The sequence below is a fragment of the Triticum aestivum genome, chromosome 3A (genome assembly GCF_018294505.1).
Source record: "Triticum aestivum cultivar Chinese Spring chromosome 3A, IWGSC CS RefSeq v2.1, whole genome shotgun sequence".
Classification (NCBI taxonomy): Eukaryota; Viridiplantae; Streptophyta; class Magnoliopsida; order Poales; family Poaceae; genus Triticum; species Triticum aestivum.
The window spans coordinates 572,423,547-572,495,635 of NC_057800.1; the positions used below are offsets into that span (position 1 = coordinate 572,423,547).

Consider the following 72,089-nt stretch of genomic DNA (forward strand, 5'->3'; position numbering starts at 1 on the left):
GGTTATCGAAGTATGGAGGAAACATCGATTGTGCTAGCAAGTCAATTTTACTTACCACCCGGAGCGAAAAAGGATCAAGTACGTGTCTAGGCATGCACCAAGGAGGACCCAACTGAATTCTCTCTCGAGAGTTGTTCAGGAAGAAGTTCCTGTTGTGAAGGATTACCCGGATGTATTTCCAGAGGAATTACCAGGCATGCCGCCAGATCGATACATTGAGTTTTTGATAGAGTTGTTGCCAGGCACCGGACCAATATCGAAGAGACCGTATCGGATGCCCACAAATGATCTATAGGAAATTAAGAAGCAGATTAAGGAGTTATTGGAGAAAGGTTACATTTGACCAAGTTCATCACCGTGGGGAGCCCCAGTGCTCTTAGTTGAGAAGAAGGATGGATCTTTGAGAATGGTTGTTGATTATCGGGCGTTGAATGGAGTGACTATCAAGAACAAGTACCCACTACCGGTGATCAATGATTTGTTTGACCAGTTGCAGGGAGCTAAAGTATTCTCCAAGATCGATCTTCGATCAGGATACCACCAGTTGAAGATCCGAGAACAGGATATACCTAAGACAGCTTTTACCACATGGTATGGGTTGTATGAGTACACAGTCATGTCATTTGGATTGACTAATGCCCCTGCCTATTTTATGAGTATGATGAACAAGGTACTCATGGAACTTTTGGATAAGTTTGTTGTGGTGTTCATTGATGATATTTTGGTGTACTCGAAGAATGAAGAGGAACACAAGGAACACTTGCACTTAGTTCTCGAGAAGCTAAGGGAACACCAACTGTATGCCAAGTTTAGTAAGTGTGAGTTTTGGTTGAAGAAAGTTGGATTTCTTGGACATGTTATATCAGGAGAAGGTATAGCAGTAGACCCTACCAAGGTTCAGTCTGTCACTAAGTGGTTGGCACCCACCTCAGTTGGAGAGATCCGCAGTTTTCTGGGACTCGCATGATATTACAGGAGGTTCATTGAGAATTTCTCCAAGATTGCGAAACCCATGACTGAGTTATTGAAGAAGGACACTAAGTTCAAATGGACCGAAGATTGTGAGGCCAGTTTTCAGGAGTTGAAGAAACGTTTGGTTACAGCCCAGTGTTGATTCTTCCGGATATACGCAAGGATTTCAAAGTTTATTGCGACGCTTCTCACTTGGGACTTGGAGGTGTACCTATGCAGGACGGAAGAGTTGTTTCATATGCCTCACGGCAGCTTCGACCTCATGAGTTGAATTATGCCACACATGATTTGGAGTTAGCAGCCGTAGTGCATGCACTCAAGACCTGGAGACATTTTCTGATTGGAAATAGATGTGATGTGTACACGTATCACAAGAGTTTGAAGTACATTTTCACACAGAAGGAGTTAAATCTCAGGCAGAGGAGATGGTTGGAGCTCATAAAGGATTACGATATGAAGTTGCATTATCATCCAGGAAAGGCCAATGTCGTAGCAGACACTTTGAGCCGTAAGAGTTATGCCAATACCCTCGTAAGCAGAGGATTACCGCAGGAGTTAGTAGACGATCTCAAGGAACTTCGTTTGGAGATAGTCCCAAGAGGTTTTGTTGCATCAATGGAGGTTCAGTCTACATTATTGGGAAAGATTCGAGAAGCTCAAAAGGATGATAAAGAAATTGCTGAGATTAAGGAGAAGATGAGCAAAGGAAAAGCCAAAGGTTTTCGTGAGGATGAGCACGAAACTTTATGGTTTGAGGATCGTGTATATGTGCCCAATAATGTAGAGATCAGGAAGTTAATACTTCAGGAAGCTCACGACTCGCCATACTCGATTCACCCCAGAAACACCAAGATGTATTTGGATTTGAAGGAATGTTTCTGGTGGACTGGTATGAAGAAGGATATTGCTGAGTATGTAGCAGTATGCGATGTATGTCAGAGAGTGAAGGCAGAACATCAGAAGCCAACCGGATTACTACAGCCTATGCCGATACCCGATAGGAAGTGGGATAAACTTGGCATGGACTTTATTACCGGATTACCCAGGACCCGATCAGGATATGATTCTATCTGGGTAGTAGTTGATTGCTTGACCAAGGTAGCTCACTTTATCCCAGTGAAAACCACCTATACAAGCGCGAAGTTGGCCAAGATATATATGGCCAGGATCGTATGTCTGCATGGCGTTCCGAGGACCATCGTATCAGATAGAAGGACACAATTTACCTCAAAGTTTTCGAATCAGCTGCACCAAACTTTGGGTACTAGGCTGGAGTTCAGTACAACCTTTCATCCACAGACAGATGGACAGACCGAGAGAGTCAATCATATTCTGGAGGACATGTTGAGAGCTTGTGTGCTAGATTATGGATCTATTTGGGATGACAATTTACCTTACGCATAGTTCTCATACAACAATAGTTATCAGACTAGTTTGAAGATGACCCCTTTTGAAGCCTTGTATGGAAGGAGATGCAGGACACCGTTAATGTGGGATGAAGTTGGAGACCGTCAGTTGTTTGGACCAGATTTGATCAAAGAGTCTGAAGAGAAGGTTGAGTTGATCCGAGATAGATTGAAGGTAGCTGATACATCTCCAATGTATCTATAATTTATGAAGTATTCATGCTATTATATTGTCCATCTAGGATGTTTTATATGCTATTTTATATGATTTTTGGGACTAACCTATTAACCTAGAGCCCAGTGCCAGTTTCTGCTTTTTTGTTGTTTTTGAGTATCGCAGAAAAGGAAAACCAAACGGATTCCAATTGACCTGAAACTTGACGGAGCTTACTTTTGGACCAGAAGAAGGCCAGGAAGTAAAATAACTGGGCCAGAAGAGTCTCGGGCTGCCCACGAGGGTGGGGGCGCGCCCACCCCCTGGGCGCGCCCCCTGCCTCGTGGACAGTCCGGAGACCCCCTCCTGCCTTGTTCCCGACTCCAACACCTCTTATATAACCCAAAACTTCTAGAAAGAAACCTAGATCAGGAGTTCCGCCGCCAGAAGCCTCCGTAGCCATCAAAAACCAATCTAGGCCCTCTCTGGCACCCTGTCGGAGGGGCCATCATCACCATGAAGGCCAAGGACTAGAGGGAGAACCTCTCCCCATCTAGGGGGAGGCCATGGAGGAGGAAGCACAAGGGGAGAACCTCTCCTCCTCTCTCTCGGTGGCACCGGAGTGCCATTGAGAGGGGAATCATCGCCGCGGTGATCGTCTTCATCAACATCACCATCCTCATCTCTTTTACGCGGTCCACTCTCCCGCACCCCGCTGTAATCCCTACTTGAACATGGTGCTTTATGCCACATATTATGATCCAATGATGTGTTGCCATCCTATGATGTCTTGAGTAGATATCTTTTGTCTTTGGGTTGATTGATGATCTAGATTGGTATGAGTTGTATGTTTTACTTTGGTGCTGTCCTATGGTGCCCTCCGTGTCGCAAGCGTGAGGGATTCCCGCTGTAGGGTGTTGTAATACGTTCATGATTCGCTTATAGTGGGTTGGTGAGTGACTGAAACACAAATCCGAGTAAGGAGGTTGTTGCGTATGGGAATAAAGAGGACTTGATGCTTTCATGCTATGGTTGGGTTTTAACTTCATGATCTTTAGTAGTTGTAGATGCTTGCTAGAGTTCCAATCATAAGTGCATATGATCCAAGTAGAGAAAGTATGTTAGCTTATGCCTCTCCCTCATATGAAACTGCAATAGTGATTACCGGTCTTGTTAACGATTGCCTAGGACAATTCCACACACCGATCCACCATTATTCCACACTCGCTATCTATAATATTTAGCAATATATTCTAACTTTATGATAACAACACCTACTTTTATATTTTAGCGCTCCGATATCATACAAAATTATCCACTTCATACCCACAACATAGTTTTATTTCTCGTTTCTAGTTGGAAGCAAACGTTTAGTGTACGTAGAGTCGTATCAGTGGCAGATAGGGCTTGAGAGAACATTGATCTTACCTTTAGCTCCTTGTGGGTTCGACACTCCATAATTATCACTTCCACCTTTGAAAATTGCTACGATGATTCCCTGCACTTGGGGATTATCAAGCTCTTTTCTGGCGCCGTTGCCGGGGAGCAATAGCGTGGGGTTGATATTCTCGTGTATGCTTGTTTGCTTTCTTCACTAAGTAGATTTTGTTTTTCCTTTTTGTTCCTATTTAGTTGTGGGTGAAACATACAATTTTTTTAAAGAATGAAAATACCAAAAAAAATACTTGCCTCTCATGCCTAAAAAGTTTTTCAAAAAGAGAAGTGATTGGAAAGTTATGCATTGAAGAAGTGAGGGTCGACCTTGAGCACTCGTGTTCATGCTCACGGAAATAATGTAGAATTTTTCATGAAAGTTTCTCTGTATATAATTATCCCCATGTATACATATACATACATATATATATATCCACTGTATTACAAAAATAATGTGCCAAGCTTTGGTTTTAGGATGATTAGATTGCTTGTTTACTATGTGCAGAACAAAAACAGAAACTTTGGCTGTAGCGCATGATTTTACATTTTTACTGGAAAGTAAAATGGGTCTAAAACTTTTTGCATATTACTTCTGTATAAATTGTTCAAATTTTCAAATTTATTTCATAATTTTTGGAGTTACAGAAGTTTACTAAACCTCCAGATTACTACAGACTGTCCTGTTTTAGACAGATTCTGTTTTTCGTGTGTTGTTTACTTATTTTGATGCATCTATGGCTAGTATCGGAGGGTATGAACCATAGAGAAGTTGGAATACATTATATATAGTTCTAATATGAAATTGGAATGAGTTTGAAATATTACCTAAAGGTAGTGATTTGCTTTATTATAGTAATGGATCTCACAAAGTTTTTGTTAAAGTTTTGTGTGGATGAAGTGTTCGAAGATCGAGGAGTTACCGACGTGAGAAGAATAAAGAGAAGAAAGAGCTCAAGCTTGGGGATGCAAAAGGCACCCTAAGTAAATATTCTAAGGATACTCAAGCATCTAAGCTTGGGGATGCCCCGGTTGGCATCCCATCTTTCTTCTTCAACAATTATCAGTATACCTTGGTTTTTGTCTTGTTCACATGATTTGTGTCCTTTGTGTTTTTATTTTTCTTTAAGAACCATGCTAGTATGAGATGTCCCTTCATTAATTTATAGAATGCTTCGTGTACTTCACTTATACATTTTGAGCTTGGATATTGGTTAGTCTATATTAATTGTAGAACGCTCCATGAACTTCACTTATATCTTTTGGAGTATGAATAATACTATCATCTAAAGCAGGTTTGGAAGAGTGTCAACTTTTGGAACTAGTGATCCCGTGTAGGATCTTGAAGTAGATGTGTCTAGAGGGGGGTGATTAGACACTTCATGCTAAAGTTGCAATTTTTAAGCTTTTTCGATTTAAGTAGAGTTTAGGCATAATTTCAACATTCACAATACATATCAAGCAAGTATGCAAAGAGTATATAGGCACGGAAAGTAAAGCATGCAACTTGCAAGAATGTAAGGGAAAGGGTTTGGAGAGTTCAAACGCAATTGGAGACATGGATGTTTTTCCCGTGGTTCAGATAGGTGGTGCTATCCTACATCCGCGTTGATGGAGACTTCAACCCACGAAGGGTAACGGTTGCGCGAGTCCACGGAGGGCTCCACCCACGAAGGGTAACGGTTGCGCGAGTCCATGGAGGGCTCCACCCACGAAGGGTCCACGAAGAAGCAACCACCCACAAAGGGTCCACGAAGAAGCAACCTTGTCTATCCCACCATGGCCATCGCCCACGAAGGACTTGCCTCACTAGCGGTAGATCTTCACGAAGTAGGCTCCTTGCCCTTACAAACTCCTTGGTTGAACTCCACAATCTTGTCGGAGGCTCCCAAGTGACACCTAGCCAATCTAGGAGACACCACTCTCCAAGAAGTAACAAATGGTGTGTAGGTAATGAACTCCTTGCTCTTGTGCTTCAAATGATAGTCTCCCCAACATTCAACTCTCTCTCATAAGATTTGGATCTGGTGGAAAGAAGGTTTGAGTGGAAAGCAACTTGGGGAAAGCTAGAGATCAAGATTCATATGGTAGGAATGGAATATCTTGGCCTCAACACATGAGTAGGTAGTTCTCTCTCAAAAATAGGATGCTGGAAGTGTAGGCTTAGTCTGATAGCTCTCTTCATGAATGAAGAGGAGGTGGAGGGGTATATATAGCCTCCACACAAAATCCAACCGTTACACACAGTTTTCCAATCTCGGTGGGACCGAATCAACAGACTCGGTCGGACCGAAATAGTAAACCTAGTGACCGTTAGATATTTCGGTGGGACTGACTGGATCAACTCGGTGGGACCAATGTGCTAGGGTTAGGGAAAATCCAAAACTCGGTTTGACCGATTACTCAAACTCGGTGGGATCGATTTGGGTAATAAGTGAAACAAAGAGTTGGCCAAGCAAACTCGGTGGGGCCGATTGCATATCTCGGTGGGACCGAAAATATTGCAATAGGTAACAGAGAGTTTGCGAGCCCATCTCGGTGAGACCGAGATCCCATCGGTGAGACCGAGCTGATTAGGGTTTCTAGCAGTGGCAATGACAGGTGAAACTCGGTGGCGCCGGATAGGAATAATCGGTAGGTCTGAGTTTGGCTTTGGGTTTAGGTCATATGTGGAAGTGGGAAAGTAGTTGAGGGTTTTGGAGCATATCACTAAGCACATGAAGCAAGAGGCTCATTAAGCAACACCTCATCCCTCCTTGATAGTATTGGCTTTTCCTATGGACTCAATGTGATCTTGGATCACTAAAATGTAAAATGAAGAGTCTTGAGCTTGAAGCTTTAGCCAATCCTTTGTCCCTAGCATCTTGAAGGAGTTCCCACAACCTTTAGTCGGTGCCACTCCATTGTTGAACTTATCTGAAACATACTAGATAGAAACATTAGTCCAACAAGAGATATGTTGTCATCAATTACCAAAACCACCTAGGGAGCACTTGTGCTTTCAATCTCCCCCTTTTTGGTAATTGATGGCAACATACATCAAAGCTTTAGATAAAGATATCAAGAACAGCAAGTAAAGCTTTGGAAGGACATGTGACAAGCATAGGCTCCCCCTACATGTATGCACTCGTGTAAATATGAAATATAGAGGCATGTGCGAGCATAACCATGATAGAGTAGGCAATGTGTTACATGTATCTTGGCCATATGCATCAGAGCAAAAGATTATCAAGGAAAATACCTTCATGCTCATGAGTCCTTCTTGCAAACAGTATGTACATAAGCAAGAACTCCTCATACTCATGATTTTGATGCATATACTTACCTTGTGGTCTTGAGTTGGCTTAGGATGGAATGAACCTGCACAAACAAAGTTAGATAACACAGGTACATCCACTAGCCAGAGCAAACAAAAGAAACCACAAGAATGCCAAGACTGGGATGACATGTAGAGAGTGAGTACAAGGTACCACATTGGATTCAACATGTCCCCAAGAATAAAGATATGCAAAGAATTTGACTGATTTATTTCCCTTAGGTGTCTTGCTCCCCCTGAATCTGACATGGGATATTGGGAGAGGATAGGGAACAGAAAATCAGAGCTGAAAGATATGAATAGAACTTAATTCAAATGAGTACATATGAACATGTCTTTCCCCCAAAAAGACATGTGGCATCTCTCCTCTTGAACATCAAGCATCTGGGATCTTTGAGTATTCTCTCCCCCTGGAGATTTCTTTCTCCCCCTTAATATTTGGGATCCTTGAGTATTCTCTCCCCCTTAGTACTTTCTCCTTTGTAGGTGATAAGCTTTTGATGTGATCTCTCTCTCCCCGATGATAAGCTTTGATGTGATCTCTCTCTCCCCCTTTGACATCAATTTCCAAGAAGGTTTTTCCTGGAATCCGTCGAATAGGTTTGGTGAATAAGACTGTAATGCTTGTAGAGGACAAGATTCATTGAGTGGAGCTGGATCAGAAGAAATATAGAATATGTGGCAAACTGTTTTCCTGTTGCGAAATCGGTGGCACCGAGTGGCATGTTTCGGTGGTACCGAAGGGATTCGGTTGGACCGAAAATGACAATTCGGTGAAACCGAGTTCATCACAGAGAAAACTCTTGTCACCTTAGCTCACTAGTCAAGTAAGATCTCACAAAGATTTGCAATGAATTAGCTGAAAGATTTGCAAGGAATTTGATGCAGAAATATGCAGAACAAAAATCAAAAAGAAAAGAGTGAAAGTTTCTAGATGAAGTTTTTTTTTTGAAAAAGAAAGAAACAAATATGCAAGGGACAAATGCAATAACTTAGAAAAGAACACAAGAGAACTTCATCTAGAATTGGGCGGTGACATAGTCACCTATGTTAGAGTATATTGACTTAGGAGTCAAGTGAGGACACTTGATCATAGGTCATACACATCGTTTAAGTTCAAAATGGGGTTACCATTTTTCGTTTAAGCATCTTGATGTATTCACATCTTGTTGAGTTGCTTTGACTCATGTCTTGGAGTAAAGCTTCTCTAAGATGGAATAACATACCTTGGGTGGTGGTGTGGTTCTTGCTCATGTAGTTGAACTTGTGTGGGTGCTCAAGGTTGATGTAGCTCATCAAGAGTTGGGAGCACCACTTGGAGTTTGAGTTCATCTACCTACATGGGTTAGTTCTTACAAGGAAAAGCACTTGTGTATCCAAAAATGACAATCATGAAGCTCAACTAGAGTTTGTCAAAGGATAAGTTTGAATGGTTTTGTGCTTCCTTGTCTTCAACCACCATTGTGTAGAGTCTTGGTGATGTAGAGATTGCTCAAGATGTGAGTGAGTCGCAATCTCATGGAATTAGATTCAACCAAGCACCTACATGGGTTAGACAACATGCAAGGTGCAAATATATCCAAGACATAAGATAGTTATCATAAGAGATATATCATGGATTAGTCATAAGCTCATGTCTTGCATGTATCCAATGGAGTTTCTACTCCAAGTTCGAAGCATCAATGATGTTCAATTCTCCTCTCAACCTGCAAAACACTTTCTCATCAAGAGGTTTAGTAAATATATCCGCTAATTGCTTATCGGTGCGAACATGCTTAAGATCAATGTCACCCTTAGCAACATGATCTCGAATGAAATGATGACGAACTTCAATATGCTTAGTTCGAGAATGTTGTACAGGATTATGACCAATTTTGATAGCACTTTCATTGTCACAAAGTAGTGGAACATGTTTCACATAAATCCCATAATCTTTAAGAGTTTGGGTCATCCAAAGTAATTGAGCACAACATGAACCAGCGGCAATGTATTCTGCTTCGGCGGTGGATAAGGATACCGAGTTTTGTTTCTTGGAAGACCAAGACACAAGAGATCTACCAAGAAATTGACAAGTACCCGAAGTGGACTTTCTATCAATCTTGTCTCCGGCATAATCTGAGTCGGAATAGCCAACAAGATCAAAAGAAGATCTCTTAGGATACCAAATGCCAAAATTTGGTGTATGGATTAAATATCTCACTATCCTTTTCACAGCCTTAAGATGACATTCTTTAGGAGCAGCTTGATATCGTGCACACATGCACACACTTAGCATAATATCGGGATGTGAAGCACATAGGTATAACAATGAACCAATCATAGAGCGATAAACCTTTTGATCAACCGGTTCACCATCTTTGGTCAAATCATTATGTCCACTAGTAGGCATGGGTGTAGACATACCTTTGCATTCTTGCATATTGAACTTCTTGAATAAGTCCTTGGTGTACTTCGTTTGAGAGACAAATGTACCTTCCTTAGTTTGCTTGATTTGCAAACCGATAAAGAATTTGAGTTCACTCATCATAGACATCTCAAACTTCTCTGACATTAGCTTTCCAAACTTCTCACTAAAGAGAGGGTTAGTTGAACCAAATATGATATCATCGACATAAATTTGGCATACAAATAGTTCTCCATTAACCCTTTTAGTAAAAAGAGTAGAATCAATTTTACCAATTTCAAAACCACTTGTAATAAGGAACTTGGTCAAGCATTTATACCATGCTCTAGGAGCTTGTTTAAGACCATAAAGAGCTTTGTGAAGTTTGTAAACATGATTTGGTTTTTTAGGATTGACAAAGCCGGGAGGTTGTTTGACATAAACTTCCTCCTCTATTTCACCATTTAGAAAAGCACTTTTAATGTCCATTTGGTACAAGGTGATATTATGGTGATTAGCATAGGCAAGTAAGATGCGAATGGACTCAAGTCTAGCAACGGGAGCATATGTCTCACCATAGTCCATACCTTCGACTTGTGTGTATCCTTGGGCGACGAGACGTGCTTTGTTGCGAACCACTTGTCCATCTTCATCTTGCTTGTTGCGAAACACCCATTTGGTACCAATGATGTTGTGGTCCTTGTCGGGCTTCTCAGCCAATGTCCAAACTTGGTTTCTCTCAAAATTGTGTAGCTCTTCATGCATAGCGTTTAACCAATCCGGATCTTCCAATGCTTCCTCTACCTTCATAGGTTCAATGCTAGAGATGAATGAATAGTTTTCACAAAAGTTAGCTAAACGAGTTTTTGAGCGAGTGATTCTCCCGGTTTGTATATCATTGAGGATTTGCTCGACGGGATGATCTTTGGCAATTCTTGCTCAAACTCGTGAGAGCTTTTGTTTGGGTCTTTGTTGAACATCTTCTTCATCTTGTTCTTCTTCTTGGCCTTCTTCATTGTTGACGTCGTCGTTCTCTTGTCGTGGTGGAGAAGGAGGTTGTTGATGTTCGTCTTGATGTATTTCCTCGTCTTCTTCATCTTGGTGTGTCCCACTTGTGGAGCTTCCGTGTCGATTCTTGGTTCACCTTGTCGTGAAGTAGAAGCTTCCACTTGGACGGATGAAGTACTCTCCTTCACCTCCGTTGGACGAATTTTGCCAATGGACAAGTCTTGGATTGCTTCTGAAGGGTCTTTGTCTCCTACATCAATTGGTAATTGCTCTACTTGCGAGCCATTAGATTCATCAAAATTCACATCTACCGTCTCTTCAACCTTTCAGGTGAAATTGTTGTAGACACGGTAAGTGTGAGAGTTTGAACCATAACCGAGTAGAAAACCTTCATGAGATTTAGGAGCAAACTTTGAACGATGATGCTTATCAAGAATGTAGCACTTTGAGCCGAATACTCGAAAGTATCCAACTTGGGGTTTGTTACCGGTGAGAAGCTCGTATGCCGTCTTGCCGAGTAGCTTGTGAAGATATAAGCGATTTGTTGCGTGACAAGCTGTCTCAACCGCTTCTGCCCAAAAGTGCTTCGGCGTCTTGTATTCATCAAGCATCGTTCTTGCCATTTCGATGAGCGTCCGGTTCTTCCTCTCAACAACTCCATTTTGTTGAGGTGTGTACGTAGCCGAGAACTCGTGTGAAATCCCTTCTTCGTCAAGAAAGGTGTCCACATTTGCGTTCTTGAACTCCGTTCCGTTGTCACTCTGAACCTTCTTGATCTTCACATCAAACTGATTTTGGGCCTTCCTGGCGAAGTTTCTGAAGATCTTCTGGACCTGCGACTTGTCATTAAGAAAGAACACCCACGTAAATCTTGAAAAATCATCAACTACAACTAGACCAAAAGAATTTCCACCGAGACTCTTGTAGGCGTTGGGACCGAAAAGATCCATATGAAGTAGCTCGAGTGGCCTTCTTGTGGTCATGATGTTCTTCACGGGATGCCTTCCTCCAACCTGTTTACCTGCTTGACAAGCACTGCAAAGTCTATCCTTATCAAATATGACATCGTTGACTCCAAGGATATGATTTCCTTTAATAAGCTTGTCAAGGTTTCTCATGCCAACGTGACCTAGTCGTCTATGCCACAACCAACCTTTTGAGGATTTAGCAACAAAGCAAGTTTTAGGTTGTGCCTTTTTAGAGAAATCGACAATGTAAAGATCACCTCTACGCATACCCGTAAAGACCATTTTATGATTGTCTCGACGAAAAACTTGGCAATCTACCTCAGTAAATAGGACATTCAAACCGAAATCAGCAAGTCTAGATACTGAAAGTAAGTTGTAGCCAAGAGATTCAACGAGCATGACATTTTGAATGGAACTATCATGTGAGATGGCCACCTTACCAAGGCCAACCACTTTACCCTTTGAATTATCACCAAAGGTGACATATTTTCGAGGGCCATCATTTTCAGCAAGCTCATGAAACATCTCTTCATCTCCGGTCATATGATCAGTACATCCACTATCAAGAACCCATTCCTTTCCTCCTGACTCATATCCCCGAAGATTTGCCATAAGACCAAAATGTCTCATTGCATTATCAAGATCGAAGTCACTATCATCATCATCATCATAGTATCCATGTTCATCATGATCTTGTGACTCATCATTTCCTAGAAAGGGTAATTCATTAGATAAATGATCATCAAAGTGGTCACTTTTATGAATTCTTATAGCTTCGAATATGATATCACTAATGATTCCAACATCTCCTTTAGCATGCTTAAGATTGGTAAGTTCAAATAGACAATTACTAAAACTAGGATCACTAGAGTTCATCTTACTCAAGGCCATAGATTTATGGAGAATTTCATCCAAAGTTTTCAAGGAGTGATCGGGAAATCATTCCCCAAGAAATTTCCATATAGTATAGGCACAATTAAGAGTAGGCAAACTAGCAATCAAATTTTTGGGCAATCCTCTAATGATGAGCTCAATAGTTCTAAGATTGCGAATCATGTCAATATCTTCATCTAGGGTAGGATGCAAAGGATCAATATGAGGTGCACAAGGACTAGCAATATACTTGTTCAAATGATATTGATTGAAGATTGCAAGCATCTCATTTTTCCACTCATGAAAATATTCTCCATCAAGAAAAGGCACTCTATGTCTAAGACTCCCTAAAGTAGACACATTCATCTTCCTCTAATGGTGATTAAACCAAGGCAATGGAGACCAAAGCTCTGATACCACTTGGAGGATCTTGAAGTAGATGTGTCTAGAGGGGGGTGATTAGACACTTCATGCTAAAGTTGCAATTTTTAAGCTTTTTCGGTTTAAGTAGAGTTTAGGCATAATTTCAACATTCACAATACATATCAAGCAAGTATGCAAAGAGTATAGGCACGGAAAGTAAAGCATGCAACTTGCAAGAATGTAAGGGAAAGGGTTTGGAGAGTTCAAACGCAATTGGAGACACGGATGTTTTTCCCGTGGTTCGGATAGGTGGTGCTATCCTACATCCACGTTGATGGAGACTTCAACCCACGAAGGGTAACGGTTGCGCGAGTCCACGGAGGGCTCCACCCACGAAGGGTAACGGTTGCGCGAGTCCACGGAGGGCTCCACCCACGAAGGGTCCACGAAGAAGCAACCACCCACAAAGGGTCCACGAAGAAGCAACCACCCACAAAGGGTCCACGAAGAAGCAACCTTGTCTATCCCATCATGGCCATCGCCCATGAAGGACTTGCCTCACTAGCGGTAGATCTTCATGAAGTAGGCGATCTCCTTGCCCTTACAAACTCCTTGGTTCAACTCCACAATCTTGTCGGAGGCTCCCAAGTGACACCTAGCCAATCTAGGAGACACCACTCTCCAAGAAGTAACAAATGGTGTGTAGGTAATGAACTCCTTGATCTTGTGCTTCAAATGATAGTCTCCCCAACACTCAACTCTCTCTCATAAGATTTGGATCTGGTGGAAAGAAGGTTTGAGTGGAAAGCAACTTGGGGAAAGCTAGAGATCAAGATTCATATGGTAGGAATGGAATATCTTGGCCTCAACACATGAGTAGGTAGTTCTCTCTCAGAAATAGGATGCTGGAAGTGTAGGCTTAGTCTGATAGCTCTCTTCACGAATGAAGAGGGGGTGGAGGGGTATATATAGCCTCCACACAAAATCCAACCGTTACACACAGTTTTCCAATCTCGGTGGGACCGAATCAACAGACTCGGTCGGACCGAAATAGTAAACCTAGTGACTGTTAGAGATTTCGGTGGGACTGACTGGATCAACTCGGTGGGACCGATGTGCTAGGGTTAGGGAAAATCCAAAACTCGGTTTGACCGATTACTCAAACTCGGTGGGACCAATTTGGGTAATAAGTGAAACAAAGAGTTGGCCAAGCAAACTCGGTGGGGCCGATTGCATATCTCGGTGGGACCGAAAATATTGCAATAGGTAACAGAGAGTTTGCGAGCCCATCTCGGTGAGACCGAGATCCCATCGGTGAGACCAAGCTGATTAGGGTTTCTGGCAGTGGCTATGACAGGTGAAACTCGGTGGCGCCGGATAGGAATAATCGATAGGTCCGAGTTTGGCTTTGGGTTTAGGTCATATGTGGAAGCGAGAAAGTAGTTGAGGGTTTTGGAGCATATCACTAAGCACATGAAGCAAGAGGCTCATTAAGCAACACCTCATCCCTCCTTGATAGTATTGGCTTTTCCTATGGACTCAATGTGATCTTGGATCACTAAAATGTAAAATGAAGAGTCTTGAGCTTGAAGCTTTAGCCAATCCTTTGTCCCTAGCATCTTGAAGGAGTTCCCACAACCTTTAGTCGATGCCACTCCATTGTTGAACTTATCTGAAACATACTAGATAGAAACATTAGTCCAACAAGAGATATGTTGTCATCAATTACCAAAACCACCTAGGGAGCACTTGTGCTTTCATCCCGCCTTTCCGAATGATGAGAATTTTGCTTACGTGGAGAGTAGTAAAATTTCTATGCTTGTAGATCATGAAAAGAATGCTTTATGTGATGGTTATATTGTTGAACTCATTCATGATGCTACTGAAAATTATTATGAGAGAGGAATGCATGCTTGTAGGAGTTGTAATATTATCAAGTTTCCTCTCTATGTGCTTAAAGTTTCGAAGTTATACTTGTTTTGCCTTCCTATGCTAGTTGATTCTTGTTTCAATAAATTGTGTGCTCACAAAATCCCTAGGCATAGGAAGTGGGTTAGTTTCAAATGTGCTAGTCATAGTCTTCATGATGCTCTATTTATGTTTCAATTCTTATCTTTTATGTGAGCATCATTGAAATCATCATGCCTAGCTAAAAAGGCATTAAAGAAAAGCGCTTGTTGGAAGAAAACCAATATTTACCCTTATTGTTTTTGTGTGTTCTCATGATTAAGCTACTGTATTAATCATATATTATAGCTTTTGTTTCAATAAAGGGCCAAGTAAGACCTTTGGGAAGACTTGGGTGAAAGTTAATGTGATATTGCTGTAAAAAACATAAACTTTGCGCTCATGAGATTAGCTGCCATTTTTTTTACAGAAGAGTGCTTTGGTGCTGATTCTTTTTGCAGAAGATTAATAGACAAATTCCTCACATCCACCAATTTATTTCATAATTTTTTGAGTAGCAGAAGTATGGTTAGTGTTTAGGTCATTACAGACTGTTCTGTTTCTAACATATTTTGTTTTCATTGCATAGTTTGCTTGTTTTCTAGTTTCTAAGACTTATATTTCTCAATATAAATTGTAGAAATGATATGGTACAGTAGAAATTGTGTGAGAACAATTATGAACCTTGTCTTTGACAGTACCAAAGTGAATGGTTTGCTCTTTATCATACTAACCTATCTCACGAAGTTTCGTTAAGTTTTGTGTGATTGAAGTTTTCAAGCTTTGGGTGAGATATTGATATGAGGAGAATAAGGAGTGGAAAGACCCTAAGCTTGGGGATGCCCAAGGCACCCCAAGGTAATATTCAAGGAAGACTCAAGCGCCTAAGCTTGGGGATGCCCCGGAAGGCATCCCCTCTTTCGTCTTCAAAACTATCGGTATACCTTACTCGGAGCTATATTTTTATCCGTCACATGATATATGTTTTGCTTGGAGCGTATTTTCAATTTTACTTGCTGTTTGAATAAAATCATTGGATCTGAATTATTAAATGAAAAATAATCCTCCCATGGCTAGTTAATTATTTGACTACTTAGTGTCCTTCATTATTATCTTTTGAAGTAGTTTGTCATTTACTCACGTGCTTCACGTATATCCTATGAGTAAATGGTTGAGTAATTGAATATCATAAATCTGAATTTATATACGTTTCATATGCTTATACCATGGGGAGTAATGACTTCACATAGAATAAGTATAGGTAGTAAACTTATTGAAAGTTAGCAAACGTAGAATTGGTCACTTGAATAATTCATGAAAGAATATTGAACGAAGAGAGATTTCACATATAAATATACTATCTTGGACATCTTTTGTAATTGTGAGCACTCATTAAAATATAGGTTGAGGTTGGACAAGGAAGACAACGTAATGGGTTATGTTCTCTTATATCCAAAATAAAGTATATTGTCTTGGATCATCCAACATGTTGAACTTGCTTTTCCCCCTCACACTAGCCAAATTCTTTGCACCAACTAGAGATACTACTTGTGCTTCCAAACATTCCTTAAACCGGTTTTGCCATGAGAGTCCACCATACCTACCTTGGATTAAGTAAGATCCTTCAAGTAAGTTGTCATCGGTGCATGCAATAAATATTGCCCTCTAAATATGTATGATCTATTAATGTGGAGAAAATAAGGTTTATACGATTTTGTGATGTGAAACAAATAAAAGCGACGGACTGCATAATAAAGGTCCATATCACAAGTGGCAATATAAAGTGACGTTCTTTTGCATTAAGATTTTGTGCATCCAACCATAAAAGCGCATGACAACCTCTACTTCCCTCTGCGAAGGGCCTATCTTTTACTTTTAACTTCTACCCTTATGCAAGAGTCATGGTGATCTTCACCTTTCCTTTTTACATTTTATCTTTTGGCCAACACATTGTGTTGGAAAGATCCTGATATATATATATCCAATTGGATGTAAGTTATCATAAACTATTATTGTTGACATTACCCTTGAGGTAAAAGGTTGGAAGGCGAAACTATAAGCCCATATTTTTCTCTGTGACCGATTAAAACTTTGAACCCATAAATATCACGTGAGTGTTAGCAATTCTAAAAGATTAAATAATAGTTGAGCATGTGGAGTTTGCTAAATCAAAGCTATGACATAGATTCTTCTTGAAAATAAGATGAATTGCAATTATTTGATGACTGAGAATATAGTTTGTTAGTTTCAAAAGAGTTTATGATCTATACTTTAACATGTGAATAGCTTTTTACTTGATCATGAAAAGTTTTATGAAAATGAGCTACTGTTATGATATATAATGATGCTAGAAAAAATGATTGGAACTATCATTGATGAAACTTATGCACTTTCTAGCATGAGAAAAATTCACTACAGGTACATTTACTTGCACTCGAGTTAGATTTAGTCTCTGTGGTTACAAATACCTGCAATACGGTCACCAAACTTATTCTGGGGTCATCTATAGTTCATTATATGATTTTCTATACATACGCGCTGAGCTAGCCTTGGTCAACAGCTGCCAACTATGCGCTGACTGCCACATGCACTTGCTCGCTTGAATACGCAGGGAACCAGGTTTTTTTTTTTTTGCAAAACTGGCAGTTATTAAACTGAATAGCAGCTCCCCTCCCGCACCTCGTACCCGTAGTCATGGCTCTCCACCACCATGTCCCGCTTCGCACTCGCGCGCCACCGGCGGCTCGATCCGCAGCGCCTCGTACACGGCCGACTTCACCAGCGGCATCTCGGCCAGCGCCTGAATCGTCACCTCGCCGCCGTTGGCGCGCACGGCGGCGTGCACCTCCATCGCGAGGCAGCCGGGTGCGCGCGGCCCGGCCACTTCACCAGCAACGGGAACAGGATCCTCATGCCGCCGAAGGAGTTGAAGCACATGGCGAAGAGGATGTTTTGCACCGCCTCCTCCCGCGCGATGCCTAGCCGCTCGCCCTCGTCGATCACTGCCTTGCCGGCGTCGCGGAAGAAGTCGGCGAGGCGGCCGTAGTTGGGCAGGCCGAGGCTGAGCAGGCGGGCTGTTGGAACAGAACCCACTTGGCGATCAGCTTGGGAGTTGGGCCCTTCGTCGCGGAGCGGCGAGTCGACGGGGTCGCGGCAAAGGAGCGCCTGGCAAAGGAAGCCGAAGGCGCCGGCGGCGTCGTTGTAGTTGCCGAAGTCGGAGCCTGGCAGAAAGCTGACAATGATAGCAATGACACCCCGCCCGCCTTGAAAAACCGTTTGTCGAGTCCATTTCAATAACAGCCACAATGCAATCCCTCCAGGGTCCCAAGGTGTTAACAGCCGGTAGATGCTTCAGTGAGACCCAAACAACTCGACAGCACAAAAGAGAAGATAATCTGAATGGAGCTCATAGGACTGATATCCAGCTTGATACACATCCACCGTACTGGGTTCGACGCTTGTTCCCCTGCACCAATGAGTATCCAGATTCAAATGTGCAAGGACAGAGAAAGTTTCCAAGTAATCCACCCGGGTAAGTAATAGGATGTTCTGAAAAGAACAAATGTTGTTGCTATGTCTGAAGGAAGCAATGACAGTAACAACTGAATTATTTGAACTGTGTTTCTCCTTCTTCCACAACAGTGCAAACTTCTCCAAATAAATTTCACAGTGGGCAAGACCATGGGTAAAATATTCATCACGTTCTAGTTGCTGCACCATATAGGATATGTAACACTGTATGCTCTTGTAGTTCACATGCACCCCATGTATTGCTTCTGAACCAATCAAAGTGTTGTTGATAAGATTCAGATAGGCCATATAACCTGCATGTGTATGCAGTGTGGCGAGGCCATGGATGAAAAATCATCAGTAAATTTTGGTCCTGAGGAAAGCGTCGGTCAGTGATGCACTCCCAAATACTTGCTGGTGGACGCTTGAAATGGATAGGCAACTCCCAATCCCAATTGTTTCTATGCTCGAACATGTAAATAACAGCGCCATCGACTACCTTCAGTTTCAGATATGCTTGAGTAGAGCCAACCTCAAAGTAGCATCTCGGCTGTACACACTGAATCCTTGGTGTTTGCAGCATTGTTGAACCACTTTCTTTATGAACCATGCGACATTTGAGACATCCCTTGTCCATGAATAAATAGATTACAAGCCCCGATTGATATAAGATGCTCACAATCACGTTTTTTTAAAGCCTGAAATTTGGTGAATGAGGATTCAGGAATATATATGTTGCATACACTGAGAATAACATCATGAAACAATCGCCATGATGGTCAGAATTGCATCATCGAGTGAAATGGATACTTCCATTAAATTCCTCTTGGCTCAAATATTTTTGGTGCACTGACAAGCTTATAAGCTGAATATTCCTTTGCAATTTGTCGCTCATAGGAACACTACATACAGTAGCATGATATCCAGAATGCGATGCTCGGACAAGTTCCAAATTTTATCAGAGAGCTCAGTTTTGAGTAGTTCGGACCACACACGTACTGCTCGACAATCGCAGGCAAAATATTGTAGCTTCGGTTGAACATTTTCTGGACTGAATCTGAACATTTGTTCTGCATTTTGAGCATGAAGTTGACGAGAGAACTGCACAAAACAGATAGCTGACTGCCCTTCCACATCACTCAGGTACAGATTGCCCATAAATTGCATTATCGGGTGACTCAGGGTAGGAATATCTCCTGGTAGTACAGTATGAGGCAACAGCAAGCAAACATCTCCAGATAAAATTCAGTGGAAGCATAAAGCTGGGCACACCATTCGGCAACTTCCTGTGATTGCACTCTGCAACATGGGTAGAACATTGTTTGGCTGTGACCTCCTGAGTCCGCTGGGGCATGTTGAGGCGCACCACCGTGGATGTTACGCAAACAGGTTTTTGGTATTGTGGGCTTCAACACCTCTAGGGGTCGGCCACGACAATATATATAGAGAGGAAAACCTCTTAGGATACAAGTACAATTGTATACAGGTTACAATACGTATTCACGTATAACTACAAGTCTAACACCCTCCCTCAATCTTAACCGTGGTCTGAAGAATTCAGAAGATTAAGATTGCGACGACAACCCTCAAACTGAGGCAGTGGCAACGGCTTCGTGAAGATATCAGCAAGTTGATCTTTCGAAGGAATGAACTTGATCTGAAGTAACTTCTGTGAAACCCGTTCTCTGACAAAATGATAGTCAACTTCGATGTGTTTCGTTCGGGCATGAAAAACTGGATTTGAAGAAAGATACGTTGCACCAATGTTGTCACACCAAAGAACAGGTGGATGATTCTGAGAGACTCTCAACTCTCGAAGCAAGGACTGAACCCAAATTACTTCAGCAGTAGCATTGGCAACTGCTTTGTATTCAGCTTCAGTACTACTACGTGACACAGTAGCTTGTTTACGAGCACTCCAGGCGATCAAATTAGGACCATAGAATACTGCATATCCCCCCGTAGAGCGCCTGTCATCCGGGCTACCAGCCCAATCAGCATCAGAGAAGGCCGAGAGACTACCGGAAGGAGCAGACCGAAGATGCAAGCCCAGAGCAGCAGTGAAACAAACATAACGCAGAATGCGTTTGACAGCAGTCCAGTGAGTATCCCGAGGAGCATGAAGGAACTGGCACACACTGTTAACCACATAGGAAATATCAGGTTGAGTGATCGTCAAATACTGTAAGCCACCAACAATACTGCGATACTTGGTAGCCTCATCCGAAGGAAGAAGAGTACCATCAAGTGCAGAGAGACGATCAGAAGCTGACATAGGAGTAGTAGCAGGCTTACACTGAAGCATACCAGCACGACGGAGCAAATCCATAGAGTACTTCTGCTGAGTGAGAGTCAGACCGACATCAGAATGAGAAACCTCCAAACCGAGGAAATAATGAAGCCGGCCAAGATCTGTAATAGCAAAATCACCACTCAAAGCAGAAACAAGGCGATCCGCAGCAAAGGTCGATGAGCTGATCAATATGATGTCATCTACATACACCAAGAGATACATAGTGACTGTAGGATGCTGTAGCATGAATAAGGACGTATCAGCTGTCGAAGGAACAAACCCATGTGCTCGAAGAGCAGAACCAAGACGTGCATGCCAGGCACGAGGCGCCTGTTTCAGACCGTAAAGAGCCTTGACCAGACGACACAAATGCTGCGGACGAGCGGGATCAACAAAACCAGGCGGCTGGAGCATGTAAACCTCCTCATCAAGAACACCATGAAGGAAAGCATTCTGAACATCAAGCTGTCTAAGAGACCATCCACGAGTAACAGCAAGAGACAAGAGCAGACGAATAGTCGTAGGCTTGATCACAGGACTGAAAGTATCATCATAATCAAGACCTTGACGTTGTTTGAACCCACGAGCAACAAGCCGAGCCTTATACCGTTCGATAGAGCCATCAGCATGTCGCTTAACTTTGAAAACCCATTTAGAGTCAATAATATTTGTACCTCTCTTCGGAGGAACAAGACGCCACGTACCATTTTTCAGCAATGCCTGATACTCTTGTTCCATCGCAGAACGCCAGTGAGGAATACCCATAGCGGCCTGGTAATGACGGGGTTCAGCAGAAGGATCATTTTCAGAATGAGCTATACAGGCTGCGAGCCATGCAACCGTGCCATCAGTGAATTTGCGCGGGCGAACAATACCACTCTTGCTGCGAGTGTGTGGACGATGAGCAACAGGAACCAGTTGCTCGATCGAGGTCGCAGGAACCAGCGGTGAAGAGACCTGTGTCTCTGGAGAAGCAGTTGGACCAGCAGAGTCAGACCGTGACGAGGGCGGGCTGCCAGGACGCGATCCAGAGACGGGCGTCCCCGGATTGGTGGACGCAGGCGAGGACGGCCCAGTTGCGGGTGAGGGCAGCCCAGTGGATGCGGGAAGCTCCAGCAGCAGTGGAGCTGGGTCCGCTCGCGTAGCGGGTGTAGGCGAAGCCGACCCTGCATGGCCCATGCAGGGAGAAGGCAACACGGGATCGATGTGATCCGTGGCGGGCGAGCTCGCTGCTACCGAAACCGGGTCCAAGGGCGTAGCGGGCGCGGTCGAAGGAGGCCCTGCATGCCCCATGCAAGGAGCCGCAGCAGCAGGATCGTGAAGATCTGTTGAAGGAGCAGTCGAAGCATCGGAGGAATCCTCTAGGAGGACAAGCCGGGCACCTCTACCAGTTCCTGCACCATGGTTAGACAACAAAAGAGGCGAGTGTGCAGCATCGACAAATTGATCAGGCAATAAAGGAGATGAGTGCACTGGTTCGGTGGGTGTGGTGACAGGAGTAGGAAGATTAGAGAAAGGAAAAACATGCTCATCAAAGATAACATCACGTGAGATATACACACGATTTGTTGGGACATGAAGACATTTATAACCTTTGTGCAACGGACTGTACCCAAGAAAAACGCATTTTTTAGAACTGAACTCAAGCTTGCGACTATTGTACGGACGGAGGTGCGGCCAACACGCACAACCGAAGACTTTGAGAAAAGTGTAGTCAGGAATCTCATGAAGCAAGAGTTCAAGAGGAGTTTTCATACCAAGGAGCCGCGACGGTAGTCTATTTATAAGGAAACAGGCGGTAGTAAAAGCATCACTCCAAAACCGAAAAGGAACAGAGGCATGAGCTAGTAAAGTTAAACCGGTCTCAACAAGATGACGATGCTTACGTTCAGCTGAACCGTTCTGCTGATGTGTATGAGGACAAGACACACGATGCGAAATCCCAAGCTTCTCAAAAAAGGTATTTAGATTGCGGTATTCACCCCCCCCCCCAATCCGATTGAACATGAATAATTTTGTGTTGGAGAAGACGCTCAACGTGTGTTTGGAACTTAAGAAAAACATCGAACACATCAGACTTGTGTTTAAGAAGATAAATCCAAGTAAAGCGACTATAAGCATCAATAAAGCTGACATAGTACTCATGACCACTAACAGACATCTGAGCAGGACCCCAAACATCTAAAAACACAAGCTCAAGGGGAGTTTTGACTACATGACTAGAAACAGAAAAAGGTAACTGATGACTCTTTCCCCGCTGACAAGCATCACAAACTAAAATATCTTTATTACTAGACACCGACGGGAGCTCATGACGATGAAGAATATGACGAACAATGGGTGTAGCAGGATGACCAAGACGAGAGTGCCATTGTGAGGGAGACACTCGAACGGCACTGAAGACTTGAGGGACGAGAGAGACACAGCGCGGCACATCAAGAGCGTATAGTCCATGTCGAAGGCGCCCTCTAAGAAGTACGTCCCGCGTAGCCCGGTCCTTGATAAAAAGATGAAACGGGTGAAACTCACAAAACACGTTATTGTCATAAGTAAGTTTAGGAACAGATATCAAGTTACGGGCAACAGTGGGAACTCGAAGAACATTCTTAAGACGCAACTGGCGAGATGTGTGTGTGAGGAGAGATGCCTGACCAACATGAGAGATGTGCATACCTGCCTCATTGGCTGTGTGAACCTTGTCAGGACCATGGTAGGCCTCACGGATGGCAAGCTTGTCCAATTCATTTGTCACGTGCTCGGTGGCGCCAGTGTCCATGTACCAGGTAGGATCAACATTATAGGACTGAGTCTTCCCTTGGTGCTGCGTCATGTTGACTTGACGCTCATTGCCCTTGCCGTTGTTGCCAAGTCCAAGAAACTCCGGCTGGAAACGACGATGACAGCGAGACGCAACGTGGCGAGGTATTCCACACAGTTGACAAGGGGCAGAAGCTCCACAAGCGGCACAACAAGCACATGGGCGCCCGTTCTCGATGACGATGGTGGAGCGGGACTGAGCGGGTGCAGCAGGAGAGGCAGCACCCTTGCCTCCTGCAGGAGAGGTCGAAGCAACCGGAGTGGCAGCAGAACGGGCGCTGGGACGGGCACCCCCTTTTCCACCACGGACAGCGGCGTTGACCGAGGGGGTCTCATCCGGATGACGACTGGCGAGGCACTGCTCCGTGGAAAGAAGGCGCTGAAAAAGCTCCTGCGGTTTGATGGGAACCTTGCGTTCCTGAATCACCTCCACAAGAGAGTCGTACTCCGCATCGAGACCTTGGAGAATATACGTGGTAAACTCCATGTCACGAAGGGGCTCGCTAATAGAGGCAAGCTGATCAGCAAGACGCTTGATTTTGTTGAAGAAGACCGTGACGGAGTGATGATCCTTGCAAGTTTCATTAAGCTGGGTATGAAGGGCCATATGCTGAGACGAAGACTGAGCGGAAAAGCTAGACTCCAGTGCACTCCATACCTCATGAGATGTAGTAGCAAAAAGCACCAAGCCGGCAACACCCTCGGTGAGAGAGGACTGAATTGCCGAGAGGATCGCTTGATCTTGAGCAATCCAGGGTCGGTACATGTGATGATCTGGCGAAGGGCATGGCAAAGTTCCATCCACAAAGCCCTCCAGATAATGACTGCGAAGGAGGGGAAGAATCTGCGCACGCCAGAACAAATAGTTGTCCATCTTGAGCTTGACCGGAAGAAGGTTGCTGAAGTAGAACGGCAGAGTTGTGATGACGTCGAGGGCAAAATCGTAGGGCGGCACAATAGCAGCACCAGAAGGGGCAACATCCACCGCGGGTGAAGATTGCGGTGCAGCCGGAGGAACCGGTGGTGGAGGAGTCGGTGACACACCATAAGGCCGCGGGAACGCCGGATGGCCGGAGCCGTAAGGAGCACCATAGCCAGCACCATGTGAGGCGCCATGGCCAGCTCCATAGTGAATGCCGTAAGGAGCGCCGTAGGTCATCCCATAAGGAGCACCGTAAGGAGCACCATAGAACGACACACCATAGGCTGCAGGGTCATGTGCGTATGGCGGCGGTGCGGAGGGCGCCAGCGCGCCATAGTGGGGATGCAACGCCGGCGATCCGGGAGGAGCCGAAGAGGTCGAACCGGAGAACAGAGCGCCCATCGATCTGGTCATCAGAGGAGTTGAGGCAGGCCCTCCGTGAAGAACAGTCGATAAGAACGGCGGCAGAGTCGGCGGGCCGAGGGCAGGTGCGCCCGATCCGATCGGGTCGGCAAACGAGGGCAGGACGGAGAGCTCAGTCGCGGCAGCGGGCAGCGTGGCCGCGCCGGTAAGAGTAGCAAGGGTGGCCACGCTAGAGAGGGCAGCGGCGGCGGCCGCCGAGGAATCAGCAGCGGAAGTCATGGGTCGGCGGCGATGTAGCGAGGACGGCGATGTAGCGATGGCGATTAGAGCAGGATCGAAGGAAACCTATCTGATACCATGTTACGCAAACAGGTTTTTGGTATTGTGGGCTTCAACACCTCTAGGGGTCGGCCACGACAATATATATATAGAGGAAAACCTCTTAGGATACAAGTATAATTGTATACAGGTTACAATACGTATTCACGTATAACTACAAGTCTAACAGTGGAGCAGTGCGCGCGGACGCTGGCCCGTGTAAGTACTCGAGCCGGTCCTTGAGCGCGCCCAGCAACGGCGGGCCGTGCTCGCCCGGCACCTTCCGCAGCAGCAGCCGACGCTTCGGCGACAGCACCTCATGCTCGGCGCGGAGAAGGAGAGCTGGTGGACCGCCCTCGCCATTTGCGTTGATCCGAGTGAGAGCTGCTACAGAGGGAAGTGCTACGGCGCGAGTACTTGAGCCAAGTCCACACGGCGGCTGCTGCTGCTTGTGGTGTGCCATGTGCTGGAGCGTGGGAGCGAGAGGGATGTCACGCGGGCCCCTCCCAAACGACGCGGTCGGCGTCCGACGACGAGCTCATGGCGACGGTCGCGACACTCGCCCACGCCAGCGACCTCCTCGGCAGCGACGACGAACAGGGAGAAGCAGAGAGGAGGGAGGGAGGCGGGTGGCTTGGTCCGACCAGGTGGGGGAAGCTCTTTTAATAACTGGCAATTTTGCAAAAAAAAACCTGCATAGCTGACTATTCAAGCGAGCAAGCGCATGTGGCAGTCGGCGCACAGTTGGCAGCCGTTGACCAAGGCTAGAAAATCGTATAATGGACCGTAGATGACCCCCTAGAACAAGTTTGATGACCGTAATGCGGGTATTTGTAACCACAAGGACTAAAGCTAATGCCAGTGCAAGTTTGGTGACTTGTAGTGAATTTTTCTCTTCTAGCATTCACACTTCATAAATTATTATTTTTATCATTTACCTACTCGAGGACGAACAGGAATTAAGCTTGGGGATGCTGATACGTCTCCAACATATCTATAATTTATAAAGTATTCATGCTATTATATTATCCATTTAGGATATTTTATATGCATTTATATGCTATTTTATATGATTTTTGTGACTAACCTATTAACCTAGAGCCCAGTGCCAGTTTCTGTTCTTTCGTTGTTTTTGAGTATTGCAGAAAAGGAAAACCAAATGGAGTTCAGTTGACCTGAAACTTGACGGACCTTATTTTTGGACCAGAAGAAGGTCGTGAAGTAAAAGAACTAGGCCAGAAGAGTCTCGGACTGCCCACAAAGGTGGGGGGCGCGCCTAACCCCCTGGGCGCGCCCCCCTGCCTTGTGGATAGCCCGGAGACCCCCCTGCCTTGTTCCCGACTCCAACACCTCTTATATAACCCAAAACTTTCAGAAAAAAACCTAGATCGGGAGTTCCGCCGCCAGAAGCCTCCGTAGCCACCGAAAATCAATCTAGACCCTCTCCGGCACCCTGCCGGAGGGGGCCATCATCACTGGAGGGCATGGAGGAGGATCCCGGAGGGGCCATCATCACCATGAAGGCCAATGACCAGAGGGAGAACCTCTCCCCATCTAGGGGGGGCCATGGAAGAGGAAGCACAAGGGGAGAACCTCTCCTCCTCTCTCTCGGTGGCACCGGAGTGCCATTGAGAGGGGAATCATCATCGCAGTGATCGTCTTCATCAACATCACCATCATCATCACCATCCTCATCTCTTTTACGCGGTCCACTCTCCCGTACCCCGCTGTAATCCCTACTTGAACATGGTGCTTTATGCCACATATTATGATCCAATGATGTGTTACCATCCTATGATATTTTGAGTAGATATCTTTTGTCTTTGGGTTGATTGATGATCTAGATTGGTATGAGTTGTATATTTTACTTTGGTGCTGTCTTATGGTGCCCTCCGTGTCACGCAAGCGTGAGGGATTCCCGCTGTAGGGTGTTGCAATACGTTCATGATTCGCTTATAGTGGGTAGGTGAGTGACTGAAACACAAACCCGAGTAAGGGGGTTGTTGTGTATGGGAATAAAGAGGACTTGATACTTCAAGGCTATGGTTGGGTTTCACCTTAATGATCTTTAGTAGTTGCGGATGCTTGCTAGAGTTCCAATCATAAGTGCATATGATCCAAGTAGAGAAAGTATGTTAGCTTATGCCTCTCCCTCATATGAAATTGCAATAGTGATTACCGGTCTTGTTAACGATTGCGTGGGATAATTCCACACACCGATCCACCATTATTACACACTCGCTATTTATAATATTTAGTAATATATTCTAACTTTATGATAACAACACCTACTTTTATATTTTAGCTCTCCGATATCATACAAAGTTATCCACTTCATACCCACAACATAGTTTTATTTCTCGTTTCTAGTTGGAAGCAAACATTCGGTGTACATAGAGTCGTATCAGTGGCGGATAGGGCTTAAGAGAACATTGATCTTACCTTTAGCTCCTTGTGGGTTCGACACTCCATACTTATCACTTCCACCTTTGGAAATTGCTACGGTGATTCCCTGCACTTGCGGATTATCAGTAGGTCAGTCTAGGCAGAAGAGTTATGCCGATACTAAACGCAAGGAGGTAGTCTATGAAGTTGGAGACAGAGCATATCTTCGTGTGTCATCATTGCGAGGAGTTAAAAGATTTGGAGTTAAAGGAAAGTTAGCCCTGAGATTTGTAGGACCATACCGAGTTCTGGAACGTATGGGAGAGGTTGCCTACAAGTTGGAGTTACCCGAAGGATTGTCAAGAGCTCATGATGTGTTTCACGTTTCCCAGTTGCAGAAGTGCCATGCTTAGATGGCCAATATTCCTCTAAGAGATATAGTGCCCCTGGAAGCCATTCAGTTGAACAGTGACCTAACCTACAAGGAGAAACCCGTCAAAATACCCGAGTTTGCATACCGAGTTACACGCAGCAAGGTTATCAAGTTTTGCAAAATTTATTGGAGCCACCATACCGAGGATGAAGCCACCTGTGAGAATACCTACGGAAAGACCACCCACACCTATTTTCTAGCCAACCCGAATCTCGAGGGCGAGACTCATCTTAAGGGGGTAGGTTTGTAACATCCCAATTTTCAATTTGGATGTTATACATAGGTCATCATATGCATATCATATTTTATTTGCATATTTGGTTGGGATCGTAGAAATCTTAAGCAACTCAAGGACCCAAGGAGAGAGTTGGGAATTTCATAATTTTTCATATTTTAATTTTCTCAAATTTGAAAACGGGATCAATTTAATTTTTATATTTTCCTCTCCAATTATTTCCCATATTACAAATAAAAAGAGAGAAGATAATATGACTTCTTCAAAAGAAAGGAATATTGGAGAAGAAAATTTAAAATCAAATTAAAATTTTATTTGGTTTTATTTGCTATTTTATTTGAATTTAGAAAAACTATGCATTTTTGAAAATTGCATTTTTAGGTCAGAAAAATGTTCACTTTATTCTAAATAATAGGTTTAGATAGAGAAATTTTTTCTGGTATTTTTAGATTTTTAAATATATTTTATTAGGATTTTTCTTCGGGCAAAATTTTATTTAAAAAAATCTTCTTCCCGCCCGGCTAGGCCGAAGGCCCAGCCGAGCAGGCCGGCCCGCCTGCGCGCCGTCTTCCTCCCGCGCGAGGAGTCCGCGCCGCCGCCGGAGCTCGAGTCCGAGCCGGACTCCGCCCTGGTGCCCCCTTCCGCAAGGCAGGCGCCGCCCCCCTCGCCCTTTATAAGCGTCGGACCCCGCCCCCTCTCTCTCACCTCGCCTCGCACCGCCCCGCGCCGCCGCCGCCCCTCGCCGCCGCGCCCGCCCCGCGCTGCCGGAGCCGCTGCCTCGCAGCCGTCGTCGTGAACCGGTATAAAACAGCCGGTCGCCGGTTCGTTTCATTTTTTTCAGTTCTTCGGTTTAGATCGGTTTATTTTTTTTAGGGTTAGGGTTTTTCTCAGTTTTTACGTTCGGTTTTAATTTGCGGACGTTCGTCCTTTAGTACTCAGTAGCGAACATTTTCGTTCATTAGGGTTTCATAGCGAACGTTCGTTCGTTAGGGTTTTTCTTTTATTTTATTTTTCGGCTAGGGACCTATCCGCGATTTCTTTTATCACAAATCAGTCCCTGATCTTCAAACCCTCGCAACTTTTTGCTCGCTTGTCCAAATCCAGTGAAACCAACGCCAAAATCTTCGTCATGTTCCCCTATTTCGATATAATCAACTTGAACATGGTTTTGACAATTTAAAATTTGGTTTCAAGCAGATTTGAATTCGAACTTCTTTTGATCGTAGTTTGAGTTTCGTAGCTCCGATTTGATTGATTCTTTTTGCAAATCGAAGCCCTTCAGTTGAACTTTCAGTTTGGATCTTTTCATCTAAGTTTTACCCTTGCATCTTATGCTTGATTGCTTATGGATGCTATTGTTTGTTCACGATAGAGTTTCCAGAGTGCGAAGCGTGCTCTACTATGAGTCACTAGGGTTTTCAGATCGTCAGCAAGGCAAGTAACACTTTGATCATACCCCTTATTACCCAGTTTTATGCATTAGTTCAATCCTCAAACACTGCATGGTTAGGACTTGAATACTTGTGGGTACTGGGAAGTAGTGATGAGGTAGTACCTATTGCCTTTATTTTCAAACCCTTGGAGTTACTTCTACGTTATGGTTATATTGCTATGATATGCTCGTAGACGTGGTTTGGTTTGAGTGATCAATGATAGATGTGAGAGTTTTACTTAATGGTTAAACTTAAGGTGGCTACTTTAATACACATCTGGGTGGAGTGGTTGAGGCACCCTGGAGCACCCAGTGGTTGTTTGGGCACCTGGAGCAATCCAGTGTTGTCCTCGGATATCCCGGAGTACCCGTGTGATCATCCTACGGTTTGCTACCCAGGCTCAAAGGGATCATAAGATTATTCATGCTGGAAACTTCCATGTGCAGCCACAAGCCATTATGGGCTCTGGCATACTTGAGTATGTTGTGTGACCTCTTTCGGTGGTAGGCTAACAGATGTAGGGGATGTAGGTGGTACTATCTGCCTAGAGTAAAGAGTTAATGCCTCTAAAAGACTGTGTCTCGGTCATCCGTTTCTCAAACACCATGTAGTGCGAGAAATCCAACGGAGAAGATTGAGTCTTGTGGGGAAAAGTGCGCAAACCTCTGCAGAGTGTATAAACTAATCATGGTTAGTCGTGTCCCCGGTTATGGACATCTTGAGTATCTGGTACTTGAATTATTGATTTGATCTCATTACTATTTTTAGTTAAATTGTTGGGTTGATGATTATTTTAATTTGGCATTGAGTTGGAGGAACCTTCTCAATGTTTTCAACAAACTTTGTAGTTAAATAAAATATATTTCTTTGGTGTAGGGAAAAACTAGCTTTCTGCAAAAAAAAACCATAGAGCCTCCACCAGCCAAATATGCATATAGTCATAGTTGTTACATGTTCATTGCTCTATAGTGTTATTTTGCCAACATATTTCATGAGCTGACCTACACATGCTGCAACATATTATGTTGCAGAGTTTTCAGACGAAGAGTAAGGTGTGCTAGGTCGTTGTCATGCACTCAGCTATGCAGTTGGAGTTGATGGACTCATTTACCTTTCGAAGCTTCCGTTGTTATCTTCTTTAGATGGCCGTCAACCATATTAATGCAATAAGTACTCTCTTTGAGACTTTCGATGTAATAGGTGTGTGATGGAACTCTGCTATAAATCCTTCACGTACTGTGTGTGTCAGCATTACCAATCCAGGGATGACACTTATACACAGAGATTTGACCATTTGAGGTCGGATCGCTACACGGTGAAGCGTAACGATTCCCGCCGATTCCCGCAGCTAGGTTACACCTACCAGCCGCGAGAATGTTCTCCAAGATGAGAATCGGAGTAGTCAACCCCTCTAAGGTATCCACACATTCCGAAGTAGTAGTCTGATAGAGCCTCGACGTTCAGAAAAAAGAACCGCGAGAAAACTAGAGAGAGAAAGCCTAACGGCGCTTCTCGTCTGATTAGGAGTCTAATTCTCTTAGACCAATTTGACCAAGATTAGAGCCCGTCTAATTAGGATGCTAAACACTTAGACCAATTAGACCGGGAGAGCGTGGACCTATGCGGGGGAGAGACTCGTGGATTTGATGTGTCTCAAGAGCGAGGCCTCCCCACTTATATATAGGTGGTGGAGAAGGAGGAGGCGCCCCAAGGAGAGGGAGAACGGGCTTGTTTGGTTGCTGCCCTGGGGCAAAACTACCCTGATTGATTGATCTTTGAGTTCAATTAGGGATTTCTTGTGCCTGTTTAGTTTGAGATCTATCCATTTTATACTTATGGCTTCTTAGACGAGAGTAGGGAGAGTGGAAAGAGAACGGTGTTCAAAGTCCAGCCATTGGTTACTCAATTTTGATACAAGTTTTGCCATGTGTATCTACAACACACGATAATTTTCTGAAAATGTTTTTTAGTACAGGAGCATGATGTCGCTTGAAGCTACATCGGTATTTTTCCAGAGAGGAAGGAATGATGCAACACAGCGGCGGTAGGTATTTTCCTCAGATATGAAACCAAGGTTATCGAACCAGTAGGAGAACCAAGCAACACAACGTAAACAGCCCCTGCACACAAATAACAACCGCTCGCAACCCGACGTGTTAAAGGGGTTGTCAATCCCTTTCGGGGTACGGTGCCTCAAGATAGGAAAACAGACGTGAGATAAATTTGTAGTAGATTGATAGATCGAACGCCAAATAAAATAAATAGAGAAAAATTGCAGCAAGATATTTTTGGGTTTTTGGATTAATAGATCTGAAACTAAATGCAAAGAAAAAGTAGATCGCAAAGGCAAATATATGAGAAAGAAGACCCCGGGGCCGTAGGTTTCACTAGTGGCTTCTCTCGAGAAAAATAGCAAACGGTGGGTAAAGAAATTACTATTGGGCAATTGATAGAACCTCAAATAATTATGATCATATCCAGGCAATAATCATTACATAGGCATCACGTCCAAGATTAGTAGACCGACTCCTGCCTGCATCTACTACTGTTACTCCACACATCGACCGCTATCCAGCATGCATCTAGTGTATTAAGTTCATGGAAAAACAGAGTAATTCAATAAGAACGATGACATGATGTATACGAGATCCGTTTATCTATGGCGGTAGATATAAATCCCATCTTTTTATCCTTAGTAGCAACGATGTATACGTGTCGGTTCTTTTTCTGTCACTGGGATCAAGCACTGTAAGATCGAACCCACTACCGGGCACCTCTTTTCATTGCAAGATAAATAGATCAAGTTGGCCAGACAAAACCCAAATATCGGAGAAGAAATACGATGCTATAAGAGATCATGCATAAAAGAGATCAAAGAAACTCAAATACTTTTATGGATATAAAAAGATTGATCTGATCATAAACTCAAAGTTCATCGATCCCAACAAACACACCGCAAAAAAGTTACATCATATGGATCTTCAAGAGACCATTGTATTGAGAATCAAGGGAGAGAGATGAAGCCATCTAGCTACTAACTACAGACCCAAAGGTCTACAAAGAACTACTCACGCATCATCGGAGAGGCACCAATGGAGGTGGTGAACCCCTCCGTGATGGTGTCTAGATTGGATCTTGTGGTTCTGGACTCTGCGGCGGCTGGATGAATATTTCGTCGACTCCCCTAGGGTTCTAGTATTTTGGGGGTATTTATAGAGCAAAGAGGCGGTCCGGGGGGCACAACCCACCAGGGCGCGCCTGGGCCTCCCGGTGCGCCCTGGTGGGTTGTTCTCTCATCGGGACTCCCCCCCAGGTGCAACCAGGGCCCAACATTTTTCTTCTGGTCCATAAAAAATCTCCGTAAAGTTTCATAGCATTTGGACTCCATTTGATATTGATTTTCTGCGATGTAGAAAACATGGAAAAAACAGCAACTGGCACTTGGCATCATGTCAATAGGTTAGTATCAAAAAATGATATAAAATGACTATAAAATGATTATAAAACATTCAAGATTGATAATAAAACAACATGAAACAATAAAAAATTATAGATACATTGAAGACGTATAAGTACATGGCAAATTTAAGTTAAACTACTTCTCAAAATCATGGCATTTTTTATAGTGACATCGCAATTTTTAAGAAATGAGTTGCAAAATTCAGAAACATTTGTGTTTCCTCAAAACATAGCAAATTTCAATATTGTTTGCCATGTTTTATAAACAATTTGCAAAAGTTTGTGCCATATTTTGAAATTTTAGTTATAGTACATGAAAGAAATAACAGAACATTTTCTTAAAAAACATGCCAGGTTCGTTAGATGGCAAATTTACTTGCTTTTAGCTACAAACTAGTCAGGTAGGAAATTTTGAAGTTTTTACCATGGGCGCTTTTAAGTTTTACACTATATTTTTAATAATTTCTCTCATGGCAATTTTGTTGCATTGACCAAATAAAAATTATTGCATTGACCTTGGCATTTAATTTCTACTTCTGGCTACCATCGCAAGTTTACATATTTTTTAATTCATAAAAAACATGCAATAATTTTTTAATTCATAAAAAACATGCAATAATTTTTTGTGACATTCACGTGAGAAATTTTACATAAACTCTTTATGTTCACATGGCAAGTTTATGATTATTTTTTTGTTTTTCATACCTACCACCTTTTTTAGCATGGAAAGTTTTAGAAAAGGTTGTTATGTTCACATGGCAAGTTCATGCAAATATGTTATTGGAATGTCTATTTACGACATGCAATTTTAGTTTGAAGAGCATAGCAATTTCATTAAGAGGATGGAAATTTTTTGAATCTATATGTTGGTAAATTTATTTTTTATGGCAAACATTTCAGGAATATTATAATGTTCACAAGATATTTTTGTGAATTATGTCTTTTTCTAATTCATGGCAATTCTTGAAATAGCTTTATACTTATCTCACGGCAATTTCTTTAAACATTTTTTTTCTAAATCAAGGCAATTCTTGAAACAAATAGTATATTGCCATGTCATTTTTAGTGCATGTGCCACAGCAAAAAATATTTTTTGTTTTTACCATAGCATTTTTTATTGTAGATACCTTGGCAATTATTGAACATGTGGCAAATTCCTAAATCTGGTATGTTTTTTAGAGAACAGATTTGTCTAGAGCATCATTGTGCAAGTGGTAAATAATTATTTTTTGTCCTAAATAATTTTGTCATAGGAATATTTTATGTTCTTTTACAAAACTTATTACGTGGCGTCTCAATTGACGTCCGCCAGATATTGGCGCCCAAAATACATTGGTTCTTTCTCAATAAACAACCTTTTTGCAACGTGAAATATCGTTAAGGTTTTAGTTAAGAAACTGCAATCAAATGGTGCCACCGCGTCTGCCTCCATCCCCCACTAGCTAGCACTCCTCAGCAATACCCCCCCCCCCCTCACCCCCCCCCCTCCGGATCACAAATTTCCCATCCTTAGTAACCTCTTGTTGTGTACATCACACATGGAGCTAGCAACTACTCCATCGTCCTTCATTTTTATGCCGATCTTCTCGGTGGGTATCCCTCAGGCATGGATACATATTGTATGGATGCAAACATGATTATGTCTGATGGGTAGGCTATTGGTAAGATTTTATAAACATAAATTTGAGTACAGAATTATTGCACCCATATTATGTTCTATAGATTGATGTGTCACGAACACTAGTAGAAAACATGGCTTTCGTTCGGACCAAATAAGCCCATTAGTCCCGGTTCATTCACGAACCGGGACTAATGTGAGAATTGGTCCCGGTTCGTGCGCTAAAGGCATTAGTCCCAGTTCAAATGAGCCCTTTAGTCCCGGTTTGAGACACGAACCGGGACTAAAGGGTGTGATGCCCTTTAGTCCCGGTTCGTATCTCAAATCGGGACTAAAGATTAGACCTTTAGTCCCGGTTTGGGACACGAACCGGTACTAAAGGGTGCAATGCCCTTTAGTACCGGTTCGTGTCTCAAACCGGTACTAAAGGTCCCATTCAAACTCTACCCCCCCTGATCGCCTTTTCAGTTTTGTAAAAAACAAAAGAAAATGGTAAAAACTTCAAAATTAAAATCCTTCGAGATGTAGTTATGTTACTACATCTACTAGTTAGGAAAATTTAAAAACATAAATTTGGACATGTTTTGCAATAAGTGTAGGGAAAATGTAAAACGGCTGTAACTTTTGCATATGATGTCGGAAAAAAAACGTATAATATATCAAAATGTTCAGAACGAAAATCCGCATCCGATTTTGACCGCCTACGACCTGTTTGTAAATTTTTAGAATCCTCAAATTCCAAAAAGAAAAAAAGATATGCTCAAATTTCAGTTTTTTTGAATTTTGGTTAAATCTGGTCAAACTATGGTCAAACTACTTATTCAAAAAGTAGTAGTGTTACTAAATAATTATTCAAGAATATTAGTCTTACTAAATAATTATTTCATTTTTTTTGAATTTTTGTCAAATCTAGTCAAACTATAGTCAAACTATGGTCAAACTATGGTCAAACCACTTATTCAAGAAATATTAGTGTTACTAAATAATTATTATTTTTTAGAATAATAGTTTCAAACTCAAATAGTGAAACGTGTGACTTCATGCTCAAGCTAAACTCCTGAGGGTTAATACAATTGATATCTTACTATTATTAGGAAAACAACAAGTGCAGACTTAGAAACGAGGGAAATAGAACCCAGAAGTTAAGCGTGCTCAGGCTGGAGTAGTGAGAGGATGGGTGACCGTCCGGGAAGTTAGATGATTTGGAATTGTGAGGGGTGATTAGAGATTAGAGGTTAAATTGAGCAGTGATGAGGGTGATTAGAGATTAGAGGTTAAAATAATTCAGAAATTTGAAAATCGAGAAAATAAAAAAAACAGATTCAAATTTTTTTTAGAAAAATTAAAAAAAATCATAAAATTTTCTTTAGTCCCGGTTGGTGTTACCAACCGGGACTAAAGGTGGACCTCCAAGCAGCGGCCACGTGGAGGGCCTTTAGTCCCGGTTGGTGTAAGAACCGGGACTAAAGGGGGAGGCTTTAGTAACGACCCTTTAGTCCCGGTTCAGGAACCGGGACTAAAGGCCCTTATGAACCGGGACTAAAGGCCCTTATTCTACTAGTGGAAAGCTCTACCGTGGTGTAGTGTGACACCCTTTGGAGGAAACTACCTTTAAACAAAAAGATCAAGCAAGTGATTACTTCAATTCTCCATCGCATGATCGTAGTTCTGTAATGTACTCATCAACCAAACACAACTCGAAAATTAAGTTTTTCTCCAAGTGTTTCCTCTGCTTCCCCTCTAGGGCTAGGGCAAACTCTCCCCTACAGGCTTCGGTGGCTGGAGGCGGGGAGGGGAATCCCGACGCCTCCGCTCCAACTAGTAGTTTAGGTCAGGTTTTTTTAGTCCTCGCGGGTGCGGCACTCGGACAGATGTCAACGCTTCTTCTTTGAGTTTGTCTTTCGAGCTTCGATCCTTCTCGAGTTCACCTGTCTGGACATAGTTGACAGAGGTCCGTCGTAGATTCCTACGTCTCCTTGGGATGGCAAGGTTAGGGTTTCTCCTCGTGCACGTGCGGTGGCAAGATTTAGTGTTAGGTGCATTAGATCTATTGAAGGGTTCAACGAAAAAACTATGGCTACATGACGTTAGTCCTTCAGGGCATGTGCACGAAGACTTCCCAGCTGTCATCGACAAGGTCAAGCCGGCTTCGGTACGGGAGCGATGGCAGTAGCACGTCACCGACTCGTTCTGGCGGCGGTAGTGATCGTCTGATGGTATAGGGATCTTGATGTAATTTTTATTATGCTTGAGGTGTTTTGTACTTCCTATGAACTTTTACAACATATCTGGATCTTTTCCACACAAAAGAACACCACTCGCTTCACATCTGACTGTATGAAGCAAAAATAACAGAAAATGATGATTCACAAAAAATTGGCATGCGAAATAGGGTATTCACAGTTATTTCCCTACACCTACACCCTATGTACATCAGTGACAATTTTTTTTTGAGGGTCATCAGTGACAATTTGTTACGTATTTCCCTAGACGTATATCTTATGTACTACTACATCAGTGACAAATTGAACGAACTATCCAAATCCAATATTTGTAAATGCATGATCATGGACAACCATTCAAGGACATGGAAACACACCGTGGGAACGAGAAAAGGGAAAAGAGGCTAGGAGGGAAATGGCAACTTTAATCTGTTTCGCTCTTTCGCACACACAGCCCGGCAGGGGCAGCATACGTAAGTAAGTACGTACGTAGCCACCACCAAGTCTCGTCACGACTCGACGGCCTCCGGAATGCTCTGCAGCGCGGGCCTCCAGTGCTCCTCCCGGTGCACGTCATGGTGGTGCACCTCCCCGGAGTCCATGATGTCCGCCAGCAGCTGCCGGGTGCTGCTACCCCGGCCGCCGGGCGTCTTCCTCTCCATCAGCTCGTGCAGCTGCCTCCTGGTGATCCTGATCGTCACCTCCGATAGGTGCTCCTCCGACGCGTCATGGTGATGGTGGTGGTGGTCGCCGTCCTCGTACGTGGACGACGCCTCCTCCCACTCGCCGTCGTCCGCCCACGACTCACCGGCGTGCCGCGACGCCGCGCAGTTCCCCACAGATAACCTTCCCGACTGACGAGTGCCTTTTTCGTGGGCCTGGCTGCCGGTCCGCCGCTAGCGAGCTCTAGCTCGTTCAACTTTTTCTGATCCCTCTCGCAGGCAAGAAATGGAGATGGATGGATAAATAAGATGCCATGTATCTACGATGGGCAGCTGTGTGTATTTATAGTTGGAGGCGCTGGGTCATTCTCCGCACGCGCTGATTAGGCGTTGGTTGTCTAGCCCTTGATGTCAGAGGGACGGGAGGAGGCGAAGTCCGGGTCCGACGTGGCGTGCCAGTCATGAACCTGGTCAGAGGATCTCATCCTGACATCCATCGCCCGCTGGCCGGCAGTCCTGGAGCTAGAAGCTGGGCGAAGGTGTGGTAGGCTCCCGGTGCTGCTGCGTAGGCACGCGACTGTATTACTCCCTCCGTCCCGTGCAAGGCGAGCAAATTTCCTATTGTCAGGGAAACACGAGAGTGAATTGCCTGGTCTCGCTCGGGGCACGCGGCAAGCCGCGTTTTTGTTTTGTTTTTGGCGAAACACGCGGGTCGGCTGGCTGGCTGGTTGCTGCTTGAGCTGGTCTTGGGCCGCGGCCTGGTGTGTGAATGGGCTAGGGAGCGAATCTCGAGCGGCTTCAGGGGGCCACTCCTGCGAGCTTTCGTGCGAGAAGGTGTTTCCTGTATGCCTACTGCCGTGCTTAATCCGCGGCTATTTCTATAGATACTTAAGTCAGTACAAGTCTAGGATGAATGGATTAGCCAGAAGCTTAGAAAAACTGAAAGGATAAGATGCCCTTGCTTAGACGATATTTACCATGCGCGGTGACGTGTCGTAGTAAATACATACTAAATAGATCACCTTTCTGCTAACTCACCTACCCAAGCAATTTGCAATGAGCATAATCACCATGGACTGCTGGCATATTTGGATGCAGAGGAACTCCAAGATTTTCAAAGCTCAACCTCTATCTCTGCAAGCTTGGAGAAGTTTACTCAAAAATGACCTTAAGATGATAGTTGTGAGGACCAAAGAAAAACACAAAGAGGCTTCCAAGGGCTGGATTACAGACAACCTAGCTTAATTATTCATGGATATACCTAGAGCTGGTATTGGTTAGATGGTCCTATTGTTTATTTTATTTTTTTACATAACTTTGCTTTATTTTAAATGAAAATTACCGTAGAACTATTGTTCTAGGGTCTTCGATTTAAGAAAAAAAAGTTCTACTGAGCTGATGCACGAGCTTTACTTCTCACATTTTACTTTCTCCAACGAGTGCAGCATGCACCTTCGAATGGCACATACCATGCCAGCTCTGCTCCGGCCATCATTCCCTGCAAAAATAGGCATTCAACGTGCACACGTGATGCGGTGACGAGGTAATCACTGGCCAATAGATCGTTTTTCTCTTGTCCTGGCGGCTGGAACCCTAGCTACCCGTCGTAATTAGGTCAATCTTCTAGTGCCATCCTACGGCGGCTCTCCTCCACCGGCGACCTCAGTCGTTGGTGGTGAGGGGATCACCGGATTCACACACGTGGATCATTTTTACTCCTTCATAGTCTAGTTTTTTAGATTGTTCATCATCTTGGCTTCAGCGGCGATGGTGACAATGCTGAATAAAAATTCTCCGGATCCTTCTTTGACGAGGCCATCGGTTCTATGGTTGGGGATGAATTTAGGAATAAGTCTGTTCACGTAAGGACGACGTAGCGGCGATGACATCCTCGTGATGGATTTGTGTCCTCGGGCTCCGCCATTGCGATGCCGTTTGATTCAGCGTCGGCACGAAGCTTGGGAGGTAGTCCAGGAGCGGATGCAGATTGTGGTTTGCATCGACGACATCTGGAAGATGGAATGTGTTCTGGGTTCGTGGTTCGTGGATGTCAGGTATGGTTTCCTCCTTCGGCGTCATAGTCGTGGTGGGGTGCCAGATCCGGAGTTCGATGGCGTGTCCGGTGTGTTGCCCCGGTCTGATTCGTTCAACGGCAACGGCTTCACTTTTGGTGAGCCACCTTGGAGGTCCGCAAAGCTGCATATCAGCGATGGTGTTGCGTCGAGCTCGGGTAAGGAAATGATCTGTCATTCTTTTCTTCGGTGGCTACTGTGGTGGTGCCGGATGCAGCTGACGGGCGTTGGTGTCAACCTCAGAGATGTTCTGCTATTTTTTCAGTTTTGTCATGTCGGTCCTTACGTGATTTATATTTTGATTATTATAATATGAATAAGACACGTATTATCATTAAAAAAAACATGCACACGTGATGGTCTGTATGAACTGGGCGCTGACAGAATCACTTTGACGGGCGAGATAGAAGTTTTGATTGCAGATTCACAGTGGTCGTGGCCCTCTGCGTATGAACGGCTCATTACGTTTTACTCACTCCTTCCATCTATATAGGGCCTAGTGCGTTTTTTAAGACATCCTTTGACTATTGACAAGATTAATAATACATGATATGCATAATGTGAAAATTATATCATTGAAAACTCCTTTCACATACGAATTTGATATTGTGCTTTGTGTAAGTTGCATGTCATATATTATTGCTCTAACATTTGGTCAAAGTTAGCCTCGAAAAACGTATTAGACCCTATATAGATGGAAGGAGGGAGTAACTTTTTTTAAATGCTTGGATTAAATTTATAAAAACATGTCCAACTTTTTTCACACACATTATATATTTTTTGTATACATTAGAAACATTTGTTCACACATTTAACATTTTTCAAATGTTTGGTTAACATTTTTTTAAAATGTTTGATGTAAAATGTTCTTCTAATATATTTATTTAAAATATTTGGATGCATAAACGAAAGTAAAAGACGAAATAAAAAATGAAAATAACAATGTGAAAAAATGAGGTTGTGCCCTCCCACTCGTTTGGGCCTCGCTTGAAAAAAGGAACACTTAACATAGTTAGAGAAGAAAAAGGAAGATGTCTATGTAGTAGCGTCCAGCTTAACTCCAGGCTTCCCTCCATCTCACTAAAAGAGATCAGTAATGCTAGACGTAGAGGCACTTACAGGCTGAATTTAGTTACATGCTGACATGGCAAAGTGGGATTGAAAAGAAGGGAGTGAGGCGGGCCGCCCCGGGGGAGGGGGGGGGGCAAAGAAATTTAATGAAGGGCCCCGTAAACTGCGTGTAACAAGCTCGTATGTCTAGGATTATTGAAAAGAGATAAATAAGGGCACCCCTGATTCTTGGCCTCTGTACTTCCTACTTGTACACGGACCGGCGTATGTGGTATATCCAAACCCTATTTGGCACCTACACCATTTTTTCTCTTTCTTTTTAGTCTTCAAAAAATGTGTGCCACGGGCGATTCGGACTCCAACCCTCAAGGTTTGTTCGTGTTTTTTAAAACTGGGTTTTGATTTGTTTTATTCTAGGATTTTTTATTTATCTTTTTTACCTTTTTATTTTTGTTTTTACTTTTTATCAAATGCATGAACTTTTCAAAATTTTACAAATATCTATTTCATGAAATTTTTCTCCATTTTGTGAATTTATTTCAATTTCTCAAACTTTTTACTGGACTTCTCTTGAAAATCTGTGAAAAAATTCAAATCCTTGAACATTTAAAAAAATGGAATCATTTCAAGGTTGTCGAGAAACAATTTGCTCTTACCCGAACCCCCAACTAGTTGTGGGTACGACATAGGCACAAATTTGTGTCCAGGGGCAAACCCGAACCCTACAGAGTAGTCTTGCATGTGACTCATATAAACGCTAAAATACCTAGCATATAAACTCCAAAGTTCTAGACGGCCAGACTGTATCCACTTCAACCCCCGCTAGTTAGCACTTCCTCAACAATCCCCCGCCCTCATCCTCCTCCCGATCACCAATTTGCCAACCCTAGCACCTCTTGTTGGCGTTTACATCTCACATGGAGCTAGCAACTATCCACCGCCCTTCATTGTTATGTCGATCTTCCCATTGGGTATCGATTGGCACGGATACCCATTCGGTATGGGCCCAGGCAAGATTTTATGTAGACTATGAGTAAGATTTTGTGCCCGTGAGAAACATAGATATGAGTATGGAATTATTGCATCCATACAACTCTACCCATTGACATCCTTCGGAGTTCGGAGGAAACCATTTTTAAACGAAAAGATCAGGCAGGTGAGTAGTTTCATTCTCCACCGTCAAACACCACTCCCTCATAGTAGTATGAAACAAAAATAATAGAAAAAAATGGCATGCGAAATAGGGTATTCACAGTTATTTCCCTACACCTACATCCTATGTACATCAGTGACTATTTTTTATACGTATTTCCCTAGAAATTGAACGAACTATCCAAATCCAATCTTTGTACATGCATGGTCATGGACAACCATTCAAGGGAGTACTCCCATTCAAGGACATGGAAACACACCGTGGGAACGAGAAAAGAGAAAAGAGAAAAGAGGCTAGGAGGGAAATGGCAACTTTAATCTGTCCGCAGAGAGCTCGGCAGTGCAGCGTACGTAAGTACGTACGTAGCCACCACCAAGTCTCGTCATGACTCGACGGCCTCCGGAATGCTCCGTAGCGCGGGCTTCCAGTGCTCCTCCCGGTGCACGTCATGGTGGTGCACCTCCCCGGAGTCCATGATATCCGCCAGCAGCTGCCGAGTGCTGCTACCCCGGCCGCCGGGCGTCTTCCTCCCCATCAGCTCGTGCAGCTGCCTCTTGGTGATCCTGATCGTCACCTCCGACAAGTGCTCCTCCGACGCGTCATGGTGGTGGTGGCGGTGGTGGTGGTCGTCTTCCGACGTGGACGACGCCCCCTCCCACTCGCCGTCGTCCGCCCACGACTCCCCAGCGTGCCGCGACGCCGCGCAGTTCCCCATCAGATGAGATAGCCCTCCCGACTGACGACTGCCTCTCTCCTGGCTGCCGGACCGCCGCTAGCGAGCTCTAGCTCGTTCAACTTTTTCTGATCGCTCGCAGGCAAGAAATCGAGATGAACGGGTAGACAAGATGCAATGTGACGAAGATAGGCTGCTGTGTGTATTTATAGTTGGAGGCGCTGGGTCATTCTCCGCACGCGCGGATTAGGCGTTGGTCGTCTAGCCCGTGATGTCAGAGGCACGGGAGAGGGAGGCGAAGTCCGGGTCCGACGTGGCGTGCCGGTCATGAACCCGGTCAGAGGATCTCATCCTGACATCCTCCGCCGGCAGGGCTCCTGGAGCTAGAAGCCGGGCGACAGTGTCGTAGACTCCCGGTGCGGCTGCGTAGGCACGCCACTAAATTAGTACTTCTTTGTGGATAATCGAATAAATTGTTTTTTTTAGGACACAAGGCGAGCAAATTTCGGGAAACACGAGAGTGAATTGCCTGGTCTCGCTCGGGGCACGCGACGAGCCGCGTTTTTGTTTTGTTTTTGGCGAAACACGCGACTGCGTAGCTCTTGGGGCAGGTTGCTGCTTCAGCTGGTCTTGGGCCGCTGCCTGGTGTGTGAATGGGCTCGGAGGCGAATCTATCGAGCGGCCACTCCCGCGAGCTTTCGTGTAAGAAGGTATTGCCGACGACTGCCGTGCTTAAACCGCGGATCAGATAGTATAGATGAGGTCAGTAAAATTCTAGGCTGAATGGATCAGAAGCTTCAAAAAGCTGAAAGGATAAGATGTCCCTGCTTAGAAAATTACCATGTGTGGTGACGTGTCGTGGTAAATATATACTGCTGGATAAGCTTTCTTTCAAGAAAAAGTTTACTGAGTTGATGAGCAAGCTTTACTTGTCAGATTTTACTTTGTCCAACGAGTGCAGCATGCATCTTCCGATGCTATGCATCTTCAGATCATCTCGGGTCATCATTCCCTGCAAAACACCGAGAAAACCTGCACGCCTGCGTGATGTCTGTATGAACTACGCGCTGACAGAATCTCTTTGACGAGCGAGATAGAAGATGTTTCGATTGGCAGGACAACGGTCGTGGTCCTATGCGTATGAACGGGTAATTGCGAACTGGGAATCCAAGATTCGTGATCTGGATCAGTTCAAACATGCCCTGCGTTTATTACTACACCTTAATCCTGCAGGATATATAGCTGAGGTATGCACAAGCAAGATACCCGACTGTTTCAAAAGTGCAACCTGATTGACCTCTGGCCAAAATGTTAAAGTATTTCCAAGGAAGCTCCGGCAACCTCACCTTGGAACTCGAAGGTCTTGACCTTTGATCGTGAGCAATATGTAACTGTAGACTGTAGAGGCTGCTTAATCCCCAAACTTAATCAATTTAAGAGGGCCGCTTCTTCGGCAAGCACTGTTCTGGCGTAATTCAGGGGCAAACATGACCCGTGCAGCTTTGGACGATGTGTCTCTTTCAGCATTTCAAGGTAGTCCTGACAAAGAAAATTAAACCCCCAGGGTGCATATATGGACCAAGTTGATGCAGTTTTTTTTTTTTTTGCGACTCTATGCAGTATTGAATTGTGTTGCTACTTTACGAACTCCGCTAATTCCTCTCTGGGCAAGTTCTTGCGAAAAAATGATCTTAATGACAACTATCATCCTCCTCTATCCCAAGAAGCATATGTGCAACTTTTGGCATTGCAGCCCCAGTTGCAGGATCTGAATCTAAAAACAGAACAACATGGATGGGCTGGTGGAAAGTCATGTGCACAACGACAACGCTCCGGGCATCTTCGCCCTCTCCAAACGCACCAATAGTTGTGTCGCCAAGGTGTTGAATAATAATGATTGGGTCTGACACATCATTCTACAAGGCGTCCTCTTGGTTACCCTCATCCAGCAATTTTTTGCCCTTTCATGCGCAAGTCCATTGGGATTCAGCTTGTCCCAGATACAAAGCAGTGGCGGAGCCAGAACTTTTGTGGAGCCTAGGCAAATTAAGTCTAAGCGTATAATTTAGAAATCAAATCGAGTATTCGAATGCACAACATGTAATATACCACCAAGCTTCGGATTCACAAATCCGCTTTAATAATGAAGTGAAAACATAACCATAATAGTCGCACAAAATTTCATTTAAAGTGAGCTAATATTCAATATCCGCTTTATAAAACAAATAAAGTTGGTACATGACAACAAATGATACATAGCCAACCATGCATACCATATATCACTAGATGTGACCGTGCAATTTCTTCCAGCACGGTCAAAAGCATCTCTCACTTGTTCATTTTTTGCCAACAGAAAGACATACAATCAGCCTAGAAGGAACTGCGATACAAAAAATGGATTTGTAATTAAATAAATTTAGTTGTGAGATGAGAAGTCGATAGCTTGCAAAAATAGAGATGGTCAGATGGAACATACCGACAATGCACTAAAGAAAATTAGGAGGCAAATGCCCTATTCGACACCCCAATGCAGTAAATGTTCGAATAATATCGTTCCAAAGATGGCATTCGGTGGAAGTTCACAACCGATGGATGCTACCACTAGTAGAAAATGGACCTTTAGTCCCGGTTCCAAATGGGCCTTTAGTCCCGGTTCTGAAATCGGGACTAAAGGGTCGGGACTAAAGACCTAAACCTTTAGTCCCGGTTCACTTATGAACCGGGACTAAAGGGGCTCCACGTGGCCTCTGTCTGGAGCTCCACCTTTAGTCCCGGTTGATAACACCAAACGGGACTAAAGGAAATTTTTTGAATTTTTTTTGACTTTTTTTGGAAAAAAATTGATTTTTTTTCGATTTTCACATTTCTGAATTTTTTGACAATTTAATCTCTAATCACCCCTCACCCATCCTCTCGCTACTCTAACCTGAGCACGCTTAACTTTCGAGTTCTGTTCCCCCTCGTTTCCAAGTCTGCACTTGTTGTTTTCCTGACAATAGTAAGCAGTCAATCCTATTAACCCTTAGGAGTTGAACTTGAGCACGAAGAACCGTTTGAGTTTGAAACTATTATTCTAAAAAACAATAATTAATTAGTAACACTGATATTTCTTGAATAAGTAGTTTGACCAGAGTTTGACCAAAAATTCAAAAAAAACTAAAATTTGAGGATAACTTTTTCCTTTCAGAATTTGAGGATTCTAGAAATTTGCAAAATGGCCTATGGCCGTCGAAATTGGAACCGGATTTTCGTGCTGAACATTTTGATATATTATACTTTTTTGCGACATTGTACGCAAAAGTTGTAGCCGTTTTACTTTCTCATAACAGTTTTTTTGCAAAACATGTCCAAATTTAAGTTTTTAAATTTTCCTAACTAGTAGATGTAGTAATATAACTACATCTCGAAGGATTTTATTTTTTGAAGATTTTCTCATTTTCTTTTGTTTTTTTCAAAATTAAAATGGTGATACACGGAGGGGGGCCGGAGGGGGGGGGGGGGTAGAGTTTGAGACATGAACCCCTTTAGTCCCGGTTCGTATCTCAAACCGGGACTAAAGGTCTTTAGTCCCGGTTTGAGACAAGAACCGGGACTAAAGGGCATCACACCCTTTAGTCTTGGTTCTTGTCTCAAACCGGGACTAAAGGTCCCATTTGAACCGGGACTAATGCCTTCTCGACGCCCTAGCCGCTCGAACCGGGACTAATGCTCACATTAGTCCCGGTTTGTAATGCAACCGGGACTAATGTGTACATTGAGTTGTGACCAAAGCCCTGTTTTCTACTAGTGTACTCCGCCCCCACCGCATACAAGAAGCAGTTTGCCGGATTGATCAAGTTTGAGATGCCTAGGATGGTTTGGAAGATTTGGGCACCTCTTAAGATTAAATTCTTTTCCTGGCTAATCCTTCAAGATAAAATCTGGAGGGCTGCCAGGTTCCTTTGCAGAGGTTGGTCAAACTGCGGCCTTTGCCAACTTTGCAAGAGAGGAGCGGAAACGGTCGCTGACCTTATGTTCAAATGTCGCTTCACTATCGTGGTTTGGAACTTGATTTACGAACGGTTGGACTAGCAATCGGCGACACCTTCTTGGATCGACATGCACACGATCAAACAATGGTGGAACTTGAGCGAGGGACAACCGGGCTAATTCTATAGGAAGGCGTTTAACTCTTTGCATATGTTCATATGATGGGAGATCTGGAACGAAAAGAATGCTTGGGTCTTCCGCAACAAGGCATCTCTACCCACACGCGCGGCAGCGACGATTATGGATGAGGCAAAAACTTGGGTAGTTACCAGGGCTAGATTTTTTTGTTTCTCGAATACCCGTGGAGGCGTGTCATTCCATTGATAGAAAGGGGTAGAATACAAGTGGAGTAATCCCAAGATGCATACATGGGTTACCAATGAGCCGAAGAGAGGGGGTTTCTCATCCCCGATGCAGAGAGGTCAGGCTACGGGAATGATCCTATCTAATCCCTTGGCGCCCGCCCACGCCCATCTCTTAGCGTCGGTCTTTATTGTGGTAAGCAGCTGGTCGTTTGAAGGTTGCATACCCTCAAAGATTGCATTGCTATGCTTCTAGATGGCCCAGGCGTAATGATTGTGAGTGATGCAAAACCCTTCCGTATTAGGTGGGAGCCACCATGGTGCTAGAACACAACCAAGAGAAGAAGGTGGTCGTGCCATCCGGTGGTAGAATCAGAAGCCGGGTACCAAGAGAGCACCTCGTGCCAGGTGATTCGAGAGAAGATGCATCTGGAAAATGTGGTGCAGTGTCTCATCCTCCCGGGAGCACATCCCATAGATAGGCGTGTGTTGCAAACCACTTTGCGCCAAGCGATCGGTAGTCCAACAACGATTCTGCGATGCAAGCCAGAAGAAGAATTTGACATTCGGCGCCCAGCTACGCCAGATGAGCTACCAGAACGGCATTGTATAATAGGAGCTCGTAGAGAAGGTTCCCTTCGCGGACCAACACCAAGTTAAGTTAGAGTATCTGGGATTGTTGAGAGGAAGACTTGTTGGATGTTGCGTCATAGGTCGTTGTACTCCACGGTCGCAAGGGGGCCCAGAGCGCCATCAATGTCGGAGATTCATGGCCAGTTCTTTTCGGCGATTCTCCCATAATCGCCCCCTCCCCAGCTTCTCCCAGAATTGCCACTCCATATTTTTTTACAACCCTATCTAGTTAAGGTCTAATTAGCTAGGATTGTAAACAACATATGGAGTGGCGATTCTAGGAGAAGCTAGGGAGGGGGTGAAAGGATCGATATGGTTGACTGGAGGGGGGGTGAATAGGTAACTAACATTTTTTTGCTTTTCTTTAACAATTTAAACTTTGCATCAAAGTAGGTTGTCTAGATATGCAACTAGGTGAGCAACCTATATGATGCAACAGAGATAGGAACACAAGCAAGCAAGAGATATATCACAAATAAGCTTGCAAAAGTAAAGGCACGAGATAACCAAGAGTGGAGCCGGTGGAGACGAGGATGTGTTACCGAAGTTCCTTCCCTTTGAGGGGAAGTACGTCTCCGTTGGAGCGGTGTGGAGGCACAATGCTCCCCAAGAGGCCACTAGGGGCACCGTATTCTCCTCAAGCCCTCACACAATGCGAGATGCCGTGATTCCACTATTGGTGCCCTAGGAGGCGGCGACCAAAAATTTACAAACAAGGTTGGGGCAATCTCCACAACTCAATTGGAGGCTCCCAACGACACCACAAAGCTTCACCACAATAGACTATGGCTCCGCGGTGACCTCAACCGTCTAGGGTGCTCAAACACCCAAGAGTAACAACATCCGCAAGGGATTAGTGGGGGAATCAAATTTCTCTTGGTGGAAGTGTAGATCGGGGCCTTCTCAACCACTCCCGAGCAAATCAACAAGTTTGATTGGCTAGGGAGTGAGATCGGGCGAAAATGGAGCTTGGAGCAACAATGGTGAAGGAAATATGCCCTAGAGGCAATAATAAAGTTATTATTTATTTCCTTATAATCATGATAAATGTTTATTATTCATGCTAGAATTGTATTTTCCGGAAACATAATACATGTGTGAATACATAGACAAACAGAGTGTCACTAGTATGCCTCTACTTGACTAGCTCGTTAATCAAAGATGGTTATGTTTCCTAACCATGAACAATGAGTTGTTATTTGATTAACGAGGTCACATCATTAGTAGAATGATCTGATTGACATGACCCATTCCATTAGCTTAGCACCTGATCGTTTAGTATGTTGCTATTGCTTTCTTCATGACTTATACATGTTCCTATGACTATGAGATTATGCAACTCCCGTTTACCGGAGGAACACTTTGGGTACTACCAAACGTCACAACGTAAATGGGTGATTATAAAGGAGTACTACAGGTGTCTCCAATGGTCGATGTTGGGTTGGCGTATTTCGAGATTAGGATTTGTCACTCCGATTGTCGGAGAGGTATCTCTGGGCCCTCTCGGTAATACACATCACATAAGCCTTGCAAGCATTACAACTAATATGTTAGTTGTGAGATGATGTATTACGGAACGAGTAAAGAGACTTGCCGGTAACGAGATTGAACTAGGTATTGGATACCGACGATCGAATCTCGGGCAAGTAACATACCGATGACAAAGGGAACAACGTATGTTGTTATGCGGTCTGACCGATAAAGATCTTCGTAGAATATGTAGGAGCCAATATGGGCATCCAGGTCCCGCTATTGGTTATTGACCAGAGACATGTCTCGGTCATGTCTACATTGTTCTCGAACCCGTAGGGTCCGCACGCTTAAGGTTACGATGACAGTTATATTATGAGTTTATGCATTTTGATGTACCGAAGGTTGTTCGGAGTCCCGGATGTGATCACGGACATGACGAGGAGTCTCGAAATGGTCGAGACATAAAGATTGATATATTGGAAGCCTATGTTTGGACATCGGAAGTGTTCCGGGTGAAATCGGGATTTTACCGGGTTACCGGGAGGTTACCGGAACCCCCCGGGAACCACATGGGCCTTCATGGGCCTTAGTGGAAAGGAGAAAGGGGCAGCCCAAGGGGGCTGCGCGCCTCCCCCCTTCCCCTAGTCCTATTAGGACTAGGAGAGGTGGCCGGCCACCCCTCTCCCTCTTTCCCCCTTGGGAATCCTAGTTGGAATAGGATTGGAGGGGAGTCCTACTCCCGGTAGGAGTAGGACTCCTCCTGCGCCTCCTCCTCCTGGCCGGCGCACCCTCCCCCCTTGGCTCCTTTATATACTGAGGCAGGGGCACCTCTAAACACACAAGTTGACACAAGTTGATCCACGTGATCGATTCCTTAGCCGTGTGCGGTGCCCCCTGCCACCATATTCCTCGATAATACTGTAGCGGAGTTTAGGCGAAGCCCTGCTGCTGTAGTTCATCAAGATCGTCACCACGCCGTCGTGCTGACGGAAACTCTTCCCCGACACTTTGCTGGATCGGAGTCCGGGGATCGTCATCGAGCTGAACGTGTGCTCGAACTCGGAGGTGCCGTAGTTTCGGTGCTTGATCGGTTGGATCGTGAAGACGTACGACTACTTCCTCTACGTCGTGTCATCGCTTCCGCAGTCGGTCTGCGTTGGGTACGTAGACAACACTCTCCTCTCGTTGCTATGCATCACATGATCCTGTGTGCGCGTAGGAAATTTTTTGAAATTACTACGAAACCCAACAGTGGCATCCGAGCCTAGGTTAATGATGTTGATGTTATATGCACGAGTAGAACACAAGTGAGTTGTGGACGATACAAGTCATACTGCCTACCAGCATGTCATATTTTGGTTCAGCGGTATTGTTGGACGAGACGACCCGGACCAACCTTACGCGTACGCTTACGCGAGACCGGTTCCCTCGACGTGCTTTGCACAGAGATGGCTTGCGGGCGACTGCCTCTCCAACTTTAGTTGAACCAAGTATGGCTACGCCCGGTCCTTGCGAAGGTTAAAACGGAGTCTATTTGACAAACTATCGTTGTGGTTTTGATGCGTAGGTGAGATTGGTTCTTACTTAAGCCCGTAGCAGCCACGTAAAACATGCAACAACAAAGTAGAGGACGTCTAACTTGTTTTTGCAGGGCATGTTGTGATGTGATATGGTCAAGGCATGATGCTGAATTTTATTGTATGAGATGATCATGTTTTGTAACCAAGTTATCGGCAACTGGCAGGAGCCATATGGTTGTCGCTTTATTGTATGCAATGCAATCGCGATGTAATGCTTTACTTTATTACTAAACGGTAGTGATAGTCGTGGAAGCATAAGATTGGCGAGACGACAACGATGCTACGATGGAGATCAAGGTGTCGCGCCGGTGACGATGGTGATCATGACGGTGCTTCGGAGATGGAGATCACAAGCACAAGATGATGATGGCCATATCATATCACTTATATTGATTGCATGTGATGTTTATCTTTTTATGCATCTTATCTTGCTTTGATTGACGGTAGCATTATAAGATGATCTCTCACTAAATTATCAAGAAGTGTTCTCCCTGAGTATGCACCGTTGCAAAAGTTCTTCGTGCTGAGACACCACGTGATGATCGGGTGTGATAGGCTCTACGTTCAAATACAACGGGTGCAAAACAGTTGCGCACGCAGAATACTCAGGTTAAACTTGACGAGCCTAGCATATGCAGATATGGCCTCGGAACACGGAGACCGAAAGGTCGAGCGTGAATCATATAGTAGATATGATCAACATAATGATGTTCACCGATGAAACTACTCCATCTCACGTGATGATCGGATATGGTTTAGTTGATTTGGATCACGTGATCACTTAGAGGATTAGAGGGATGTCTATCTAAGTGGGAGTTCTTTAATAATATGATTAATTGAACTTAAAATTTATCATGAACTTAGTCCCTGATAGTATCTTGCTTGTTTATGTTGATTGTAGATAGATGGCTCGTGCTGTTGTTCCGTTAAATTTTAATGCGTTCCTTGAGAAAGCAAAGTTGAAAGATGATGGTAGCAATTACACGGACTGGGTCCGTAACTTGAGGATTATCCTCATTGCTGCACAGAAGAATTACGTCCTGGAAGCACCGCTGGGTGCCAGGCCTGCTGCTGGAGCAACGCCAGATGTTATGAACGTCTGGCAGAGCAAAGCTGATGACTACTCGATAGTTCAGTGTGCCATGCTTTACGGCTTAGAATCGGGACTTCAACGACGTTTTGAACGTCATGGAGCATATGAGATGTTCCAGGAGTTGAAGTTAATATTTCAAGCAAATGCCCGGATTGAGAGATATGAAGTCTCCAATAAGTTCTATAGCTGCAAGATGGAAGAGAACAGTTCTGTCAGTGAGCATATACTCAAAATGTCTGGGTATAATAATCACTTGATTCAATTGGGAGTTAATCTTCCGGATGATTGCGTCATTGACAGAATTCTCCAATCACTGCCACCAAGCTACAAGAGCTTCGTGATGAACTATAATATGCAAGGGATGAACAAGACTATTCCCGAGCTCTTCGCAATGCTGAAAGCTGCGGAGGTAGAAATCAAGAAGGAGCATCAAGTGTTGATGGTTAACAAGACCACTAGTTTCAAGAAAAAGGGCAAAGGGAAGAAAAAGGGGAACTTCAAAAAGAACGGCAAGCAAGTTGCTGCTCAAGAGAAGAAACCCAAGTCTAGACCTAAGCCTGAAACTGAGTGCTTCTACTGCAAGCAGACTGGTCACTGGAAGCGGAACTGCCCCAAGTATTTGGCGGATAAGAAGGATGGCAAGGTGAACAAAGGTATATGTGATATACATGTTATTGATGTGTACCTTACCAATGCTCGCAGTAGCACCTGGGTATTTGATACTGGTTCTGTTGCTAATATTTGCAACTCGAAACAGGGACTACAGAATAAGCGGGCACTGGCAAAGGACGAGGTGACGATGCGCGTGGGAAACGGTTCCAAAGTCGATGTGATCGCGGTCGGCACGCTACCTCTACATCTACCTTCGGGATTAATATTAGACCTAAATAATTGTTATTTGGTGCCAGCGTTGAGCATGAACATTATATCTGGATCTTGTTTAATGCGAGACGGTTATTCATTTAAATCAGAGAATAATGGTTGTTCTATTTATATGAGTAATATCTTTTATGGTCATGCACCCTTGAAGAGTGGTCTATTCTTACTAAATCTCGATAGTAGTAATACACATATTCATAATGTTGAAACCAAAAGATGCAGAGTTGATAATGAAAGTGCAACTTATTTGTGGCACTGTCGTTTAGGTCATATCGGTGTAAAACGCATGAAGAAACTCCATACTAATGGACTTTTGGAACCACTTGATTATGAATCACTTGGTACTTGCGAACCGTGCCTCATGGGCAAGATGACTAAAACACCGTTCTCCGGTACTATGGAGAGAGCAACAGATTTGTTGGAAATCATACATACCGATGTATGTGGCCCGATGAATATTGAGGCTCGTGGCGGATATCGTTATTTTCTCACCTTCACAGATGATTTGAGCAGATATGGATATATCTACTTAATGAAGCATAAGTCTGAAACATTTGAAAAGTTCAAAGAATTTCAGAGTGAAGTTGAAAATCATCGTAACAAGAAAATAAAGTTTCTACGATCTGATCGTGGAGGAGAATATTTGAGTTACGAGTTTGGTGTACATTTGAAAAATTGTGGAATAGTTTCGCAACTCACGCCACCCGGAACACCACAGCATAATGGTGTGTCCGAACGTCGTAATCGTACTTTACTAGATATGGTGCGATCTATGATGTCTCTTACTGATTTACCGCTATCATTTTGGGGATATGCTTTAGAGACGGCCGCATTCACGTTAAATAGGGCACCATCAAAATCCGTTGAGACGACGCCTTATGAACTGTGGTTTGGCAAGAAACCAAAGTTGTCGTTTCTTAAAGTTTGGGGCTGCGATGCTTATGTGAAAAAGCTTCAACCTGATAAGCTCGAACCCAAATCGGAGAAATGTGTATTCATAGGATACCCAAAGGAAACTGTTGGGTACACCTTCTATCACAGATCCGAAGGCAAAACATTCGTTGCTAAGAATGGATCATTTCTAGAGAAGGAGTTTCTCTCGAAAGAAGTGAGTGGGAGGAAAGTAGAACTTGACGAGGTAACTGTACCTGCTCCCTTACTGGAAAGTAGTTCATCACAGAAAACTGTTTCAGTGACACCTACACCAGTTAGTGAGGAAGCCAATGATAATGATCATGAAACTTCAGATCAAGATACTACTGAACCTCGTAGATCAACCAGAGTAAGATCCGCACCAGAGTGGTACGGTAATCCTGTTCTGGAGGTCATGCTACTAGATCATGATGAACCTACGAACTATGAAGAAGCGATGGTGAGCCCAGATTCCGCAAAGTGGCTTGAAGCCATGAAATCTGAGATGGGATCCATGTATGAGAACAAAGTATGGACTTTGGTTGACTTGCCCGATGATCGGCAAGCAATTGAGAATAAATGGATTTTTAAGAAGAAGACTGACGCTGATGGTAATGTTACTGTCTACAAAGCTCGACTTGTCGCAAAAGGTTTTCGGCAAGTTCAAGGAATTGACTACGATGAGACCTTCTCACCCGTAGCGATGCTTAAGTCCGTCCGAATCATGTTAGCAATTGCCGCATTTTATGATTATGAAATTTGGCAAATGGATGTCAAAACTGCATTCCTGAATGGATTCCTGGAAGAAGAGTTGTATATGATGCAACCAGAAGGTTTTGTCGATCCAAAGGGAGCTAACAAAGTGTGCAAGCTCCAGCGATCCATTTATGGACTGGTGCAAGCCTCTCGGAGTTGGAATAAACGTTTTGATAGTGTGATCAAAGCATTTGGTTTTATACAGACTTTTGGAGAAGCCTGTATTTACAAGAAAGTGAGTGGGAGCTCTGTAGCATTTCTGATATTATATGTGGATGACATATTACTGATTGGAAATGATATAGAATTTCTGGATAGCATAAAGGGATACTTGAATAAAAGTTTTTCAATGAAAGACCTCGGTGAAGCTGCTTACATATTAGGCATTAAGATCTATAGAGACAGATCAAGACGCTTAATTGGACTTTCACAAAGCACATACCTTGACAAAATTTTGAAGAAATTCAAAATGGATCAAGCAAAGAAAGGGTTCTTGCCTGTGTTACAAGGTGTGAAATTGAGTAAGACTCAATGCCCGACCACTGCAGAAGATAGAGAGAATATGAAAGATGTTCCCTATGCATCAGCCATAGGCTCTATCATGTATGCAATGCTGTGTACCAGACCTGATGTGTGCCTTGCTATAAGTTTAGCAGGGAGGTACCAAAGTAATCCAGGAATGGATCACTGGACAGCGGTCAAGAACATCCTGAAATACCTGAAAAGGACTAAGGATATGTTTCTCGTATATGGAAGTGACAAAGAGCTCATCGTAAAAGGTTACGTTGATGCAAGCTTTGACACTGATCCGGACGATTCTAAATCGCAAACCGGATACGTGTTTACATTAAACGGTGGAGCTGTCAGTTGGTGCAGTTCTAAACAAAGCGTCGTAGCGGGATCTACATGTGAAGCGGAATACATAGCTGCTTCGGAAGCAGCAAATGAAGGAGTCTGGATGAAGGAGTTCATATCCGATCTAGGTGTCATACCTAGTGCATCGGGTCCAATGAAAATCTTTTGTGACAATACTGGTGCAATTGCCTTGGCAAAGGAATCCAGATTTCACAAAAGGACCAAACACATCAAGAGACGCTTCAACTCCATCCGGGATCTAGTCCAGGTGGGAGACATAGAGATTTGCAAGATACATACGGATCTGAATGTTGCAGACCCGTTGACTAAGCCTCTTCCACGAGCAAAACATGATCAGCACCAAAGCTCCATGGGTGTTAGATTCATTACAGTGTAATCTAGATTATTGACTCTAGTGCAAGTGGGAGACTGAAGGAAATATGCCCTAGAGGCAATAATAAAGTTATTATTTATTTCCTTATAATCATGATAAATGTTTATTATTCATGCTAGAATTGTATTTTCCGGAAACATAATACATGTGTGAATACATAGACAAACAGAGTGTCACTAGTATGCCTCTACTTGACTAGCTCGTTAATCAAAGATGGTTATGTTTCCTAACCATGAACAATGAGTTGTTATTTGATTAACGAGGTCACATCATTAGTAGAATGATCTGATTGACATGACCCATTCCATTAGCTTAGCACCTGATCGTTTAGTATGTTGCTATTGCTTTCTTCATGACTTATACATGTTCCTATGACTATGAGATTATGCAACTCCCGTTTACCGGAGGAACACTTTGGGTACTACCAAACGTCACAACGTAAATGGGTGATTATAAAGGAGTACTACAGGTGTCTCCAATGGTCGATGTTGGGTTGGCGTATTTCGAGATTAGGATTTGTCACTCCGATTGTCGGAGAGGTATCTCTGGGCCCTCTCGGTAATACACATCACATAAGCCTTGCAAGCATTACAACTAATATGTTAGTTGTGAGATGATGTATTACGGAACGAGTAAAGAGACTTGCCGGTAACGAGATTGAACTAGGTATTGGATACCGACGATCGAATCTCGGGCAAGTAACATACCGATGACAAAGGGAACAACGTATGTTGTTATGCGGTCTGACCGATAAAGATCTTCGTAGAATATGTAGGAGCCAATATGGGCATCCAGGTCCCGCTATTGGTTATTGACCAGAGACATGTCTCGGTCATGTCTACATTGTTCTCGAACCCGTAGGGTCCGCACGCTTAAGGTTACGATGACAGTTATATTATGAGTTTATGCATTTTGATGTACCGAAGGTTGTTCGGAGTCCCGGATGTGATCACGGACATGACGAGGAGTCTCGAAATGGTCGAGACATAAAGATTGATATATTGGAAGCCTATGTTTGGACATCGGAAGTGTTCCGGGTGAAATCGGGATTTTACCGGGTTACCGGGAGGTTACCGGAACCCCCCGGGAACCACATGGGCCTTCATGGGCCTTAGTGGAAAGGAGAAAGGGGCAGCCCAAGGGGGCTGCGCGCCTCCCCCTTCCCTAGTCCTATTAGGACTAGGAGAGGTGGCCGGCCACCCCTCTCCCTCTTTCCCCCTTGGGAATCCTAGTTGGAATAGGATTGGAGGGGAGTCCTACTCCCGGTAGGAGTAGGACTCCTCCTGCGCCTCCTCCTCCTGGCCGGCGCACCCTCCCCCCTTGGCTCCTTTATATACTGAGGCAGGGGCACCTCTAAACACACAAGTTGACACAAGTTGATCCACGTGATCGATTCCTTAGCCGTGTGCGGTGCCCCCTGCCACCATATTCCTCGATAATACTGTAGCGGAGTTTAGGCGAAGCCCTGCTGCTGTAATTCATCAAGATCGTCACCACGCCGTCGTGCTGACGAAACTCTTCCCCAACACTTTGCTGGATCGGAGTCCGGGGATCGTCATCGAGCTGAACGTGTGCTCGAACTCGGAGGTGCCGTAGTTTCGGTGCTTGATCGGTTGGATCGTGAAGACGTACGACTACTTCCTCTACGTCGTGTCATCGCTTCCGCAGTCGGTCTGCGTTGGGTACGTAGACAACACTCTCCTCTCGTTGCTATGCATCACATGATCCTGTGTGCGCGTAGGAAATTTTTTGAAATTACTACGAAACCCAACAAATGGAGCTTAGGGTTGGAAGAGATAGCCAACTAGAGGAAGAAGCCACCCCTTTTATAGCTTAGGACAAAAATCCAACCGTTATCCACCTACCAGCCCGCGACCAGTGGTACTACCGCCCCAGACCAGCGGTACTACCGCAGGGCCACGCGGTACTTCCGCTTGCTGACAAGCGGTACTACCGCAAGGCCACGCGGTACTACCGTGAGGACCCGCGGTACTACCGCAGCAGCAGCAACTAGGGCAGACCTGTAGCACAAGGGTTGAGGACGGTACTGCCACGGGCGCGGTACTACCGCTTCCCCTTGCGGTACTACCGTGTGACGCCCGAATAATTAGGCTACAGTAATCCCACGTTAATGATGCCACGTCACCACGGTTACTATTGTTAATCTCGCGTTAGTTCCAAAACCGATTCAAATTCAAATTTGAATTTAAGGCAAACAACAAAAGTTTTCAAATGTTAAAACTAAAATGTTCGGGTTGTGACAAATATTGCATAGGTAGTTATGGTGAAGAACCCATATTTAAATACAATATTTAAATGCACGATAGTAGATAAAACTTTAGCAAAACAATTAAATAAATGCCTTTTATAAATTATAAAATAGTTAAACTATTATATTTAGGGATAAGAATTAGTGTGGCAGTGGCATATTTGGTAACAACAAATTAGGTGTCATTTTGGTATTTTGCTAAAATTAAAATAAAAGGAAACTAAATGAAAACAGAAAAGAAAGCCCCCGGCTCCCCATGGGCCTTGGCCCATCCCACCCTACCGGCCGGCCCTACCGAAACGGCCCACCCCGAGCCCCCTGCTTAACCCCCTCCCCCAACCTGAACCCTAGTGACACTCCCACGTTCCCCACTCCCCCCTCACGATCTGGATCGGGATCGACCCCAATACCGTCGCCCCACTCCCCCATGTTCGTCTCCTCTCCTCCCCTGATCTGGATCGGGGCACAACTACTCCAGCGCCCAGCGCTCGCCGCTCGCCGAACCTCACTGTTGCCCGAAGCCGTCCCCTACGCCGCCGGACCACGACGCTGCATCGAACCGCGACGCCCGCTGCTCGACCCCGTCGCCCCCGGACCGCTCCCTCGCCGGATCTCCTCTTCTACGTTGCCGTCGTCCCCGTCCTCCTCCCCAAAGGCTCCACCGAGCCTCGCCGACCCTCGTCTCTGCAACGTCGGTGAGGCCCCCGGCCTCTCCCTCTTCCCCCGTCCCCGTCGTCGCGGTCGCGACTCTCTGCATGCACACGCGCTCGTGGCCGCGACCTCCTCCCCGCGCTACGCCTGGACCGGCGCCCCGCACGACACCCGCTCTTTGCATCGCCCCCCCTCTTTGCCGCTCACGGCCACCGAACCACCATGCTCGACGGTTGATGTGCGCGTCGTCCCGCTCACGTGCGCGCTCGCCCCGCACACGCCTCGCCCGCGCACGCCCGCACTCGCGCGTGGCCTTGCCCAACTGCTGCTCGCGCTGCCTCCCGCTTCCTGGCACGCCCCGAGCGCGCCCGTGCCGCGCCGCACGCCGCCGCTGCTACCACTCCTCCCTTGCTCCGCCGTGCTGCGCGCTGCCGTCACCGCCGTCGCCTCGCCCCCTGCTCGCCTTCCGCGCCCCCGCGCGCTGCCCCTGCCGCTAGCCCGGCCCCGCACTGGTCGCGCCACCCCCTCGCTTCGCCCCTCACCGCCGGTCCCAGGCAACCGGCCTTCACCTGCTTCGGAGCCCTGCCAGGTTCGGGCGCCCGCAGGGTCACACCGCCCGCACCCGCCCCGGTTGGCCTATGGGCCAATGACACGGGGACCCCTCCCCAAAACGTAAAAAAAGAAGAACAAACTAAAAATAAATAGATAAATAAAAATATATTAATTAATTAATTAATTAACTTAATTAATTAGGTTTAATTAAACTAATTAAAATCCATCAGCCTAATAACCTAGTTAGACTAAATTAACTAGTTAGTTAATGTAGCAGTCAATGATAGGGGTGCCCCACCCCCTGGCCCACCTGTCAGCCTCTGGTACACTTTTGTGTACGCAGAGCTGGGTGCACCTAGCATTTAGCTATTTAATTTTGAATAAATAATAATTCCAGAATATTATTAAAACTTTGAAAAATAATATAAAATAAACCGTAACTCAGATGAAAATGTTTTGTACATGAAAGTTGCTCAGAACGACGAGGCGAATTCGAATTCGCAGCCCGTTCGTCCGCCACACGTCCCTAGCATAGCAAACACGCAACTTTGCCCCTCCGTTTCATCTGCCCGAAAACGCGAAACATCGGGGATACTTTCCCGGATGTTATCCCTCTTCGTCTATATCACCGAGCACTGCGTTAGGGCACATCTAGCACCGCTTATTGTCTTGTCATGCACCGTCATGCTTTGTTTGCTCTGTATTCATTGTTTCTTCCCCCTCTTCTCTCCGGTAAACTACGAGACGGACATCGCTGCTGCCTCGATCGACTATGGTGTTGACGACCCCTTCTTGCCAGAGCAACCAGGCAAGCCCCCCCCCTTGATCACCAGATATCGCCTACTCTACTCTCTATACTGCTTGCATTAGAGTAGTGTAGCATGTTACTGCTTCCCGTTAATCCTATCCTGATGCATAGCCTCTCATTGTTGCTACAACTGTTGCTACCTTTACTTGCAATCCTAATGCTTAGTATAGGATGCTAGTTTATCATCAGTGGCCTTTCATTCTTGTCCGTCTGCCATGCTATACTATCGGGCCGTGATCACTCGGGAGGTGATCACGGGTATATACTATATACTGTATATATGATACTTCTGGTGACTAAAGACGGGTCGGCTCGTAGGAGTACCTGCGAGTGATTCACGGATTGGGTCCGAAAGGACGTTTGTCCCGACGGCCCTCTGAGTGGATCTTTGTGGCGAAGCGACAGGGTAGGTTGAGACCACCTAGGAGAGAGGGGGGCCTGGCCCTGGTCGGCGTTCGCGGTTATTTCAAAATAACACGTTTAACGAGATCTTGGTATTTGATCTGAGTCTGGCTACTGGCCTATACGCACTAACCATCTACGCGGGGACAGTTATGGGCACTCGACGTCGTGGTATCAGCCGAAGCCTTCGTGACGTCAGCAACTGAGCGACGCGCGCCAGATTGGACTGGAACGCCTGCTAGGCTAGGTCTGCATCCGGCCGCCCATGCAACGTGTAGGTGTGCTAAGGGCGATGGGCCCAGACCCCTGGGTGCTTAGGTTTAGACCGGCGTGCTGACCTCTCTGTTGGTCTAGGTAGGGCTGCGACATGTTGATCTTCCGAGGCCGGGCATGACCCAGGAAAGTGTGTCCAGCCAAATGGGATCGAGCGTGTTGGGCAATGTGGTGCACCCCTGCAGGGAAGTTAATCTATTTGAATAGCCGTGTCCCTCGGTAAAAGGACGACCCGGAGTTGTACCTTGACCTTATGACAACTAGAACCGGATACTTAATAAAACACACCCTTCCAAGTGCCAGATACAACCGGTGATCGCTCTCTCACAGGGCGACGAGGGGAGGATCATCGGTTAGGATTATGCTATGCGATGCTACTTGGTGAACTAACCATCTACTCTCTTCTACATGCTGCAAGATGGAGGTTACCAGAAGCATAGTCTTCGAAAGGACTAGCTATCCCCCTCTTATTTCGACATTCTGCAGTTCAGTCCACATATGATAGCCTTATTCCAGTTGATACCAATGCATACATATGTAGTGTAGCTCCTTGCTTGCGAGTACTTTGGATGAGTACTCACGGTTGCTTTCTCCCTCTTTTCCCCTTTCCCTTCTACCCGATTGCTGCGACCAGACGTTGGAGTCCAGGAGCCCGACGCCACCGACGACGGCGACTACTACTACTCGGGAGGTGCCTACTACTACGTGCAGCCCGCTGACGACGACCAGGAGTAGTTTAGGAGGATCCCAGGTAGGAGGCCTGCGCCTCTTTCGATCTGTATCCTAGTTTGTGCTAGCCTTCTTAAGGCAAACTTGTTTAACTTATGTCTGTACTCAGATATTGTTGCTTCCGCTGACTCATCTATGACCGAGCTCTTGTATTCGAGCCCTCGAGGCCCCTAGCTTGTAATATGATGCTTGTATGACTTATTTTATTTGTAGAGTTGTGTTGTGATATCTTCCCGTGAGTCCCTGATCTTGATCATACACGTTTGCGCGTATGATTAGTGTATGATTGAATCGGGGGCGTCACAAGTTGGTATCAGAGCCGACTGCCTGTAGGAAATCCCCCTTCCACACTCGTTGGCCGAAGTCGAGTCTAGACATTACAAAACTTTTATTAACATGGCTGTGTGCCTTACGGGCCCACGTCGCCATTGAGCGGTATTAGGATCTTTTATTCCTCAACCTATACTCCGGGACTCTGACCTCTCTTCTATTCGGGTGAAATGATTTTACTAACTCTGACTCTAGGTTCTCGTAACTACTTCCTCCCGGAGAGCCCCTCACTCCAGATGATTGCTTGGTGCACCAAAGGATTTCGAAGATACTCTCCGATGTTCTCGAGACTTTGTGCTCGTTGCTTTTGCAATTCCCTACCATTGATTTATCCTTGTGGATAATTACTTACACCCGTCATTCTTAATTTTATTCCAAGTTGATCTTGTTAATACAAGATGCCCCGAACCGCTCTCCGTTGTTCCAAGAATCCTTTGAGCTTACTGCTTTACAGTTCTTGCCTCATGAATCCCTTACGGATAATTCCTCGCACTTATCGAGTATCCGCTCTTTCCCAGTTGTTCATGTGTTTCACAAAAGTTTTTGAAATACCATTCGATCTTCCAAAAATCTTAAGCATCCTCTTGCTCTTGAAATTCTTGCTTGCTTGCATTATGGTTAATCCCATAAGTCTCGTAATCTTATTGGCATCTCTTGTCATTATCATTTTGAGTCCGTTGATTCAATTTGTTGCGAATGCTCGCAATCCTCAATCAGATCCTAGAATTCAACCTTCTGGCTCAGACATCATTTTGAATAGGAGCTAGTTCTCGACCAATCAAATTGCCGTCGATTCTGCCCCTAAGTCTATTCAACTTATCCGTCCTTGATCAGAGCATCTGCTTCTGATCCTTCGCTTTGTAAATCATAATTCCTTAGCAATTGAGCTCTAAGTTATTCAGTTGTTTCTATAATCCAATGTCTTTGCATTGCTTCTTCCTCTGGTTGTGTGCCGATACTCACCCCAGATCCTTTGTTGGATTTTATCTGACAATGTCCTTCATATTCAATAACCTTGAGCCTTTCCTAGGATATATAATGCCTTTGGTAAATTGTATCATTTGCTTTGTCAACCATGCTCTACTTTTGAGCTTGTGTTATTTACTCATGAAGTTCGTGGTATATGTTCTAAGAAGCCCCGATAGGATGAACCTATGCCTTCCTTAATATGTGTGAACCCAAAAGTTTTCTAAGGTTCATACTCCTCTGGAAATTCACCAGGTAGGTCTTCGCCCTAAATCATTTTTAGTAGAGCGGTGAATGAAAGGTTATGCATTGAAGAAGTGGGGAGTCGACCTTGAACTTTGTGTTCATGCCATGGACACGATGTAGATCTTATCATCAAAGTTTCTCTTTAATTAATTATTCCTTTGGTATAAGTTCATCTTATATCTGGGATCTTGCCTTTTGCAATCGTGGTTCCGACCATATTTTCTCTTTGATCCCATTTCTCGGACAGGTTAAAGCACTTGTCTTTTGCAAGTCAATACACCAGTCCAACCTCTACCTTGATCTACCATCGAATATTACCCTCTGGTATCTCGAGAATATCTAAGAACTGTGTTGCATATTATGAGTCTTCATCATCTATTATTTCTCACTGATTCCAATTTTTCATGGGTTCTGAGTTGTTAGTCGCTCAAGAACACCGATAAGTGAACCAATTCCGCACTCTGGTTCGATAACTCTAAGTAATCTTCATTGCTTATGAGTTTAATAATCCTTCAAGTCATTCCTAGCCTGATTGGCTATATCATTATTGTGCTAAATTTTTAACTGTGCTACCTGGTCCTTCTTTCCCGAGCACAATTTTCAACGATGAGCTAACCTTACATCGATCTTCCTCCTCATATAATTTCGCCTTAAAAACAGCAACCTTGGTTTCGAGTTTGTGTCGTATCTGTGGCTCCAATAATCTTTTGTTGCATCAGTCCTTTTGCTTGATGCAGTCGCTATTCAATTGCTTCTTCGTAAATTCTCTCGACAACAAATTGTCGTGATCATCATCAACATTTTGACTCCTTCCAGGATATCAATGAAATTCTTGATGATAAGTGCCATCCTTGTTCCTTGGTAATTTGAGTTACCATCAACAACATCCTTACCTTCCTTTCATCACAAACTTGCTCATGTTATGGATGCAACTTGCTATCCAGCTCGTATTATGATCTACCTTGAGTATTACTGCCTTTTGTCAAGGATGTTGTGAGAATTGCTCCACCTCTTAAAAATTCTTGGTATAGTGATACTTCTCCCCATCATCATTCTTTCTTGGTCCCTGTGTTGGCTCTAACCGGGGTACCAACAAGTGAATGGTGTTGTTTGGATTCTGCACTTCTAGCAACCCTATTGCTTTGAAGTTAATGGTCGGCCGTTCATTCTTAGACTATTGATTATTGAATCACTATTCTGACATTGGTCGTGCAACCCAACCCATATTTCGGGCGCACCTTTCAACCAATGTTTAATTGTGTATGTTTTCCTCGAGCATACTTCCTTATATCATTTGATCTGACAAATGTTATCTCCTTGTTCACTTAATTGTGGAAATCCATCTTTTGGAAATCTCGATGAATTGTCGTTGAGTTCATCAGCCACCTCCTTGTCCTCTCCTAGGGTTGATGATGAACTCTTGTTAACGGAAATCACTTCATAGTTCATTTCCAGATAATCTTACAATGTCATCTGGTCAATTTTTGTTGCACCTTTTCTTCTCAGACATCCTGAGTCTGAGGTATCCTAACACCAATCAAATCTGAATCTCGGTCAGATATGATGGTTGGGACATATCCCCAAGAGTTATAACATTGGTCTCTACATAACCCGGTAAGGTGGTGTCTTTGCTTAGCACCCCTGGCCAAAGGCCCTATTGTTATAGATTCCTTTTTAGCAAGGTTATCCATTCTTCCATAAGGAAATTGTAAGACCTATTATATAGGTTGTTCCTGATGAATCCTTTATGTATCCCAAAGTCTGACCTTTGCTTGAATACCATGTCAATGCTATCTTGAAGCATGTCTATGGTACTCCGATTTTCAACAGGAACATTTGAAGCCCAATGCTAAATGTTTCCTGCTCAATTATCTAAACACCGTTGTATGGGTAATGTCATGAAATTTCTTTCCCCTTACCTAAATGGTTTTCTACATTATATCCTGTCACGGATATCATGCTCTGTTTGTCCTTGGGAAGGAAATACAACTTGAAATATGTGTTTTAACACATTTTCCTTTCCATTGTCTGTTTAACCTGGTAATCACCTTTCCTTTCCATTGGCTTGCTTAACTATTCTTGTGATCTATATTATATAAGCAGTAGCAATCTTCTGCTTATGTAAAACACCTTGGTGTACAACAGTGTCAGTAAGACCCTGTTGCTTTTGTTGATAGCATTTCGGTAACCACCAATGGTCGAGAACTTTGCCTATTGGTCCGCCTCGTTCAACGAGCAGGAAAATCGTTCTCTTCGTCCCTCGCCCTTGGTACCAACGTGTTGCCAACATAACCGACGTGCTATCCTCTGACATGCCTTGTTATCATGACTGTGCAAAATATCGCCACCCTTTCTACTTTTTAACCCACATGGTGGGCCCATAACCCACAGTTTCACAGGATCGAAACCTGACTCTCTTGTACATCCTTGATTCTGAAGTATCCTTTGCACTTAACTTTGTATGTAATTCACAAGTCACTGGCCTACAGATGATCTGTTCCGGTATCAGATGCAATACTTATTCTCGTTGCTCTGGACCCCTTCACACTTTGTTTCAGGCATCGAACGATTGCCTGCCCGCTCGAAACTTCCCACGATACCTCCTTACTTTGCTCTTGATATTTTCTTAAGTTTCAATTCGAGAGTTACTTCTGCCACCTTCCTCGATGTTATCGACCAGATAGTCGACCTTGCAGAGGTCTGTTCTCCCGGAATGCCCACCCTTTATTCTTTCGTAAGTACGATGGAGTTCCCGAAGAAATGATGCCGACTTCATCATGATGACCTGAAGCAGAGAAATGAGACATCAATGTATTGGACCGGCATCTTCAAGAAGAGCAAGCCAGAATGAGAAGACCCGCTAGATTCGTTACCAAACCTTCCCCCCTTTCAGTACCTCTTAAATCTCGGGATGAGATTTCTTGTAGTGGAGGAGAATTGTGACGTCCGAATAATTAGGCTACAGTAATCCCATGTTAATGATGCCACGTCACCACGGTTACTATTGTTAATCTCGCGTTAGTTCCAAAACCGATTCAAATTCAAATTTGAATTTAAGGCAAACAACAAAAGTTTTCAAATGTTAAAACTAAAATGTTCGGGTTGTGACAAATATTGCATAGGTAGTTATGGTGAAGAACCCATATTTAAATGCACGATAGTAGATAAAACTTTAGCAAAACAATTAAATAAATGCCTTTTAGAAATTATAAAATAGTTAAACTATTATATTTAGGGATAAGAATTAGTGTGGCGGTGGCATATTTGGTAATAGCAAATTAGGTGTCATTTTGGTATTTTGCTAAAATTAAAATAAAAGGAAACTAAATGAAAATAGAAAAGAAAGCCCCTGGCTCCCCATGGGCCTTGGCCCATCCCACCCTACCGGCCGGCCCTACCGAAACGGCCCACCCCGAGCCCCCTGCTTAACCCCCTCCCCCAACCCGAACCCTAGCGACACTCCCACGTTCCCCACTCCCCCTCACGATATGGATCGAGATCGACCCCAATCCCGTCGCCCCACTCCCCCATGTTCATCTCCTCTCCCCCCTGATCTGGATCGGGGCGCAACTACTCCAGCGCCCAGCGCTTGCCGCTCGCCGAACCTCACTGTCGCTCGAAGCCGTCCCCTACGCCGCCGGACCTCGACGCTGCATCGAACCGCGACGCCCGCTGCTCGACCCTGTTGCCCCCGGACCGCTCCCTCGCCAGATCTCCTCTTCTACGTTGCCGTCGTCCCCGTCCTCCTCCCCAAAGGCTCCACCGAGCCTCGCCGACCCTCATCTCTGCAACGTCGGTGAGGCCCCCGGCCTCTCCCTCTCCCCCCGTCCCCGTCGTCGCGGTCGCCACTCTCCGCATGCACACGCGCTCGTGGCTGCGACCTCCTCCCCACGCTACGCCTGGACCGGCGCCCCGCACGACACCCGCTCTTTGCGTCCCCCCCCTCTTTGCCACTCGCGGCCACCGAACCACCATGCTCGACGGTCGATGCGCGCGCCGTCCCGCTCACGCGCGCGCTCGCCCCGCACACGCCTCGCCCGCGCACGCCCGCACTCGCGCGTGGCCTCACCCAACTGATGCTCGCGCTGCCTCCCGCTCCCTGGCACGCCCCCGAGCGCGCCCGTGCCGCGTCGCCCGCCGCCGCCGCTGCCACTCCTCCCTTGCTCCGCCGTGCTGCACGCTGCCGTCACCGCCGTCGCCTCGCCCCCTGCTCGCCTTCCGCGCCCCGGCGCGCTGCCCCTGCCGCTGGCCCGGCCCCGCACTGGCCGCGCCACCCTCTCACTTCACCCCTCACCGCCGGCCCCAGGCCACCGGCCTTCACCTGCTTCGGAGCCCTGCCGGGTTCGGGCGCCCGCAGGGTCACACCGCCCGCACCCGCCCCGGTTGGCCTATGGGCCAATGACACGGGGGCCCCTCCCCAGAACGTAAAAAAGAAGAATGAACTAAAAATAAATAGATAAATAAAAATATATTAATTAATTAATTAATTAATTAACTTAATTAATTAGGTTTAATTAAACTAATTAAAATCCATCAGCCTAATAACCTAGTTAGACTAAATTAACTAGTTAGTTAATATAGCAGTCAATGATAGGGAGGCCCCACCCCCTGTTGACCAGTCAAACGTTGACTGGTCAACAGGGACCCCCTGGCCCACCTATCAGCCTCTGGTACACTTTTGTGTATGCAGAGCTGGGTGCACCTAGCATTTAGCTATTTAATTTCGAATAAATAATAATTCCAGAATATTATTAAAACTTTGAAAAATAATATGAAATAAACCGTAACTCGGATGAAAATGTTTTGTACATGAAAGTTGCTCAGAACGACGAGACGAATCCGAATATACAGCCCGTTCGTCCGCCACACGTCCCTAGCATAGCAAACACGCAACTTTCCCCCTCCGTTTCATCTGTCCGAAAACGCGAAACACCGGGGATACTTTCCCGGATGTTATCCCTCTTCGTCTATATCACCGAGCACTGCTTTAGGGCACACCTTGTTGGGTTTCGTAGTAATTTCAAAAAAATTCCTACGCACACGCAAGATCATGTGATGCATAGCAACGAGGGGAGAGTATTGTCTATGTACCCAACGCAGACCGACTGCGGAAGCGATGACACGACGTAGAGGAAGTAGTGGTACGTCTTCTCGATCCAACCGATCCAGCACCGAAACTACGGCACCTCCGAGTTCGAGCACATGTTCAGCTCGATGACGATCCCCGGACTTCGATCCAGCAAAGTGTCGAGGAAGAGTTTCGTCAGCATGACGGCGTGGTGACGATCTTGATGAACTACAGCAGCAGGGGTTCGCCTAAACTCCGCTATAGTATTATCGAGGAATATGGTGGCAGGGGGCACCGCACACGGCTAAGGAATAGATCACGTGGATCAACTTGTGTCAACTTGTGTGTCTTTGGGGTGCCTCTACCTCAGTATATAAAGGAGCCAAGGGGGGAGGGGGCGCCGGCCAAGAGAGAGAGGCGCAGGAGGAGTCCTACTCCTACCCATTTACGTTGTGACGTTTGGTAGTACCCAAAGTGTTCCTCCGGTAAACGGGAGTTGCATAATCTCATAGTCATAGGAACATGTATAAGTCATGAAGAAAGCAATAGCAACATACTAAACGATCGTGTGCTAAGCTAATGGAATGGGTCATGTCAATCAGATCATTCTACTAATGATGTGACCTCGTTAATCAAATAACAACTCATTGTTCATGGTTAGGAAACATAACCATCTTTGATTAACGAGCTAGTCAAGTAGAGGCATACTAGTGACACTTTGTTTGTCTATGTATTCACACATGTATTATGTTTCTGGTAAATACAATTCTAGCATGAATAATAAAAATTTATCATGATTATAAGGAAATAAATAATAACTTTATTATTGCCTCTAGGGCATATTTCCTTCAGTCTCCCACTTGCACTAGAGTCAATAATCTAGATCACACTGTAATGATTCTAACACCCATGGAGCCTTGGTGCTGATCATGTTTTGCTCGTGGAAGAGGCTTAGTCAACGGGTCTGCAACATTCAGATCCGTATGTATCTTGCAAATCTCTATGTCTCCCACCTGGACTAGATCCCGGATGGAGTTGAAGCGTCTCTTGATGTGTTTGGTCCTTTTGTGAAATCTGGATTCCTTTGCCAAGGCAATTGCACCAGTATTGTCACAAAAGATTTTCATTGGACCCGATGCACTAGGTATGACACCTAGATCGGATATGAACTCCTTCATCCAGACTCCTTCATTTGCTGCTTCCGAAGCAGCTATGTATTCCGCTTCACATGTAGATCCCGCTACGACGCTTTGTTTAGAACTGCACCAACTGACAGCTCCACCGTTTAATGTAAACACGTATCCGGTTTGCGATTTAGAATCGTCCGGATCAGTGTCAAAGCTTGCATCAACGTAACCTTTTACGATGAGCTCTTTGTCACCTCCATATATGAGAAACATATCCTTAGTCCTTTTCAGGTATTTCAGGATGTTCTTGACCGCTGTCCAGTGATCCACTCCTGGATTACTTTGGTACCTCCCTGCTAAACTTATAGCAAGGCATACATCAGGTCTGGTACACAGCATTGCATACATGATAGATCCTATGGCTGATGCATAGGGAACATCTTTCATATTCTCTCTATCTTCTGCAGTGGTCGGGCATTGAGTCTTACTCAATTTCACACCTTGTAACACAGGCAAGAACCCTTTCTTCGCTTGATCCATTTTGAACTTCTTCAAAATTTTGTCAAGGTATGTGCTTTGTGAAAGTCCAATTAAGCGTTTTGATCTATCTCTATAGATCTTAATGCCTAATATGTAAGCAGCTTCACCGAGGTCTTTCATTGAAAAACTTTTATTCAAGTATCCCTTTATGCTATCCAGAAATTCTATATCATTTCCAATCAGTAATATGTCATCCACATATAATATCAGAAATGCTATAGAGCTCCCACTCACTTTCTTGTAAATGCAGGCTTCTCCGAAAGTCTGTATAAAACCAAATGCTTTGATCACACTATCAAAACGTTTATTCCAACTCCGAGAGGCTTGCACCAGTCCATAAATGGATCGCTGGAGCTTGCACACTTTGTTAGCTCCCTTTGGATCGACAAAACCTTCCGGTTGCATCATATACAACTCTTCTTCCAGAAATCCATTCAGGAATGCAGTTTTGACATCCATCTGCCAAATTTCATAATCATAAAATGCGGCAATTGCTAACATGATTCGGACGGACTTAAGCATCGCTACGGGTGAGAAGGTCTCATCGTAGTCAATCCCTTGAACTTGCCGAAAACCTTTTGCGACAAGTCGAGCTTTGTAGACAGTAACATTACCATCAGCGTCAGTCTTCTTCTTAAAGATCCATTTATTCTCAATTGCTTGCCGATCATCGGGCAAGTCAACCAAAGTCCATACTTTGTTCTCATACATGGATCCCATCTCAGATTTCATGGCTTCAAGCCACTTTGCGGAATCTGGGCTCACCATCGCTTCTTCATAGTTCGTAGGTTCATCATGATCTAGTAGCATGACTTCCAGAACAGGATTTCCGTACCACTCTGGCGCGGATCTTACTCTGATTGATCTACGAGGTTCAGTAGTATCTTGATCTGAAGTTTCATGATCATTATCATTGGCTTCCCCACTAACTGGTGTAGGTGTCACTGAAACAGTTTTCTGTGATGAACTACTTTCCAGTAAGGGAGCAGGTACAGTTACCTCGTCAAGTTCTACTTTCCTCCCACTCACTTCTTTCGAGAGAAACTCCTTCTCTAGAAATGATCCATTCTTAGCAACGAATGTCTTGCCTTCGGATCTGTGATAGAAGGTGTACCCAACAGTTTCCTTTGGGTATCCTATGAAGACACATTTCTCCGATTTGGGTTCGAGCTTATCAGGTTGAAGTTTTTTCACATAAGCATCGCAGCCCCAAACTTTAAGAAACGACAACTTTGGTTTCTTGCCAAACCACAGTTCATAAGGCGTCGTCTCAACGGATTTTGATGGTGCCCTATTTAACGTGAATGCGGCCGTCTCTAAAGCACAACCCCAAAATGATAGCGGTAAATCTATAAGAGACATCATAGATCGCACCATATCTAGTAAAGTACGATTACGACGTTCGGACACACCATTCCGCTGTGGTGTTTCGGGTGGCGTGAGTTATGAAACTATTCCACAGTTTTTCAAATGTACACCAAACTCGTAACTCAAATATTCTCCTCCACGATTAGATCGTAGGAACTTTATTTTCTTGTTACGATGATTTTCAACTTCACTCTGAAATTCTTTGAACTTTTCAAATGTTTCAGACTTATGCTTCATTAAGTAGATATATCCATATCTGCTCAAATCATCTGTGAAGGTGAGAAAATAACGATATCCGCCTCGAGCCTCAATATTCATTGGACCACATACATCGGTATGTATGATTTCCAACAAATCTGTTGCTCTCTCCATAGTACCGGAGAACGGTGTTTTAGTCATCTTGCCCATGAGGCACGGTTCGCAAGTACCAAGTGATTCATAATCAAGTGGTTCCAAAAGTCCATCAGCATGGAGTTTCTTCATGCGCTTTATACCGATATGACCTAAACGACAGTGCCACAAATAAGTTGCACTTTCATTATCAACTCTGCATCTTTTGGCTTCAATATTATGAATATGTGTATTACTACTATCGAGATTCAATAAGAATAGACCACTCTTCAAGGGTGCATGACCATAAAAGATATTACTCATATAAATAGAACAACCATTATTCTCTGATTTAAATGAATAACCGTCTCGCATTAAACAAGATCCAGATATAATGTTCATGCTCAACGCTGGCACCAAATAACAATTACTTAGGTCTAATATTAATCCCGAAGGTAGATGTAGAGGCAGCGTGCCGACTGCGATCACATCGACTTTGGAACCGTTTCCCATGCGCATCGTCACCTCGTCCTTAGCCAATCTTCGCTTAATCCGTAGCCCCTGTTTCGAGTTGCAAATATTAGCAACAGAACCAGTATCAAATACCCAGGTGCTACTGCGAGTATTGGTAAGGTACACATCAATAACATGTATATCACATATACCTTTGTTCACCTTGCCATCCTTCTTATCCGCCAAATACTTGGGGCAGTTTCGCTTCCAGTGACCAGTCTGCTTGCAGTAGAAGCACTCAGTTTCAGGATTAGGTCCAGACTTGGGTTTCTTCTCTTGAGCAGCAACTGGCTTGCTGTTCTTCTTGAAGTTCCCTTTCTTCTTTCCTTTGCCCTTTTTCTTGAAACTAGTGGTTTTGTTAACCATCAACACTTGATGCTCCTTTTTGATTTCTACCTCCGCAGCTTTCAGCATTGCGAAGAGCTCGGGAATAGTCTTGTTCATCGCTTGCATATTATAGTTCATCACGAAGCTCTTGTAGCTTGGTGGCAGTGATTGGAGAATTCTGTCAATGATGCAATCATCCGGAAGATTAACTCCCAATTGAATCA

The 72,089-nt window shown here is 44.6% G+C and overlaps 2 protein-coding genes across 2 annotated transcripts; both read right to left on the bottom strand.

Annotated features, from left to right (window-relative positions):
* Window positions 1–37,024: 37,024 nt before the first annotated feature.
* LOC123056993 (uncharacterized) lies at window positions 37,025–38,983 on the bottom strand. Its single transcript, XM_044480182.1, has 2 exons — window positions 38,961–38,983; window positions 37,025–37,711 (listed from the first exon to the last, which is right to left on the bottom strand). The coding sequence occupies exons 1-2, from the start codon at window positions 38,981–38,983 to the stop codon at window positions 37,339–37,341; spliced, it is 396 nt and encodes a 131-aa protein (XP_044336117.1). The 3' UTR covers window positions 37,025–37,338.
* A 2,878-nt stretch (window positions 38,984–41,861) lies between these two features.
* Window positions 41,862–42,615, bottom strand: LOC123058679 (uncharacterized). Its single transcript, XM_044481384.1, has one exon. The coding sequence runs from the start codon at window positions 42,500–42,502 to the stop codon at window positions 42,170–42,172; it is 333 nt and encodes a 110-aa protein (XP_044337319.1). The 5' UTR covers window positions 42,503–42,615; the 3' UTR covers window positions 41,862–42,169.
* Between the last annotated feature and the right edge of the window lie 29,474 nt (window positions 42,616–72,089).

Coding starts and splice junctions, on each gene's coding strand:
- LOC123058679 (XM_044481384.1), bottom strand. CDS start 42,502: ATGGGGAACTGCGCGGCGTCGCGGCACGCTGGGGAGTCGTGGGCGGAC.
- LOC123056993 (XM_044480182.1), bottom strand. CDS start 38,983: ATGGCCGGAGCAGAGCTGGCATG. Junction 37,712..38,960: donor GCCGGAGCAGAGCTGGCATG/GTATGTGCCATT, acceptor GCGGACCGGCAG/CCAGGCCCACGAAAAAGGCA.